At 33.9% G+C, this 72,089-nt stretch overlaps 4 protein-coding genes across 27 annotated transcripts; 1 reads left to right on the forward strand and 3 right to left on the reverse strand.

The window, feature by feature from the left end:
* The first annotated feature begins 30,056 nt into the window (after positions 1–30,056).
* On the forward strand, positions 30,057–31,034 carry LOC112288627 (NADH dehydrogenase [ubiquinone] iron-sulfur protein 5-B). The gene is made up of 2 exons (XM_024533019.3): positions 30,057–30,262; positions 30,689–31,034. The coding sequence occupies exons 1-2, from the start codon at positions 30,113–30,115 to the stop codon at positions 30,779–30,781; spliced, it is 243 nt and encodes an 80-aa protein (XP_024388787.1). The 5' UTR covers positions 30,057–30,112; the 3' UTR covers positions 30,782–31,034.
* LOC112288624 (DEAD-box ATP-dependent RNA helicase 21) lies at positions 30,093–40,022 on the reverse strand. 23 transcript variants are annotated; one of them, XM_024533007.3, is made up of 22 exons: positions 39,953–40,022; positions 39,558–39,628; positions 38,656–39,330; positions 38,428–38,493; positions 37,498–37,577; positions 37,268–37,326; positions 36,854–37,059; positions 36,509–36,618; positions 36,172–36,250; positions 36,009–36,050; positions 35,408–35,524; positions 35,147–35,209; positions 34,770–34,935; positions 34,388–34,474; positions 33,998–34,134; positions 33,751–33,821; positions 33,105–33,183; positions 32,846–32,908; positions 32,694–32,753; positions 32,465–32,569; positions 32,162–32,244; positions 31,333–31,606 (listed from the first exon to the last, which is right to left on the reverse strand). In XM_024533007.3, exons 3-22 carry the CDS (start codon positions 39,232–39,234, stop codon positions 31,573–31,575), a joined length of 2,286 nt encoding a protein of 761 aa, XP_024388775.1. In that variant the 5' UTR covers positions 39,235–39,330; positions 39,558–39,628; positions 39,953–40,022; the 3' UTR covers positions 31,333–31,572. The 23 variants fall into 23 exon arrangements, 16 of the variants coding, with proteins under 16 accessions (XP_073393386.1, XP_073393385.1, XP_024388775.1 ...); XM_090254248.1 differs by having other exon boundaries at positions 38,656–39,262; positions 39,953–40,010; XM_073537285.2 differs by lacking the exon at positions 39,953–40,022 and adding an exon at positions 30,093–31,294 and having other exon boundaries at positions 31,541–31,606; positions 38,656–39,946.
* A 3,420-nt stretch (positions 40,023–43,442) lies between these two features.
* LOC112288759 (uncharacterized) lies at positions 43,443–46,355 on the reverse strand. Its single transcript, XM_024533291.3, has 2 exons — positions 46,094–46,355; positions 43,443–45,951 (listed from the first exon to the last, which is right to left on the reverse strand). Exon 2 carries the CDS (start codon positions 45,777–45,779, stop codon positions 44,499–44,501), a length of 1,281 nt encoding a protein of 426 aa, XP_024389059.1. The 5' UTR covers positions 45,780–45,951; positions 46,094–46,355; the 3' UTR covers positions 43,443–44,498.
* Positions 46,356–57,652: 11,297 nt separating this feature from the next.
* LOC112288884 (uncharacterized) lies at positions 57,653–63,311 on the reverse strand. 2 transcript variants are annotated; one of them, XM_024533579.2, is made up of 13 exons: positions 62,908–63,311; positions 61,985–62,140; positions 61,449–61,700; positions 61,147–61,266; positions 60,920–61,000; positions 60,686–60,793; positions 60,300–60,392; positions 60,073–60,126; positions 59,758–59,964; positions 59,499–59,627; positions 59,044–59,109; positions 58,572–58,880; positions 57,653–58,326 (listed from the first exon to the last, which is right to left on the reverse strand). In XM_024533579.2, exons 1-13 carry the CDS (start codon positions 62,968–62,970, stop codon positions 57,835–57,837), a joined length of 2,130 nt encoding a protein of 709 aa, XP_024389347.1. In that variant the 5' UTR covers positions 62,971–63,311; the 3' UTR covers positions 57,653–57,834. The 2 variants fall into 2 exon arrangements, with proteins under 2 accessions (XP_024389347.1, XP_090110376.1); XM_090254250.1 differs by having other exon boundaries at positions 61,985–62,802; positions 62,908–63,296.
* Between the last annotated feature and the right edge of the window lie 8,778 nt (positions 63,312–72,089).

Consider the following 72,089-nt stretch of genomic DNA (forward strand, 5'->3'; position numbering starts at 1 on the left):
AGATAGAGCTTGACTTGTTACAAAAATTCTCAAAATTTTGATCTTATTCCATCAAACTTCTCAGGCATACTAATCCTTGTCACTTTCATACTTGTAGAAGTAAAGCTCCCTGGATTTGGTTGTGACGTTGATCTACTTTCTTCTTTCAACTACACAACTTCTTGTCGTAGACTCTTAACTTCTTCCATAGGCATAGGCATAGTACTTCCATGATTCACATTGGAAATACATGAGATTTCCACTCTTAGAGTGTTGACAAGTTCATGAAGATCTGCTATAGTTACAAATCTATTCTCACTTCCATTGAGAGTAGCATCCATAATCTTTCCTTCTATAGATAATTCAAATGAATTCAAAAGTTAAATTAGAGGAGGGTAATCCACAACCTCTAAAAACAAATCCCACAAAGAGGGGTAATCCACTCTCTTTAAAAAAAAGATCAGTGTTAAAAAATAAGATTTTTTTTAAAAGATGGATAGTCCGCAACTTTTAAAATACAATAATAGAAGTAGGGTAATCCACTCACTTCTAGAACAAGACAGAAATAATATGTTAGCACTCTTGTCAAATTGTCAAGGACATGAATCTCGAAGAAAGGGAATCCTCAATACACTCTTCTATCACTGAAGAGAACTAGAAAGTCACTCAAAAGGTGATGTAATATTAATTAGAATGACTATTGCCAAAAACAAGAAGATTAGAAAGACTTGAAACAAGACTAAGACTAGAAAGACTTGAAACAAGAATAAGACTAGAAAGAAGTTGATAAAGAGTGAAGAAGGCTTCATTCTTGCCTCCATATATACTATCTAATTAAGAGCCACATGGCGATGTCCTATAGGACCTCCAACATGTATTGACTTTGCTAGCCACATGTCTTATCTTATAAGGTAAGTTATCTATGTATGCGCCACGTAGTTGGGTTGTTCCACAAGCTACTACATAGAGGTAACTTGTTCTACAAGCTACCAATACATGATTAGCTTTTTGGCCAAGTTTCTCACCTACAAATACATCTAAAGTCAAAACCGCATCTGTAAAGCTTCTAGAAAACTTCTCTAGAAGACTTTATGAAATTATTCTATTTTACCTACTTCTATTTAATCATATAAGTAACTATATATTGAGGTAAATATATACGTCCATGACAGCACGCATGAAAAGGCTTTTATTTTTGAATCCTTAGAAGTTAGTTGTATGGATCTAAGTATTATAGTACCAATGACTATATTTATAATTTCACATGTTCTTTAGAATTTAAGGCCAATTACAATACTTTAAGTGTATCAACTCAAATTTATGGAACTTTTGAAAGAAAAGATGTAAATGAAGATCTCAAAATTATTATTTATACCAAATTTTAGCCATTGCTTCATAGTACCAAAGAAGAATGAAATACTAAAACTTATTGAAGATGTACAACCAGTAATTCAGGTGACCATTAGAAATATAAGGATTAGATCAATTCATAGAAAATTTGCTAAGATATTTGTAAGTCGAGCCATTTATTCTATTGCAGGTCTTTATTTTGGATATAATAAATTCCACCTAAAAGAAGTAAAGATATCACCACTATGAAGACATTCTTAGGGTTGATAAAGGTGTATATATTACCACACGATGCAACAAACTCAATTACTCACATGATGAATAAAATGAATAAGATTCTTTGAAATTTTATTCTAAAAAAGGCTGCACCTTTCTTGAATGATATTTCAATAAAAAAGTGTATAGAAGAAAAGAAAAATAAAGCAATGGATCAAAAGAGGTGTTATAAATTTGTAGCTAATTATATTTTAAATTGTGATAAGATTTTATCACAACTTGAAGAAATTCACTTAATATTATCAAGAGCTAAATCCATTTTTGAAGTTTGGGGGGTTGTTAGCATAAGACAAATATGTAGATGGTTTTGTTGCAAGCCAAATCTTACTAAAGTGGATACTATATAATGGATGAAAGAAGTTTGTAGCACACAAATAGAGATATAGAGATTTTTAAGAGCTTGTAGATTTTATTATATATGGATTCTTTATTATACATATATAGCAAATTCTCTCTATAGTTTGTTACAAACAAAAAAAAGATTTAAATGGAAAAAGAAGTATACAAAAGTAATTCAAAAACTAAAGTAATTATTATCTTCCCGACTTATGTTATAAAGAATAAATTATGAAGGTTTACAAATTAATTATACTTACAATTGATAGAAATCCAATAACTATTGGTTGGACTTAAGGACAAGATAATGAAGAAGGAAATAAGTTTGCTATAAGATTTGGAGCCAAAGTATAAGGTAAATAATAGAAAAAGTTGTGATTATCATTTTACTTATTCTACAATTTCTTTCAAAATAAACCTGTATAGGAGAATTCAAACATAAGGAAAGACTAAGCGCATAAGCTTTACTTGTTAGGATCACACAATTAATTGTATTCCGAACCACTAAAACACTAAGAAACACTACAATGCTTCCTCCCAATAACAATACTCCTTCATCAACTGATAACCACAATGTGCAACCTTGCACTCTTAAAAGATTGCTCAAATCTCAAAAATTCCATCCAACACTAGGAATAACAGACTTCACTCCAACCAATCTGGATTCACAGAATTTTTGTAATCACAGACTTCCTTTGTCCAAAACACACATAGCTCTCAATAAACAACAATCATAATCTTTTAATAACTCCTCATATAATTCAATCACATAATATTCTAATTACATAATCAATAAATCATAAATCAATTCCTGATTTATTCCACAGACTCACTTCTCAGTATTCAGAAACTATCCATTATTCTTTAACAACAAAGAAACAAAAAAACAAAGAGGTGGCACCAAGCTTACCCCGGCTCATGACTATCACAGTCTAGTACCCCAACAAACTTCTACAACTCTTATATAATTGCTCCTAATTTCCAGATCCTAACTGTAATACTATAATAACCACTTTTAATAATTAAATCAATCATCCGTCCTCCTGAACTGACTATTCTATGGACTATTAGTCTATTTTACCAATATCTTACAGAAACAAACTAATATCTATTCTACATAGCCCCACTCCTATCTGTGTAGCATCCTCGCAAACATACAATTGATTCCTATCTAAAAACTACTTAACAAAATTCTACAAAGTTAATATTTCCTTTGATCCATCCAATTGATCATTTGCTGCATTATCGAATGTAGGTTCCATCGATTCTGATTCTAAATTCAAATCTTCCTCTTCTTTCAATCTATCCATCGACTCCTTTTTCAACTGATTTGATAGATCATCATTATATGCTCCCAATTCACTGTCTTGAGCTTCCAATTTTAAGATCTGGACATCACAGAGTTCCAACTGATGTTGCTGCTGATTCATCCATTCTAGAACATCTTCAATTAACACTTGTGACCGGCTCCTCACTGTTAACTCTTTTGTCAATTTTGTCACCTCAGCTTATAAAACTTTGATTTCGGACCTCAACTTCTACATTTTACATCTGGATTGATCACTCAATGCCGCTTTCTCTTTCGTTAATAACTCTGACTTGTCTCCTTCTACTTGCAACTGGCATTTGAATATCTCTCGTTTCAAATCCCATGTCTTGTGATTCTGAATCAATTCGTCCCATTGTCTTCTACAATCAGTAAGATGTATTCTTTTTCTTCTGTCCAAGCTTCTTGTTTCTTTAAAAATCTCCTCTCTAATGTCAACTTGGATTCTGCATTCTCTTAGAGTATCCATTCTTTCTCTGTAATTTTTTTTTTTCGGTTCTGCTCTGATATCACCTTCTTACTTGCCTCCAATTCTCATTTGCTACTGTCCTCTTTGTTTGTAGTTCTCTTTGCACTTTTAATTGCCATGATGCTCCCTCTCTCAAACTCTTAACTGGAACTACTATGCTCAAAAAAGTAAGGAACACAAGAAATGGCAATCTTAGAAAAACAACCAAAAACGACAATACAGAATAACCTCTAACTGGAGCCCTACTCCTATTCTTTTACTACCTAGTGATAATGACAACATATAACCCATACTGTTCGTTTCTCACCTCTGTCCCATCAAACACATTAATAACTACTAACTATCTTTTCAGTCGCCTCTACACCCTAATGCACTTATACCATAATTAGGTCTACCATGTGTCCATTTGAAGTCACCCCTCCAAAAAAAATCAAAATCCATCCCAAATTTTATGTATTATATAACCATAATCGATTTTCGTTAATGCGGGTATTGAATCGATGGTCCATGAAATCTTCCAATTGAATGGATCCATTGGAAAAATCTTCAATCACTTGATACGGCCCATGTCAGCGAACTTAAAATTTATCCAAAAAGTGATTGAACCAGCTATCATACAGTAATAACAAATCATTGGGCATAAAAATCTTTGGACGCAGTTTACTATCATAGTAACTCTTCCTCTATTTTTGAGTTGCTTCCATGTGAAAAAGAGCTATAGCCCATATTTCATCCAATTCCTCTAATTTTGCCAATCGAGAGTGTAATGACTCGTTGTCACTGAGACGTTCATCCAGTACAATCTGTAAACTTTGAACCTCCAGCTTGATAGATAAAATTACCTCTTTACCAAAAACTAGTTGAAACGGAGTAGAATTGATAGTTACATTATATGCGATACGATATGCCTACAAAGCCGCAAAGAATTTGGTCTCCCTATCAATACCTGCCTCCAAAATTGTCTTAGTCAAGACCTTTTACAAAATTCCGTTGGTCTTTACCGTTTTCCCATTAGCACGAGGATGATATGGAGTGGTTTTTCGATGCTTGATCGCATATGTGTTCGTCAAGGCTGCTATGGTAGCATTGAGGAAATAGGTGTCACGATCGTTAATCAATTCCTTCTGACTCCCAAATCAACTTATAATATTTTTGTATAGAAAAGTAGCTACCATACTGGTATTATCATTGCAGGTAGCAATAGCCTCTGCCCATTTTGTTATATAGTCCGTAGCGACTAAAATATATCGCTTCTAGTCAAGTTTGGACGTTGGTGTGATAGGACCGACAAAATCAATACCCCATTTTTCAAACGATGCATGTACCAAGATTGATATTAACGGCATGGCTGAAGTGCTTGTTGATAGAGATCACAACGACGAAAAAATTGGTGCACATCAGAAAACATTGTGGGCCACCAATATCCGGTCATTAAAGCCTTGCAAGCAGTACTATCTCTCGCAAAATGACCACCACAATTCTCTAGGATCGACTGTACTTCACTTGGAAAGATACAATGACGTAAAATGCCATCTTTGCTTTGTTTATACAAAGCATCGTGAATCATCATGTATGGGGCACTCTTCAAAATGAGTCACTTCTTAAGCTTGTCGGTAAAAGTCAGCAGAAAGGTGTAGAAGGTCAGAAACTGAATGATTTTACTATACTCGAGAGAAATCACATCCACCACAAATAATTCAGTGTCAGAAAGAGTATTCAAGACAGACTCATTGCCGAGAATATTAGACAACCGAGATAAATGATCAACATTTGCATGTGTCTTCCTAGGTCATACGACAATCATAAAATTGAACTCTTGTAGGAGTAAGATCCATCGGGCAATGTGTCCACTCAATTGAGGCTTATTAATCATATATTTGAGGGCATCATGATCCACATAAAATACAAACAGATATCCCAGCAAATAGTATCAAAATTTCTGAACTGAGTATATCATACCCAACGCTTTTTGTTTAGTAGTAGTGTAATTGTGTTTGGTAGCCACCAATTGTCGATTGGCATAATAGATAGGATGATTCAGATTCTTATCATCCTTTTGACTTAGTACCAATCCAATAGCCACATTGGATACATCAATGTATACATGAAAGGGCTCCATCCAACGAGGGGTCACTAAGATTGGGACAGAGATCAATTTTGACTTCAACACTTCAAAGGCCATGATACACTCCATGGTCCAGATGAAACTAGTCCAATTTGATGGAGGTTTCTTCAGTAAGTTCGTTAAAGGTTGTCAAATAACTACAAATAAACGAATAAAGCGACAATAATAACTGACATGGCTAACGAATCCTCGAACACCAAAGATTGTCTCTGGTCTGGGCAAGTTCATTATATGCTGCACTTTGTTAGGATCTATAGCAATACCACGACTGGAGACAATATGTCCCAATAATTTATCGAACAGAATACCTAATTGATACTTCTCTGAATTCAACGATATTCTAAACTTAACGCACCGAGCCAAACATTTGTCCAGATAATTAAGATGATCCTATTTTATACTGAATGCACAAAAATCATCTAAAAAGATCTCCATAAACAGTCGAAGATAGTCTTAAAAGGCTTGAGTCATCACTCTGTGAAACATGGTTGAGGCGTTACATAACCCAAAAGGCATCATGCGATAAGTAAATGTGCCCCAATCTGTAGTAAAGGTCGTCTTAAGCTGGTCTTCCGTTGCAATTTGAACTTGATTATATCCAAAAAATCCATCGATGAACAAATAACATTCGTGACTGGCTATGGCGTCCAATATACTATCTGTGAAAGGCAACAGAAAGTAATCCTTCTTGGTCGCATTAAGTTTCCAAAAATCTTGACAAATGTGGATTTTTCCATTTTTTCTTGGCACCATGACGATTGGAAAAATCCACTCACTATTCGGGATTGAGTAAATAAAACCAATCGCAAGAAGCTTGTCCAATTCCTCCTTCACCATGAGGAAATATTTAGGATTAAGGTAATGTTGCCTTTGCCATACCGGTTTAGCGTTCTCCTCTAAAATGATACGATGCTCACAAACTTTAACAAGGATACTTTTTAGATCATCATAAGTTCAAGCAAAAGCAGATTTATGATGCAAGAAAAATTTTGTCCAGTAGGTCAACTCTTGTTCCTTAATACTATCATAGACCTTAATTGTCTGAGGCTCTGCTGTTGTTGCAAAGTTGATAGTTTGACGTAAAAGTGTAGCGGCAATGTTCTGTTTCAACTCCCATGCTGGATTAAAATTACTCGATAAGTCTGACATTTGCGAAGTACTGAATCCACTGTCCAAGGCACTAACATGATGCACATCATACTTGGTCATCCAATCAATACTAACTTAATTAGAGTTTTCTAAATCCATCGGATACATCAAGTACTCTTCTGGACCTCCACATTGGTACACCACTCCGGGGTATTGTGCTGCCTCCATAAGCACCTCCGTAATCAGTGCAATTATATCATTATCAGAGCTAAGCTCATCGTCCGACGTCAATTTAGATGATGACAATTGAAATTCCTCGTGATAGTGTACTGGATATATTTGTAATACCATTTTGTCTCTATCCTTGATAATTGTCAAAGTACCCTGACTCCAATCGTTCTTGGCCTTTGCTTGATAAAGCAAGGATCATCCCAATAAAATTAGAAACATCGATGGTTGATCACCTCCAATATGCACCTGGGTCATGATTCAAACTAACTTCGTATACTTCCTTATTACATTGCCGATGTTGTATTAACAATGAATTTAATATATAACGGCACTTTGGTGCGACTGCTAGAAGTTGCTTCATAGAAATAAAAGGCCGAATAGCATCCAGATCCTTCAAAATGTCATAAGGTTCCATATTTAGGGTAATGCTCAATACCCTCTTTCTTTTCATTGGTTGGAGTTTAACTCCATGGGGTAAGATATTCTTCAGCCCTGGACTTGCAATTGGAATAGCAAATGGAGCTTCTTTTGAATTCACGCCTCTTAGAGGATCTTTCAAAGGAAAGGATGTTTCCCAAAACTATGTAGAGAACGGTGTTGTATGGTATGATTTGATATCTGAGAATATACTAGGTATCTAGTTGTAGAGAGTGTAGCTTAAACCTTTATATGAATCTTATGTTTGCCTCCCAAAACTCCTTCTTTGCATAAAATTCAAAATATAACAAAACCCCTTTAAAACATATTTTTTCTGCGAAGGATTTTCTTGTCTCGAACTTTAAAAAATCATAACTCTTGATCTAGCCGTTCAATTTGTCTCAAATTTATAGAATAGGTAGAATTCACCTTGAAATTTTATCACAAAAAAAAACCAATTTCAAATTCACTCCCAATCTTTTGATATCTAAGAAGTCTTAGCAGACGCTCTAAACCCTAATTTACAAGAATCCAAGCACTATTTTCTTAATCTCTCAAGAATCCAATACTTAAATTTCATGAAACTTATGCACAAAGTTTACTTACATGAAATTACACATTTCCTAAAATTTTGAGCCAAGACCTTGTCAAATTGCTTAAGATATAGCTCAAGAGACAACCACTTATAAATCGGGTTACTTACTACCCTTAGATTGCATGTGCTGACTTCAAAATCCAATAACTCTTTCATTTTAACTTGGAATCCAGCAACTAATATAAGAAAAGTATAGCCGCAAAAGTGCTCTCTTCAATTGCAATCGCCGATCCTCAATTGCTATTTGTAAGCGTACGTTATGCCAAAAAGAGTGACAGTAGCTCCCAAATCAATACCTTAACTTTGAGCACTTGTATCTCCTTCATATAAACTCCAAACTATACAAAACTTGTATCATAATCATAGCCAAAAACTTAAACCTTTTGATCCTAGCCTTCAAAACTCGAATGGCTCCAAGAAACTAACTCTAATTTCTAATATGGCCTCAGGCCGCCTCCTCAAAGCATATTGATCATGATTTTTAACCAATAAGAATGGAGATTTTTATCATTCATCTCCATTCATCTATATTAGTGCCTTAATTACTCCCTTTGCTACCAAAACCCTTCTTCAATCCTTTTTCTTATGAGATTTACATAATTTATGTTCTAAATATCAAATAAAAGAACCAAAATAAGTTTCCAAAGGTCACCAATGTCTAACAAAGGTGACTCTAAATATTTAGAAGTTACTATCAACCAAAACCAATCTTAAAATCCACTATCAATAAAGAAATTAAAGTTAAACAAATTCTATAGTAATCTTTTTAAACAACCTCTTTTCAAGGTAATAATCAAATTATATTCTACAACCAACTAAAATCTACTAACACGGCTATCACCATGTTACTTAGTAAATTATATATTAAGTACATAATTACATTATTTTCATATAGTAGCCGAACCAAAATACGACATCCACCCCTTCTAAACTTGTGTATCCTTCGGTATGTACCAAGAAGAACCAAAGTTGTGGTTGGTGTCATAGCACCTTCTCAATATTATCTTTTTTTTTTATCCATGTCTTCCACTTCTTCATTTGTAAAGAAATATATGTCTTCTCTAATACCTTCATGAATTCCTTGTTGCCTTATTCAATGCCGCATATCAATTTTATCCTTGTATTTCGAGCTTATTTCTTCCAAAAATCTTTCAAACATGTCTCCATATATATACTTGCTATTAAAGCATCTTTATCAAGCACATCTACTCTGTTTAGGTCTTTTTCAGATTTTTGCATATCTCTTTGCTCTCATTTTTGTAAGTCATTAAGTTGTGTTTGTGTAACAAATCTATTCCTAGATAATTTTACAACACCTATATAAAAGATATTATTCTTTCTATGCGAGAATACTTTCTTTGATGTACTACTATATTCCGCTCTAAGTAGTACCCTACAAAAATCTTTAAATTTCTCAGTAATCTTTGGTAATGAATCACTTTGTAGATAATCCCGATTGCGCTCATAGTTTGCAGATACTATTAAAAATTGCACTATCTTTATTCCATCTTGACTTTTAATACGAACACATGCTGATCTGTCATCCAAAACCTTGGTCTCCATCCTCATAGCTCTAATATATGGTTGATCAAGAATCACTGGATATGAAGTAGTGTCTTGAATAAAAAAAATTGTTTTGTGGTCACTTCTCCAACTTTTATCTTCACATTGAGACAAGTACTATAAAGATCTCCTCATGTATTATTTGCTGCCCAAATCACCCATCCATGATTAATATCAATGGGCCACCTTCCACGTTTATAGACTCCTTTTGACATAATATTAATTTCAGATCCATGGTCAATGAGAGCAATTACTGGTTCTACCAAGTCTTCTATTTTTACTAAAGTCTCTGTGGTGGCTCTTGTCCAATTTTCCTTGGTATAGTGTCCAGGGCCCTTGTCATCATCCTTGTATTCATCCAAATCAAATTGTCCCTTTTTATTGATACAACATTCTACTAATTCATGTTCCTCTTCTTCAGTCAAGATTGTATCCAAAGTATTAAATATAGCAGATTCTCTTATTAATTGCCTCTTTTGCTTAATCGTGTCAATGCTGACATCATGAAACTTTTTCTTTGCAATGCCCAAAATTTCTCGTAGAGTAAATTTAATTTCGACATTTAATACTCTTTCTTCCAACACTCCTTTCAAATTTGTGGCTTCCTCTGATTGTAGCTTATAAGTAACATGCTTACTCTTCTCTTTGTCTTTATCAACTTCCATCCTTTCTTCTCATTTCTCTTGTGGCAATGGTACTTTTTCAGGGTGCGATGTCAATGGCCTAACCCTAGATGGTCTATTAGCTTGTGGTATAGGTATTTTTTTATTTTGTATTGTTTCTACATACCTTTGAGATCTCTTCTTGTTGGTTGGCTCTTCAAAACTTTTCTTATATTTCATTTCTTTTCCTTTTTATTTCCATTAGAGCTTCATGTTGGGACTTTGCCAAATAAGCATATACAGACATAGTATCTACAAGATCATGCCATCTTGTAGCATTTCTAATTATTGTGGCTGTATTAAGTAATTTCTACCTTGTTGTTTTTTTTTTATTCATACTGATAATAGCATGATTCCATAGATCTCCTATGTTTACATACTTGTCAAAAATATCCTCCTTCTTTCTTATAGCCTCAATGCCATAAGTAATAGCCTCTCTTGATTCCATAGCCTGTTGAGATAAATGCTCTTCCAAAACCTTCTTCATCCTTCCTTTTTCAAAATTGGTTTTGAGAAACTCATCTATATCTTGCAACATAATTTTTCCATCTTTTCATAAAATTACTCCCTCTTGCAGAATATCAGCAAAATCTCCACACTCCCTTCGAGGATGCTCTATACTATCATACCAAATACATCGTTGTATATATCTTAGCTTTGGTATAGATTTGCTCTCAAGTAATCCTTCTTTCTCCTCTAACTTTGTCAATTTGATTTGTAAGTCTTTCATTCCTTTTACCAACTCATCAATTCCATCTTTCTGTGGTGGAACTGTAGACATAGGAATTAGAATAGTACTTATTGGTATAGTAGGTTCTAGCAGTTGCCTACAAGATATTGTAGTTGGTGGAGGTCTAATCTCTTGCCTTACTACCACCTTACCCCTCCAATACTCTCTTTTGGCAAATATATCCACAGCTTCAAAGACTTTCTTCTAATCAATAGAAAGTGCGTTGTCCTCTGTATTATCCTCCAATAGTAATTCCAATTTCTTTTGTAAATCATTGCCAACTGATTGAAGAAATAATTCCACCTTATCATTTTCAAGTATAAACTTTTCCACTCGAGACAATTGAAGAAATTATCTTTTAAATTCACAAAATAACTTTGTTGCAACCAAACCCTTGTTGAATTTATTGACTCATTCCATAAATGATTTTCTTGTCATCCTTTTTTGCATCTTCCAAATAATACTCTTCTTTTAGCTAAAGGATAAAATCCTCCCATTTCTCTCCATGAGTTTTAATAATGCCCTTTATATGCTCACGAAGCTCTAGTACAACTACAAGCTCAAATGTAAGGATCATATCTTTCTCTGGTACTTTATTGAGCTCCATCTCCCAAGAATAATATTTAAGATACTTGGAAATATTTCTTCCATCAAATTGATCCAATAAACCAACAACAGATTGCAAGGCTTTAGTAGCCATTGCCTCTTTGCATTCCAGTGCTTGCTATTGTTGCATAAAAAGTGCAAATGCTTGAAACATTTGAATTGTAGCAGGATCAAGTTGCAATGGAGATTCCCCAATGCAATTCCTCCTACCACTTCCTTGCCCTCCTTCCATAATAGAAAGCCAAAATATTTCTTCAAACCTCTCTACTTCAGAAATTATCACGTCGAGTTCACCAAGTCTGTCGTATGGCGTGATTTGCTATCTAGAAATACACTGGGTATCTAGTTGTAGAGAGTGTAGCTTAAACCGTTATATGAATCTTATCTTAGCTTCCAAAAATTCCTTTATTTTGCATAAAACTCAAAATATAACAAAATCCCTTTAAAACATATTTTTCCTGCGAAGGGTTTTCTTGTCCCGAACTTTAAAAAATCATAACTCTTGATCTAGCCGTTCAATTTGTCTCAAATTTATAGAATAGGTAGAATTCACCTTGAAATTTTATCACAAAAAAAAACCAATTTCAAATTCACTCCCAATCTTTTGATATCTAAGAAGTCTTAGCAGACGCTCTAAACCCTAATTTACAAGAATCCAAGCACTATTTTCTTAATCTCTCAAGAATCCAATACTTAAATTTCATGAAACTTATGCACAAAGTTTACTTACATGAAATTACACATTTCCTAAAATTTTGAGCCAAGACCTTGTCAAATTGCTTAAGATATAGCTCAAGAGACAACCACTTATAAATCGGGTTACTTACTACCCTTAGATTGCATGTGCTGACTTCAAAATCCAATAACTCTTTCATTTTAACTTGGAATCCAGCAACTAATATAAGAAAAGTATAGCCGCAAAAGTGCTCTCTTCAATTGCAATCGCCGATCCTCAATTGCTATTTGTAAGCGTACGTTATGCCAAAAAGAGTGACAGTAGCTCCCAAATCAATACCTTAACTTTGAGCACTTGTATCTCCTTCATATAAACTCCAAACCATACAAAACTTGTATCATAACCATAGCCAAAAACCTAAACCTTCTGATCCTAGCCTTCAAAGCTCAAATGGCTCCGATAAAATAACCCTAATCTCTAATATGGCCTCGGGCAGCCTCCTCAAAGCCTATTGTTCATGATTTTTGACCAATAAGAAAGGAGATTTTCATCATTCATCTCCATTCATCTGTATTGGTGCCCTAATTACTCCTTTTGCTACCAAAACCCTTCTTCAATCCTTTTTTTTATAAGATTTACATAATTTATGTTCTAAACACCAAATAAAAGAACCAAATAAGTTTTCAAAGGTCACTAATGTCTAACAAAGGTGACTCTAAATATTTAGAAGTTACTATCAACCAAAACCAATCTTAAAAGCCATTATCAAAAGAAAATTAAAGTTAAACAAATTCTATAGTAATCTTTTTAAACAACCTCTTTTCAAGGTAATAATCAAATTATATTCTACAACCAACTAAAATCTACTAACATGGCTCTCACCATGTTACTTAGTAAATTATATATTAAGTACATAATTACATTATTTTCATATAATAACTGAACTACAACATGACAATAGAACACCTTGAAACAAAATAGAAGCCTCCATAATCTGGACCTCATTGGATTGCCTAATCGAGTCAAGTCTCATACTGGGTAAGAGGCCCGTAATAAGACTTGGATTGGATGTCTCCATAATTGGGTCAAATTGGCCCTTTGCATCAAGCTCATCCAAATGCTGAATTGGTCCTTTTCTCTTTTGCTGACTCTTGGTAAGAATGGCTTGGACACATTCTACCCGATTTACTAAAGAATCTTGAAGACCTTAATTAATCTCCTCCATTTTTCCTTGTTTTTGGATCTGCTGATCCCGATTATTGAAATTGAATGGAGCATTATATTGCTGATAAGTATGCCCGACTGCTTGTAATTTCTACACACTGGTACATAATCGTCACTCGCTCTAGGATTGGAACATTCACTAGCATAATGAACAATCTGTCTGCAATAGAAACAATGAAGTGGTCTCCTTGCACTCCCATCAAGCATAGTGGGTATCTCTATTGATATATACCTACTAAGCTTGTTCCATATAGGGCTAGAAAATGATCCTGGCTGTCCCGTTGGTATGGAGGGTACTTGGTTTGATGACGCCAGTGGAGCATATTGTTGATACCTCTCTTGCTCCTTTACGTAGTTCTGGGGGTTTGATGCAGATTCCTGATTAAAATTGAAACTTTGAAAGTTATTGAATGCTCTATTTTATCGATTAGATCGATTTTCATTCCATCCAAACATATTTTTTGATCGAACTTGATTGACATACCAGTGACTTGGTGGAATTATGGTTTGATTACTGAATTGTTGTTGCCTTTGCTAATTCCAATAATTAGCTGTTAAGTGCTTTCTTCTGCAAAATGTACATTGACCCATCATTTATGAGGATGAAAGGCATTCTGTTACCAAATGACCATAGCCCTTACAATTACTGCACCAAACATTAGTCCTAGTATTGATAGGCTTTTACCTTTTCTTCTTATCTTTGGCCATATTGACGGCCATTTCTTCCATTTTCTTCATCGGGTTCAATAACAAGGTTTTATTGGAATCTTTTAGTGCTAGTATTATTAATAATTCTGCCACAGTTAATGCTTGTTGTTGATACAAAAAATAGGGAGCATACATTGTTGTCACGTTCGGTGGTATAGCTTGCAATAGAGTGACATTAACTGGCCCCTGAATATTGGCATTGGAATTGGCCACTATTTCTAACCTCCGTAGATAACTACCTATTGATCCGTTGTCATGATGTAATATGGATAACAAGTGAAAGGGTGAAGAAAATACCATGTTTTTAGAATCTCACTTCATAAATATTGTAGCAAATTATCTTGGAAAAATAGATATTAGTCAAAGGGTAGAAAAATTAAAAGTGCTAATGCTGCCTATTTACAAATTATGCTTCTATTTACTTTGTAAGGCCATAAATAAGACAAAACAAGGTAGATTAGAAAAATAAAGGATATAGACATATGTAGGGAGGAGTTAAGAGTGCAAATTAGTAAAAATTACCTCAAGAAGACGAAAGTTGATACCCAAAGAGGACCGGTTATGAACCTGGGTCGAAATCAGACCCCAAGGCACAAAACCGCACTCTGATGGCGAATCAAGGATTCTTTGGGAGATCGGAGAGCTGAATTAGGGGGCAGACTTGTAGAGGGATTTTTGAGAGGTAATTTCGTATCATTTGGATTAGTATTGGATTTTTGAAGGATTTTCAAAGTGAGTGATGATCTCTGTGAATTTAGATCTTTGAGAAATAAAACTGGTTTATAAATTTTTGGATTTCCTGATTTTTGTAGTATTTTTACGGGTGAAAATTTAGAGACGTATTTTTATGTTTGTTGTAAATGTGTACAAGAGATTTGAGATTAGTCAAATGGCTAGATCAATACATATGAAGGTTTTTGTGGGCTAAGATCTTGGGATTTAGGGTTTTGAAGACCAGTAAGGTTTTCTTAGATATCTAGTAATCTACCATTTGGATTGGAGAGATTTTTGGTTTTATTAGTAAAAGACTTGATTTCCTATATGCAAGTAAAATTTAGAAGCAATCAAACAGTGGAAAAAGGAGATATTGGTGTTGGAAGTTTGGCATCAGATTGGAGAAGGAGAGGTCGGCCGACATCCAAGCGGAATTTTGAGGTCATCAACTAATTGGTAAGTGAAATTTTCTTCAAAATTTGTGTGCTAGTTGCTAACTTAAACTCTAAGAAGTATGCAAATTTTGAATTAGAATCGACTGTTCAATCTTTAGTTATTTAAATTTCAAATTTATGATTAGGATTTGGTTTGGATTAGGATTTGATTAGGATTTAAGGTTAGGATTTGGTTAGGATTTGGTTTAGGGTTTAGGATTTGATTAGGATTAGGATTTGGTTAGGATTTAGTTTAGGATGTAGGATTTGGTTAGGATTAGGGTTTGGTTAGGATTTAGAGTTAGGATTTGATTAGGATTTGATTAAGATTTGTTTAAGATTTGATTAGGGTTTGTTTAGGGTTTGGAATTGATTAGGATTTGTTAGGGTTAAGATTTGTCTAAGATTTGATTAGGATATGTTTAGGATTTAGGATTTGTCTAGGATTTTATTAAAGTTGGATTAGGATTAGAGTTTGGTTAGAATTTAAGGTTTATTTAGATTTTTGTTAGGGTTTGACTAAGTTTTTTTTAATATTCTTTTATATTTTTTTAAGATTTCCTTTTGTTTCTTTTATAACTTCAATAAAATTTAATTGAGCTTGCTTAATATTTGATTATGATTGTTAATATTGAATTATAATTTCTCTATAATCCTATTGGAATGTTAGGATCTTTTGTTGTAATTTTCTTTTACCTTCCACAACTAGGTGTCCGGTGCATTCTCAAGCAAGACTTCACGTAATACGACACCATTCCAAGTCAGATTTTGATAACTGCCTTCAACTAGAATCATCGTAGCTCCCACAATTAAAAATTGATTATAATGGCATTCCTTTCAAACCTTGGCTCTATTAAGGGATGCGGACACCGTAACGAGTTGAGCTTCCTTCACAAATATTTTTAACTCTAGTGGTTGCAAACCATTGATTAATATGGATAAGATGAATACCTCCAACATTTGGTGATTCGGCCACTTACTCAGTATATCAACCATCCGACCATAATACGATTCCACCGCCTCCCCTAAGATCATTTTGCTGTTCATTAACCTCTCTCAAAGACAATCTTCAAAACCTATTGACCAAAAATGGGTTAAAAATACATTCTTCAATACTTCCCAATTCGGAAATTGATCCACTGGTTGGCGGTTGTACCATTCAAATGCCATGTTCTTTAAGGTTGTTGGCAACCATCGTAATCAAATATCTTTAATTCTTCCATTATTGGCTACACATGCTGTCAGAAACTAAAAAAAATGTTGATCGAGATTTGTACCCAAAAAGCCTCTAAAAGTAGATAATGGAGCCACATTGGTTGTGCGATCATCCACGTCATCCATTTGGACTGCTATTGGAACTATTAGACTGCTCGTTGTCATTGAAGAGGACAATGTGCCGCTTAATTTCTTATTAAAATTACCATTGCCTTCTCCAATTGTCTTTTCTAAAATTTCCAACCTCCTTAATTTACTATTATTATTCCTAAATAAGTTTATTGATTGAATTGGAGGTGAAAACAAAGGATTTTGAAATACACTAAATTGGCCCTTATTGGCAAGTAATTTATGTCATTCTATGGAACCAATTTTTATAAAATCGGTAATTTCTGCTATTGAAAAGGTATCCAATGGAGTATCTAATTCTTCTGTGTTTCCTCTACTTGTAGTTAACGAGCTCAAGAGATACGTTGGACTGTTGATAAAATTTTCTACGAGTATTCTTGGTAATTTTCTTAACAGTATATATGTCTGAAATATTAGAGATTGGACAGCTTCTGGATATGCTCGGATATGCCGACAGGCATACAACCATGGCTTAATCCAACTTTATTGATGCTTCTTTTTTAACTTACGTTCTTGCTTATTTTACAACAATTCTCTTGCTTGCGCTCTCTCTTGTCTTTCTTTTGACTAGCATGTTTTTTTTATTGCAATGTTTTCATTGTTAATAATCATAATCTTTTATTACAAACTATTGAATTTGCTTCTTATTTTCCATCTACTCATTTGGCAATTAATTCCTAACACTCAATGTTATTATCAATCCCCGACAGGGGCGCCAAAATGTGATTTTTGTTTTACTTACTCTATAATTCCTTTCTGAATAAACCTGTATAGAGAAATTTGAACATAAGGAAAGACTAAGCGCATAAGCTTTACTTGTTATGATCACACAATTAACTATATTCCGAACTACTAAAACACTAAGAAATACTACAATGCTTCACAAAAACGAAGTAATATCTATTCTACAAAAGTATCCATAAGTAAAACGGAAGTTGTGAGGGATAGTTACAGCTATAAAGTATAAAAGAGATTATTTAATTGAAAGACCAGTGATAGTGAAAATAGATTGTTTGTCACTATTAGGAATAATCATCAAATGTAACACCCTTGATATTTCCATGTTAAGATGGATTTCATACATCAAATCTTTATATCATGAATTCAAGCATATAATAGACAGAAATAATCTGATAGTGGATATGTTTTTTCCAAGCTAAGTATAACCAAGAAGAAGATTTAATTGATGATATCAAAGATATAGGTACTACCTTCTATTTTAAAATACATTAAGGAAAGAATGAATATCCAAAATTATTTATAGAAGAATTATACAAAGAAGAATAGATAGATATTAAATACTACTTGAGTATATTATCAAGGCAACTATGATGGAATGATATTTATTTTAAGCAGATTAGAAGAAAAGCTTATAACTATCCTTTACAATGTGATTATTTATAGAAGCGGTGTAAAAGAGATAGTAGTATATTTCAAAGAGTGATTTGTAAGAAAGAAATATAATAACAATTGATTTAAGAATTTCATGAAAGTTTGTGGGTAGATCATAGAGGTATTTATGTCACTTTTAACAAACTCAAAGAAAATTATTAGTAGTGTAATATGTATAGAGATGTTATAAAATTTATAGAATCATGCCAAATTTATCAAATGTATTTGAGATTCAATACAAAGATGAATTGCATCTCACATATCTTCTTATAATACATCATAAATGGATTATAGATCTAATTAATATGCATATGGGATTATGGCAAATATAATACTTGATTTTGGCATGAGAAGATTTATCTAATTAAGTAAAAAGAAGAGCTCTACAAACAAAATCCACTCAAGGAGTTTGTATGTTTCTATTGAAAGATGTGATTTGTAGATATGGATATATTGGAAAGATAATTGTTGATCTTGGACAATTGGATGTACATGGATAAGAGAGTTTTTTGAAAGATGTAGAATTAAGCTTGTATTTACAACAACATATAATCCTGAGAGTAATGCCAAAAGTGAGCAAAGTCATCCTCTAATAGTTAAAGCCATTAATAAAGCCTACCAAAGAAGAACAAAAGAATAGCCAAGATTATTATCATTCATTTTATGAGATAAGCATACTACTCACAGTTCAATAATTGCATATATGCCAATAGAATTGATACGAGGACAAAAGTCTATTATGCCAATTGAAGAACAAATATCTACTTAGAATATTTTATTTTGGCAAGACAATACATCTAAGAAAGAACTTCTTATACTTCAAATTTATCAGCTAGAGAAGAGACATGAAGATATAGAAAAAGCAATTATAAAATTAAAATAGACATTCTTGAAGAAAAAAAAGATAGATTTGATAAATGACACCAGTTAAGACAATAAGGAATTTATGAAGGTGATTGAATACTTATTTATGATAGCAATTTGGATAATCAACATAGTACCTTGTAAAAAAATTCAAAGCATTAGTTTGGGTCTTATATAGTTATAAATATTTTCGATATTGTTACATATGTATTAAGAGAATTAGATGGAACGCACCTTGAGATTCTAATTACAGAAAACCATATTAAATTTTTTAAGCAATGGAATCAAGATATAACAAATACAGGTCATAAAGAAGATATTTATTTCTTTATAAATGAAGAAGAAGACCTGGATCATGAAAAAGATAATGTTTTGGAAATAGTACGATGTCGACTACAACTTTGATTCTTCTTAATGCATATTGGTATCATATAATAACACGATTATATGGTAAAAAAAAAAATTTAAAATAGATATTGTTATAGAAGAGCCTAGTTGGAAGATGTTGTAGAAAAACAAAGATAAATGATAAGAGGGTAATAAAAAGTTTTGTCTTAATTTTGTCTTTTAGAGAAGAAACTTCTATTTGCTATGTAGAGGTATAAATACCTCAAATCAAAATAAATGACATAAGTAATTAATATAGACATTTTTAAAACGAAGTTATCAATAGGTTTAAGCAAAAATTACCTCAAATTATCAAATATTGATACTTCAAAAGGATTAATTGTCAATATGGATTGAAATCAGATCCCAAGGTACAAAACCATGTACCTTTGGTGACTTTAGGATTCTTTAGTAGATTGGAAAAAGGAATTTGAGAGAAAACTTGTAAAGAAATGTTTAAGTATTGATTTTATGTCAATTAAGTTAATATTCAATTTTTGGGAGATTTTTAAAATTATTAATATTCTTGATTGGATTAGATTTTTAAAAATAAAAATATATTTATAAAATTAGGATTTCTTAAGTTTTGTGGTGTAGATATAAGTAAATTTTAGATAATATGTTGGTATTCTAGTTATTAGTTTGTGTAAAAATTTTGAGGTCAATTAAACAGTTAGATTGAAGTAATTAGGAGTTTTTACAGATTGAGGTTTTAAAAATTGAAATTTGAAGGTCAGTGAATATTTTTAAGATCTTTAGTAATCTATTAATTGGATTGAAGTGAAATTTTTTTGCATGAAGACTAAACTTGACTTTTCATAATTTAAATATTTTTTAGAGGAAATTCATATTAAAGAAATAGAACTTTGAAGTCACAATACATAGCATCAGCAAGGTTGTACACAAAGAGAGTATGGAATAAGATGTCTCTCACTTCCAACATCCAATACTTATAGGTTGTGGTTGTTGCCTTATAAGATAACTTTTATTTTTTGACTTTTATACACAAGATCCTTGGTCCTAGGATCCTTTGGTATCTAATGTACCTCGAGGGTATCTTATGGTCCTTGGATCCTTTGGCATCTTATTAACAACAAAGGTATCCTATATCAAACACTAATTATTCTTACTTAATCTATAGATATTCTCTAGTTCATACTTTATCCTCTTGACTTTGACTCTTGGTCCTTGACCTTATCCTATATCCATAGGATGCCCTTTCTATGCACCAAGATTCTATCTTTTGACCATTAGCAATTTACCTATGATAATATCCTTTACAAGATAACTTATTTTTCTTTCACTTTTACTTCAATACTCCCACTTTGCTATTGGTCAAAAGACTTTCAATCTTAATGCCTTTTATTATCATGTAGTGTCTTTCTTTTACTAATGCCTTTATCAATAAATCAGTAAGCATGTTTTTTGTTGTACAATATTTTATATCAATGACTCCCATTTCAATCTTCTCTCTTATAAAGTGATATTAAATGTCAATGTGTTTGGTCCTTGAATGATGCTTTGGATTCTTTGCAAATGTAAGACATCTTTGGTTATCACACTTTATTGGAGTTGCTTCCATTTGCACATCTCCAATATCCTCCAAAAGTTGTCTTAGCCATATTGCCTCTATTGCACCATGGCTTGCTCCCATATACTCCGCCTCCATTGTTGACCTTACAATTGTTGGTTATCTTTTGTAATTCCATGAAATTGCTCCTACTACTTTTAAAGAATACATATCCCATTGTTGACCTTCTATCATTTGTATCTCCAGTCCGATCCGCATCACAATAACCATGCATAGTAATGTTATCACCTCCAAAACATAGTTTGAAGTTCAAAGTACCTTTTAAGTACCTCATGGTCCTTTTGATGGTTACTCAATGGATTGATCCAGTCTTTGATATGTATTGACTCACAATACTCACGACATATGCAAGATCTATCCTTGTGCCAACCATTGCATACATTAGTGAGCCCACTATTGCCTTGTATGGAATACCTTGCATTTGTCCTTCAACTTCAACAAACTCTTCTTCCGTGAGCTTCATCAACTTCAAATTGGCCTCCAAAGGTATTCCAATAGGCTTACACTCCTCTATGTTGAGTCATTTTAATACTTCTTTAATGTATTTATTTTTATTCATTATAATGGTATTTTTAGTATAATCTCTCATAAATTCTACTCTTAATCAATAGTAAAGCTCTTTCAAATCACTCATCTCTTACTCTTTTTCTAATTTTATCTTCAATCAATCCATTATCTTCATAGCATTGGTTGAGATGATCAAATCATCAACAAAGAGGATGACAATCAATATGAATTTATTTGATTGCATCACATACAATGAATGATCAACTTCACTCCTTACAAATCCTTCATTCACAAACAATATATCAATACGTAGGTACCATGCCCTTCGACATAGCTTGAATCTATATAAAGATTTCTTCAACTTACAAACAAGGTCTTGTTTGCCATCTTCAACAAATCCTTGAGGTTGATCCATATAGATGTCTTCTTCTAACTTTTCATTCAAGAAAGCTGTCTTCACATCCATTTGATGCATCTTCAAGTCCATTGCTGTCTCAATTGCTATAATAGTTCTAATAGTGGTGAATTTGGCCACGGGAGCAAATGTCTCATTGAAATCAACTCCAATAACTTGTGAATATCCTTTGGCAACCAACCTAGCTTTATATCTCATAACATTGCCTATTACATCTCTTTTGGTTTTAAATACCCACTTACAACCAATTGAAGATCGATTTGGTGGAAGTGGAGTCAATTTCCATGTTCTATTGTCTATGAGTGATTTATACTCTTCTTCCATGGCATTCTCTCACTTCATAGCATCTGTGGACTTCATTGCATGACACAAACTCAATGGATCAGCAAAGAGTGCAACATTGGCATATTTTTTACTTAATTGAGAAAAGATGTGGTTCTTCCACCATGCACCAAGTTGTTTTTGATCTCTCAAAGGATATCTCCTTTCACTTGATGAAGATTCATCTTCATGTACTCTAATAACTCTTATAATCTTCTTTTCTCTTAAAACTTATCTCTTCATACTTAAAGATTGGTACTCCTTATCACCATCATCATCTTCAACATCTTGATTGTCTTCATTACTAATTTTTGCAATTGTAAACACCTCATGATCTATCTTCTTTGATTTTTCATCTTGATTTGAAATTCTATCATCTTCACTATCATCATTATCATCTTCTTCTTCTTTCATTGCTAGATTTAAAGATGTGTCTACAAATACACCATTACTCCCACTTAGACACATCTCTAAGTACTCACAAGCACTCTTATGCTCCAAAAACTCTACATCACGATTTTTAATGATTTTCTTGGTTTTTGAACACATGAGCCTATATGCTTTGGTACCTTCATAATATCCAACAAATATACATTTTTTAATCTTTCTATCAAGTTTGGACCTCTTGTAATCTAATACCTTTGTATAAGCAGTGCATCCAAAGATCCTCATATGTGAAATACAAGGTTTCTTACCACTCTAAGCTTCTTGTGGAATCATTGATGTTAGTGCACTTGTTGGACATCTATTCTTTGTATACACAGCATTGACCATAGCTTTTGCCCAATATTCATGCCCAAAGTTTTGTACATGAAGCATACTCCTTGCTATCTCCACAATGGTGCGATTTGCTCTTTCAACAATTCTATTTTGTTGTGGAATGTAAGAAGTAGAGGTTTCTCTTGTAATGCCTTGATTTTACAAAAATCCATCAAAATACTTTAACATGTATTCACTTCTATTTTTTATACACAACACTTTCATCTTGCACTCACATTGCTTCTCTATAAGTACCTTGAATTCTTTAAACCTTGAAAAATACTCACTCTTGGCTTTAATGATATATATCTACACCTTTTTTAAGAAATCATCTATAAATGTGACAAAGTACCTTGCTCCTCCAATTGATGGTGTCATCATTGGTCCACAAACATCAGAATAAACCATGTTTAATAATTTTCTTGTATGTATTGCAATTCCACTTGAAAATAAAGCCCTTTGTTGTTTTTCTTGGATACAACCTTTACAAGCAAGTGTCATAGAATTGTGGCCGAATTGACCAAGATCCAAGCCACTTACCATAGATTGGAGCTCTTTCATGCTTTTGGCATCGAAATGACCAAGTCATTGATGCCAAATACCAAACTTGTCTTGATTTTGTGAAAAATCAGCATATGTTGCCACTTCAACTCCATTCACCTTCTTACAATTGATGAAGTAGAGGTTGCCATTTCTAAGGCCTTTGGCAACATGTTGTGCATTCACTATCTTCACAAAACATCCATCCATATCAAATTAAACTTTACAACCATGTGATATAAGTTTGTTCATCGAAAGAAGGTTCTTCCTCATCTTTGATATATGTAAGGCCTCCTTCAATCTAATCCTCTTAATTTGGTCCTTCACCACAATCTCTACCACAATGGAGCCAATTCTAATGGCTTACACCATGCCATTATCTCCCAACCATACTTTTGTTGCTGGAATTGCTTCATAAGTGTCAAATGAACACTTGTATGGTGTCATGTGCTTAGTAGCATCCGAATCTATAATCCACTTAGACATAGCAGCCATAGAGGCTCCTTCACTTGCCATGAAAGTATAATCATCTCCACCAAAACTATCACTAGCATTATTTGTATTTTTCCTATCTCTTTTCTTAGCCTTGTAGTAATTTCTAGCAAAATGGCTTGGTTTTCTACAAATATAGTAATTCCTTATGTTGCTTTTTGAATTATCATGTTGGTGTAGAAAGCTACCTTTGCCTTGTCTTGAAAATAGAGCTGAATCATCACTTTGAAGCTCATTTTTTTTTCTCTTGGTTATTTCATATGTAAGTCTTAATGTGACATAATTCATGGTAATCTCCTTCATGTTGATAGACTCCAATGCCATAATGAGGTAGTTATAGGACTCGGGAAGGTTCATGAGCAATGTCAACACAATTTTTCTATCATCAACTAGCATGTCAACAACTGCTAGTTGGTTTGCAAGTGCTTTTACCTTGTTGACATGAGCCATGAAGTCATCTCCTTCTTTCATCTTTACCATTAAGAACTTCCTCCTTATCCATAAAATATTAGTAAGGTTTCTATTTTTATAGATATTGCAAAGAGTCTTTCATGCTTCCATTAATCCATTGCAATTAATTACATGTGAAAAGTTGGCATCATCAAAATTTATTGCAATCATGCCAAAAGCCTTCTTTTCACGTCATTTGTACTCCTTCTTCACCTTCACATCAGCATCATCACTAGGAGGCTCTTCACTTTCATCAACAATGTCCGAAAGGTCCAATAAAGCCAACAAAAGCTCCATTTTTTTCTTCCAATGGTGGAAGTTGTCACTTCTAAACTTCTCATTCACTCTCAAATCCTCACCTTTACTTAAAGCCATGTCTAAAGAAGGAATGGATCAAAGAAAATCAAAAAAAGAGAAGATAGAACTCTCAAAATCAACAAGAAAGTATTGCTACCTTAGAAATCCAAAATAACCTTTTTGTGAGTAAAGTAGTGATTTTACTCTTTGATCACTCTCAACTTCACTTATAAAACTTCTCACAAGTCTTATATAATATGAAAACCTCTCTTACAAGCTTTTTCACTCTTTTCTCACTTCTAATGTCTCATAACACCTCTTTTGACTATAAGAAGATTTATTAGGAACTTAAGTACATGAAAGTTCAATGTTAGTATATCAATGAGATAGGTCAGTAAAAAAACACACTACTAGTATTGTAAAATAACATTCTAAAATATAAAACAATCTCCAAGACCATGAATGCACTTAAATACAAGTAAGAGCATAACTTCATCAACAACTAGATGCAAAAAGAGATTTAGAAGATACCAAAATCTAACATTAGCAACAATCATAAGATCTACTCTTTATAACAACAAAAAACTTCAAAGAACTTCAAAATTCATAATTAAAGGTGAGTGGGCCCATAACCTATTGAAGAAATAGAACTTTGAAGTCACAACACATAACATCAGCAAGGTTGTACATAAAAAGAGCATGGAGTAAGATGTCTCTCACTTCCAACATCCAATACTTGTAAGTTGTGGTTGTTGTCCTACAAGACAACTTCTACTTTTTGACTTTTATATACAAGATCTTTGATCCTAGGATCCTTTTGTATCTAATGTACCTCGAGGGTATCCTATGGTCCTTGGATCATTTGGCATCTTATTAACCACAAAGGTATCCAATGGTAAATATTAATTACTCTTACTTAATCTATAAATATTCTTTAGTTCATACTTTATCCTCTTGATCTTGACTCTTGGTCCTTGACCTTATCCTATATCCATAGGATGTCTTTTCTATACACCAAGAGTCCACCTTTTGACCATTAGCAATTTACTATGATAATATCTTCTACAAGGTAACTTATTCTTCTTTCACTTTTATTTCAATAATTCAATGGTTCAAAAAGGAGATATTGGAATTAAAAGCTCAATATTTAGATTAAATTAGGAGGCCAACTAATTCTCAAGCAGAATTTAGGTTTAATCTTCTATTTGGTAAGTTTGATCTTTTTCAAATTTTGTGTATTTTTTGCCAACTTAGTTGTTGAAAGGTGTGTAAAATCTTAAGCAATGTCAATAGTATAATTAATAGATATTGAAGTTCTAAATTGCCTCAAGATTAAGTTAATTTTATTAGGATTTGGTTTGAGATTTAGGAATTGATTAAGATTTAGGATTTTTTTAGGATTTAGTTAGAATTTGACTTAGGACTTAAATAAGGACTACTAAGATTTTAATTAAAATTAAATTAAGATTCAATTTGAATTTATTTAAGATATATGTTAGATTTTATTTTAATACTTTTTTTGGATTTTTTTATGATTTTTTATGTTTTTTTTTTAATTTCTTTGAAGTTTCTTTGGATTTTATTAGAGCTTCATTAGCATTTTTATAATTTAATTGGATTTATTTAGGATTCTATTAAAATTAAAATCTTATTGTTACAATACTTCTTTTATCTTTTACAACCAATTCTTCAATACATTCTCAAGTAATGAAACAAGACCAATCTATTTTAAGTGTCTAAGATCTTTTTAATCTATAACAACATAAAATCTCATCACAAATTAGGACAAACTAAATCAAAACAAAACTTAATAGAGCTTAATAGAATGAGATACGAAAGACAAAATAAGCAACCAGAATTAAGACAAAACACAATAAAATAGGAAGATACAAAATCCAATTGTATTAAGAGAAAGGTTCTAAAGCCATACCTAATGAGATGCCTCAAAAGGCCTTAGCTAGTCCTATTTATATTTTATTCTATCACCTTGGATTTTCTAGAATGTTCCTAGGTAGTGGATCCCACTTAGATAACTACCCTAAATTCCTTCTAGAAGGTTCTATAGTGGACTCTACCTAAATAATCACCCTAAACTCCTTCTAAAATATTCCATAGTGGATCCTACCTAGTCTACTAAGCTAATTCCAATTCTAAAAAATTTCATGGTTTCTAATTATGTATCCTTATATAAATATCTTATTTATATCCTGTTAGAAGTAAAGCTTTATGTAATATGATACTAGAGGATGCATAGGTTTGGAAGGAGTAGATGTCTTATTATTGTTCAACTACTATATGAAAATAATGCACATAAATATTTAATGTATAATTTACTATACAATGTGATAAGAGTTACATTATTAAATTTTAGTTAGTCATAAAATATGATTAGATTACTACTTTGAAGTAATTAATTTATAAGGGCTATTATTGAAGTTGATTTTATATTAATAATAGTTTAATATATTTAGAGCCACCTTTATCACACATTGGTGGTCCTTAGAATCTTATTTTTTTTCTTTTATTTGGTATTTAAGGCATGTATTATGTAAATCTTATAAAAAAAAGAATTTAAGAGGAATTTTAGTAGCAAAAAGAATAATTAGGGCATCCATATGAATGAATGGAGATGGATGATGAAAATCTCCATTGCTATTAGCCAAAAGGCATGCCCAATGGGCTTTAAGGAGGTTGCTCAAGGTCTTATTAGGGATTAAGATTACTCTTTCAAGGAAATTTGAACTTAAGAGACTAGGGTCACAAAATTTAGGATTTTGGCTATGATTTTGGTACAAATTTTTAGTGATTTGGAGTTTTATGAAAGAGATATAGGCGCTCAAAGTTAAGGTATTGATTTTATATCTAATGTCATTCTTTTGGACACAACACATGAGTACAAAAAGCAATGAAGGATTTGCAATTGGAATTGAAGAGAGTATTTCTTTTTCTACACTTTTTATATATTTCTTGATATATTCTAAACTATGATAAAGGAGTTATAAGAAATTGAAGTCATTGCTTACAATCTAAAAGCAGTAAATGACTCGATTTACTAATAGTTATATTTTGAGCTATATCTTAAGCAATTTGATAAGATTTTGACTAAATTTTTTTAAGAATGTGTTTTATTATGTTATTAAACTTCATATACAAATTTTTTAGTATTTTAAGTTTAGTTTTTTGAAATATAGAGAAAATAGTATTTAAGTGCTTGTAAATTAGGATTTAGAATACCTGCTAGGATTTCTAAGATGCGAAACAATCTATAGTAAGTTTTTAGTTCATTTTTTTTTTTTTTGTAGTAAAGCTTAAGGATAGATTCTACATTATCTAGAAATTTGAAAAAAATTGAATAGTTGAATCAAGAAATATAAATTTCTAAAGTTTGGGGAGAAAAAATCCTTTGCAAGAAAAAAATATTTTGAAAGGGTTTTGCTACAATTTGGGCATTCTATGCAAAGTAAAAGAGTTTTTGGGAGCCAAGACTTTATATATATGTTAAAGATGGAGATATGGAGCTATGAAAAAATTATGATATAAAGATGGATTTTTACAAGAGGATTATAGATTTTCTTTGAGCATATGGAAAATCAAACTTACCAGCAAATAGTTAGTTATGACTTGGTATAACAAAGGATGTTAGGGCATTTTTAGATGCTTTAGAAAGTCTTACATATAAAGCTTCTTAAATATAAAAGGATTTTATCAATAATTTATCTTTTGATATTATTATATTTATTTGGTCTCTATAATTACAATACATGACTTATTGAAACTTGTCTAATAAGTTAAAGCTAAACTCTCTACAACTAGATACCCGGTGTTTTTTTAGATAAAAAATCATGCCATATGACAACATGTGGTATGTGGTTAACTTGTTGACCAAGTTTTTAACCTACAAATCAGCTACAATCACATGTAAAGTCAAAACTGCATCTATAAAGCTTCTAAGAAGCTTATCTAGACAATATTATGAAATTTATTTATATTTATCTACCTAATCATATAAGTAACTATTGGAATAAATGTCTATGTCAGTGTTAGCCAGTCATATAAAATGAGATTTTTGATTTTTGAAATACTCTTTAGATTGAGATTCTTAAAGAGAGTCAATTGCTGCACTTTGTTTCTTATCCAAGCAAAACTTAACTCACACTAGAATTTTTTTGAGATTGAGGTCATGTAAATTGATTCATATATCAACTATAAAAAAGGTCTTATAAAATTTTTATAATTACCATAAGATTTATTGTCTAAATATCTAAATTATGGATTATTTCTAAAAAAATCTTTTTAAAAATATAAAAATTATAGAAAAAGTTTCAATAACCATATGACATATTTTTTTAAATCAAAAGATTCAATATGCATTTATAGATTTTTTCAGTATTTCTTTAAAAATATATTATTACTTAATATGTTATTACATACTCTTATTTATTCATATTTACTTAAGTAATATTTTGCATCAATTACAAATATTGATTATTTTTAATATTTTTATATAAAATAAGTATTATATTAAATCAATCAAAAATTATAAGTTATAGTTAAATCTTATATAATCACTTCTTTTGTATATAAAAAATAATAATTTTTTTATAAAATATATAAAACTTAATATTTAAGTTGTTTGTACATGTTATAACATAAAAATTATAATTTTTAAATATAATAAAAATTATTGTTTGAAGGATTTGATATATAATTTCATGGTTTTTATTACTAAATATAACAAGCACTTAAACAAAAAACACCTTGACTTTCATTATTTAAAGAATTAAAAACACTAAATAAGATTTAACTATCAAAGTAAGTTGACATCAAATTCAATTGCATTAAAGCCAAATTAATACCTATGTTTTTGAGATTATATTTTTAATTGAATAATTTTATCTAATCCAATGCATTTAATACAATGATTTAATTAAGCAATATCAAACTAAGTATATATGTCACTTCTATTTTTATGTATACATTGGTTATATAAATACATTAATTTTAGAGTATGAATGAATTTCAGGAACATTTTGCTTTAAGAAAGACATAGAATAAGAAATTTAATCATTCATACATTCGTTCATTGAGAGTCCCCCAAGAGGAGCCCTAAAACCAACAATCCCAACCTCCGACCTATGTGCCTTTTGGTGAGCATCAGCGGAAGTTGTGCTCTTGTCCCTTTCGTTCCCCTCACTTGTTTGCTTGCTTCCTTGTTTGTGACATTTCCTAGGGTTTTGTGGCTATGGCGTCGGGATTCGGCGTGACGGGGAAGAAGGGCCGATGCTACGACGTGTGGATGGATTTCAGCGACTGCATGTCGCACTGCTCCATGCCAGCTGAATGCACCTCCCGCCGTGACGATTACTTCGAGTGTCTCCACCACCGCAAAGAGGTGCGCCATCCCTTCGTTTCACCACCTTCCTCTATTAGATACGATTAGAGCCTCTGGGTACACCCGGTGCCGTGGAGAATGCGTGCGTGGCTTTCTGAGATGCAAAATTCCTCACTAGTCCGATCGTATATTTTTCAAATTGAAAGAGCTGTATTAGGTCTGCTTGTGAAATACGTCAGCTCTAGAGTGTCGATCGTGGAATTGCGTATTTCTGCGCTGTAGAATGGTTGCTACGGCACTTCGTATCGAATCTAGGAGGTTTGGGGAAAGCAATCAATTGCCTAACCTGGAGGAAAGAAACGAGGAATTAGGGTTTTTTGTGCTCCCTCTTCATGTTCATCATCGGGATGCATGTACACCCACTTTTGTGAAACGTCGGATGCGGTTGATGCATTCTGTCAGTTAACCTCGTGTCTCCCTTCGCAGTACTCTCGGATGAATGCTATCAACAAGGAAAGGGAGCGACAAGCTTTCGGAGATAAGAACAACAAGCCTCACGATAGTTCTGCTCACCATTAACCCTATTGATGGGTTTTGTTGGGACTTTACAGTGCCCGCGTAGGAGGCAAACGTGGTACCGAATGTAGGAATGGACTATGAAATGGATTTCCTGGATGCGCGCTCCACAGAAGTGTTCTGTTGAGTTTCCTTTGCCGCATCTTTATCATTAGTAGCTTTCTCTGTTCTCAAACCGAGTCTTCTATCAGACTCCTGTCTCACATCTGCCATTTTCAAACAATTAAGGAGGCCCTTTGGATTCTTCTGTATGCCATCGCTGTTTGTAAGGTCTTATGACTCTTTCTCTTACTCTCTCTCTCTCTCTCGCTAATGTATGTTTGGTTATGCTCTCCCCTGTTGTTTTGTTCTGTTTTCTTCATTTTTTGATTACAGGCTTCAGATTTCTTGCACTTCTGGTTATCAGTCTGTACTAGAGCAGGTTGATAGGTAGGACCTCGGAAATATGTGAAGCTAGAGGTTGGTGTTGTGGATGGCCGGAACGACGAGCAAAACATCTTTTGACATCTGCATGCACTGAGCTGACCAACCAGAGATCCACAGTGCGAATAAGATTGTAGAAGAAGCTGTAGATAAGTTTACTTGGAGTTTGTCATCATTACTTACATAAATTTCCAACACGACCACAAAACTCTGGTCGAATTCGTATTTACGAGGAGAAGGGACCTTCACTTCGAACGAAGCTGTCTTTCTGGGTGGTTCCTCTATATGCTAAGCACCCAGGTATGAATGATGTAAAGCAGTCATCAGACGGTGTTTCACCTTTCTCCTGATGCTAGTGGGCAAAGACGGTGTCATTTCTTCTTGGAGGACGGTCTGGTATCGTGCCTGAAATGCGTTGCACCGAAAACATTGAGAAGAAGCCCTAGCTAGGTGCAGAGTTAGGCAAGTGCATCTTGCAGATTTCTGATATCAAAACCATCGAACTTTGACCCCAAGCGTACATCTAGCTATGTCTAGTTTAGAAAAGATGTGACTGGGCACCAATCGTCTTGTAAACAATACTTAAAGAATTTTTATAAGGCAAACATCTCCACTTTTCGACTTAGGATCAAATAACACAAAGATTCATCGAAACATTGAAACATATATAAGTTACCATGATCAATGATCCGACATATCAAAGTTGCAAAATTACAATGTAACTTTGAAACAACGTTACAATGATCGAACATATCAAAACTCATCGAATTCATTGAATGATCATATTCCTACTCATTGATTTATCAGTTGTATAAATATGTTCCAAAGAAAGATGTTCCAGAAATTTTTCAAGTATAATTGAAATCCAACATCGTTAATACCTCACAAGTTACTTATCATAAAATATCTCACTTATGGCTGAAACCAGTCCAAAAAGAGTTATTCTACTTCTCAACTTACTTTTCCAATTTTTCGCATTCTTTGACCATCATCACATGCTGTGTGATAAGGTCTGTTGCCTTGCCAGCCATTCCGATTGTTACCTACAAAAAGATAAAGAAAAGATCACCCGAAGGCAACAAAGTTATTTCATGTAAGTCGACTGTGACAAATTGTCTAAAACAGAAACATAAACAGATAATTAGTCGTTAGAAGTGACTTGACAAAGATGAGATGGGGTGCAATGAGATGGAACCAGCAAGCTAGGAGTCTTGACGTGGGGAGAAGTGAGTGGTACTGTCAAGAACGGTGTTCAAAGCTCACCACAACAGGATTACGTAGATACTTTCGGGCCAAACGCTCCAGTGCAAGTGGCACAGTTGCACTAAACATGTAAGTTGTTCTATAAATCTTCTGAGTATCAAGTTCCTGAGTTGCAAGAAAGGCAATCATTATTAGGTCACTTGTCATCTGAAATCAAAGTGACACTGCGACAAAACCATTGCAAACAGATGCAAAGAAATAAAATAAAAAACAAAGCGAAAGCTCTCACAGCATCTTCATTTTCCGGTTTCAGATTACTGGAAGGCATTGCATCCAAAACTCCCATCACCTGCGATGATGGCAGCTTAATTAAATACCAGATATATATGCTACTGCCGAGAAAAGAGCAGCAAGATAAAAGAGAGACAGGTCCCGATGTACTTCTCCCAACTTGCGTAAAAAGATCAAGTCAATAAAAAGTGCTCCAGAATACCGTCTACTGCTCTGGAACAGGATTAAGCAGTATTTTAGCATCCTTTCGACTCTCAAGAAATTATTACAAGGCCAAGAAACATTTGACTAACATCCCTGACACCATAACTTAAGTTTTCAGAGTTTCGATCTAGACTAGAAAAGAAGTCAGAGGTGAAATAATCGATTTCTAAGAATAGGAAAAAACTCCAACGCTTCATACCCTTACCTGAGGTTCAAAGCCCAGGTCAATCATTCGATCAGCTTCGTCTAATACTACATAATTGCACTGGTTAAGAACAGCATATCTGCGAAAAAACCCCATAAAGTAGTTTTCTTTTAGATACTCACGAACAACTCGTGAGAAGCGAATGAAGAGAACATAATGCTCCGGACAGCCTGTGAGATGAAGTTACCAAAGAGAATGTTTATCATAGAAACCAAATTACAGCTGCCCGCTTTTACACAAACCTCCTTTCCAAACAGTCAAGAAGCCTTCCAGGAAATGCTATAACAATCTCACATCCCTGTCCATCAAACACTCATATATCATCACAAAGCTATAACGTTCTCGAAGACGCGATGTACATGTATGTATGTAAGCATGCAGGTACTAAAAATACATTGTGATACAATGTCAGAAATGTGAGTGTGAACTGCAACGTTGCGATTGCTTATTATTGACCAATCCATAAGGTGACTTCAAAAAGAGCAAAAATACGGCCCACTCCTGATACACTTCATGAATTCGAGTAATTCCAAGCCTTGTACATATATGATCACTTCATAGCCCAGAATGTTTTTTGACTTGAATACTTTTTATTAAGAAAATTAAAAAGTAGAGGAATAGGTCAAATAGCTTATAGCATCACTACCCTGCTTGTCTCAACTTAAAGCCTTGTTCTTCAATGGATTGACCTCCGACAATCGACACAACACGGATGTCCTGAAGTCAGGACGGAAACAATGAGTTTTTTGAAAGGATTAAATGATTATACGACTTGGCCATCAGTCATATTATAACAAACTTCAGAGAAATCAAAATACCTCCAAAAATGCAACAGATTGAAAGAAATTTGCGCGAGAGCCTCAGCAAGTTAAAAACGATTCTTAAAGTAGTACATAATAGCGACGTATAGCTGTCCAGCAGCAACACAGGGTGCTTAGTATACACACAAGAAAATGTGCGAATTTGACAGTCTCATCTTCAATCTGTTGTGCCAGCTCTCTAGTAGGCGCCATGACCACCGCATAGGGCCCTAAAAAAAAAAATCAATTACATTTTCTTGTCAAGTCTAGAGAAGAATTGACAGTACAATGTGTTAACAATAAGCAGAAAATACAACTGCATCCTCGAGGACAAAGCCAGAGGAAATCGCAGAAAAGAGACACCTCACTCTAGCAATGTAAAAATGAAGTAGAAACATAAATCTGCTTACAACTCTTTCCAAGTGAATCCAGAAAAGCAGTGACGAGATGATATGAAAGAATATTTTATGGAAAAAGATGGACCTTCTGCTTCAATATCATCTGTCATTGGAGGAAGCTTAGAAATGTAGGTGAGCATGGGCAATACAAATGCTGCTGTCTTCCCAGAACCTGGATTAGGAATATCAAATTAATGATACATTTCATTCACCTACATGAATTGCAGAGTTCGCCTCTGAAAAAGAATACTTAGGCAATGTCTAAGAAACTTCACGTCTTAAAGACGAATTAGAATTTCTTATATCAGAATTAAAATTGTCAGCGCTTACTGCAATATCACAATTCTTGAGTGGAACGACACCTACTGCAAATTCATTTGATATAAGGAAATGATGTACGTAGGCAAAGTTACAACATAATATTATCATTCACCGATATGCAAGGTATTGAAGGCAGTTGCAAGTACCAGTTTCGGCTATACCAATGACATCACGTTGCTGAAGTCCAATAGGTATGGCAGCCATCTGAATAGGTGACGGTTTTGTGTATCCAACTTTTTCCACAGCTCTTAATAGCTCTTGGCTAAGATCACCCTCCGCCCAGTTTCGCATTGGTCTTGGGATGCGTGAACCCTATGTATCGAAAGGTGGACCAACCTCCAAAAAAATCATGAACCCATTCCTCAACTTGCAAATTGAATGAAATTATTTATCTCAAGATCCCAACTAGGCAGACCTTGAAACGAGCCATAACATAGTACATAGACTTCTAACTGCACACAGAGGCCTTAACAACTCAATCATGAAGATCCAAAATCATCGACACTACTGAACACCAGCTCACCTTGTTCGAAATGTTGTAGTCCTCTCGGAAAATTCGCCAATCTCTCTCCGTCATATCCTCAACCTACATAAAGCCAATACAATAAGTCAACCCCATGACAAATTAAGATTATATGCCTCGCAATATGTCAATCAAATGCTAATTTTAGAGCATGAAATTAGATAGTTACTAACCGGAATACGGTGCATTCCAACGTTAGGTAATACTATCTTCATCGTCAAAAAAATGGAGACGTGTTGGTTGAAAGGGAGGACATACTACCTTCTTTTCAGACCAATGACGATCAACACGCATATCAAATGCGTCATACAGATTTGCTACATCCTCCTGCTTCTGTGCAACATTTTCCTCTGGCATCTCCTCGATTCCATTTTTAAGCTGTTCCCCGAGTCAAAGAATGTAAGGAGCATTCATCTATTATGTAGAGCACAACATTACATGTAGTGGACTAAATCTCTAGGACCAACAGCTAAAGGATGGAACAGAAACATTGAAAATAACTCAAAAAAAGTACGGGGGACAGTATTGCAGAGTGATAAACAGTCAATTGTTGATATCACTGGATTTTTTGTTCATCCTAGTGTGAAGTTTAGGCAACAGTATAACTGTGCACTACCTCATTATAAATTCTGTGTAATGCAACCTCGTAACAAATGTCAAAAATACAAATGCCTCAGGTTACTTAACATTGCCAAATACATTTCAGTACAGAGTTTTAAGCCCCAGATCATCCAGATAAGACTCTTGAGCAGTCCATGTTCGAGGATTTCCGTTCTGTATATTCTGGAGCTCCAAATCCTGGTAAATGAAAATGATCAAATTAAGGTTTCCCAAGAACAAGAAATTCTAAGGTTTTGATTACCCGAATTTCTTTCCTCAAATCATTTACATTCTTGGTTGCCAGCTGGAACCCACAACCATCTGAGTTAGAGAATGTCATTCAAAAACTTTAAAAGAAAATTTAAAAAATGAGAGCGCACCAAACCTCATCACCACCACAAATCAAGGAGGGAAATTAACTGAACCTTCTTTTGTTCACGCCGATCCATGCCTGCTCGAAAACCTCGACCGAATAGAAGCTGAGCTTCATGTGGGTTTTGATATCTGCGTTGCAATTGAAATTAGACGTCTTCGTCGCAATATTTTGCAAAATGACCTTCAAAATCACTCATTGTATGTGTGAATATACTATTGTAGACATAAAAAACAAGTCGAACTCGCAATTCCAAGCCCCCACCAAAACTCTGACAGCATTCAATGCCTTTCACTATGACTCTAGCTAGCTGAGTTCTTTCTGAACATGACATATATTCTAGACTTCTTCGTATTTGAACAAAGAACGGTAAAAGAAGGACTAATCACATTGGATTCATGTCTCTTGAAGTATCTTCCGTGCTCTCCCAATCAAAGGAAAAGCGGAACTTTTCACTTGGCTTGACCACTCGCTTCTTGAACTTCTTGGCACCTAAATACTGCACCCACAAAACTCCAGTAACAATAAGGATAACTCCCTGAGATTACACCCAAAAGATACAACCTGATTTGGAACGTAAAACTTCAATTTTGGACATGTTGTAAAATAAGCGCAAGAATTGAGCATGCTTGATTGATATGACAATCTCACTGATTTTCCGTTCAAGATCAAAGCAAAAAACTTTTACTGACAAGTTGTACAATTTTAATAAGAAAATCGAAAGAAGTACCTACTTGTTCCTTAATCAGCTCTAGTTCCTTTTCATGCTCACGTTGTGCCTGTTTCTGTAAGCGTTCCTTCTCACGTTGTTTTATCTCTTCCTCGCGCTCTCTTTCCCTTTCTCGACGGTCACGATCACGCTCCTGTTCGCGAGCCTGGCGAATTTCGTGGTCATGATCACGACCCCTTTCACGTGATTTTTCGCGAGGTTGATCTCTATCTGCAATTAACTATGCAGAACCACCGATGAACACACTATATGCCAATAATGAGTATGAGGGTTTCAAGTACATACGATGCTCATGGTTACTCTATGATGCTATCAATTCATGAAAGACTCTTTGGATCTTTCCAAGAATTAGTTGTAAACACGTACTGAGAAAAGCTAAGGTACAAAAGGAAGCTATCAATGGAATACAAAGACCAACCTTCATGACTCTTGCTTTTACTTTCAGTCCCCATCAAAAGCTTACAAGACTCCTCATTCCTGCATGCATATCACTGAGATTGCCAATTCAGCAAATTGACCAGCACGTACTACTGTGCACCATATCTGGCTTAAGTCAGTGCCATATATGCTCAGAAAGAGGCGGAAATCGAGATTGAAGCAAGGATAGTGCGGAAGGAGTATAGTAGCACAGATCCACATAAAAAATACCTTTTCAGCTGTTCAGCTGCTTCTTCACGTCGACGTTTCAATGCGATCTCTACTCTCTGCGCCTTTGTCAAAAACACTGGCTGTAACCACAAACCCGTCTTGGTAAGGCAGAAGAGAAAAACGTGAGAAGGCAAAAGCCTGACATGAGACGTAGAGGGGTACACTTGCTCAACACCTTGAAACCAAAAATTTCTGTCAGGGTCTTACAGCAGTAAATAAAATCGACATCCAAACACACCTACAGAACTCAAGAAATCCAGAATTCGGATTCTAAAACTTTGCACCAACCTGTGCTTAAGAAGCAGACCGACTCCGCTTTCGTGTCATGGTCTAAGAGTTTAAACCTAGACTTCCATATAAATTTTTCCCGAGAATTTCATTGTCACATAAGTACATTACCCCTCGCATTACAGGCTCAATACTTTCTACAAAATAAGAATCCAAATCGCATCTGCGCATGCAGCATTGTTGGAAACATTACTCCTAGAAATTCCGTGTTCATCAAGCTTCAGATAAAGTGGTAAAACTATCTGTGGAAGACATCAAATGTTCAAACTAATACGAACAGAGCATTTTAAGTTCAATAGCTTAAGTCCAAATTATCACATATTTACTAGGTCAAAAGATTTCCAGTTTTTGCCCAGCTTCCGGATATACAAGGAGCTATAACGCCACGCATACTGAACTCCACAAAGAGGATCTATACTTGCCGATATCTTGAAAGAAGCATCGTTTTATTCCCACATGTGACAATTCGTCACCAGAAAAATAGCATTTATTGCTAAAGATCTATCATGTAAAAATTAAAAATTCTTACATGGAGGCTTGAAAATATCATAACGTTTCAGAAGCTAAAATTTGCAATATCGAATTTTATGGTAGCCAAATCCACTTAAACATACTCAAAATGGTAAAACGTTATGAGTATACCTTTGCCTGCTGCACTGAATCCTCCTTGCACTTCTTCAAAAAGCCTTCCAATGATAGGGGCTGCGACTAACTTCAAAGGTCAATCAAGTCTCAACCTCACAAATACGTGATAACTACATTGTTACTGACAATGGTGCCATATTCCAAGACTAGCTAGCCACTCTTTTTGATTAGAGAAATTTTAAGGGCATGTTGCAAAGATCCAACCTACGAAAAGTCCGAACTAACCTCAGGCTTTCTGTTATTCTCTTGAATTCTTGGATTCGGCCTGCCGCCATCTACAGGAAAAACCTGGTCGTCCTCAATTATTTGATTGCTACCAAAATTCTCCTTAGATTTACTGAATTCTTTTTCCTTCTCAACTCCCTTACTCTTTTCCCTCTGGATTTCCTCCTCCTTTTTCTCTTGACTATGGCTATCGTCCGTCTCCTTCCGATCAAGCCTCCTCTTGCGATCCCTACTGTGACTTCGGCATCCGTGTTCATCACTCATCAACTTCTCACGGCTCCTACACCGGCTAGTGACTGCGTCCTTCCAATCACGACTCACATTTCTTGACCTTCGATGAACAGGTGACTGAACTGGAGACCGACTCTGCTCGTCCCTCCCTCCTCGCCAATCCTGACTGGTACTTCGACTCCGATGCGAACGATAGTGATTATCGCTACGTTCTGCACTACCTCTACTAAGCAATCTGTAATGCACTGTGCCCTTGGCCTTACGGATTGAGCATCCATGCTCACCATGATGGTGTCGATTTGATACCGTCGATCGGTCTCGATCACGCCAAGTCAAACATGACGACATAACGAGGGATCAATCAGGTTCAAATGCTCTACAGGTTGCATTTCAAATGTAACTTAAAAATTGTAAAATATCAGACGCTCTCCAGAGTAAGATTTTCTGAGTTAGAACAAATAAAATTGGAATCAGGAAATTATATCCTTAGTAGGGAACGAAAATTGCTAACTGTGCTGGAATCTGAGAACTTCAATAATTTACAAAGTCAAAAACTGCTGACAACCATGCCAACAATCACAATGGAAGCATACCAATGACACTCAAATTTCCTACCACAAGAAAAAAAACTCAATTCGAGTGCAATTTATCAATGGCACTCAAACACGCACCTCCCCGTCAAAGTCATCGCAGCAGTAGAAAGGTGAACGAACCTCGAACTAAACCTTCCATGTGGAATGCTCTGCGCTCTTCCCCCCCTCTCGGTAAACTTAATTCAAAAAACTCAGAACGAATAACTTCATCTCCAATTCAATTCTGCCATCTACGATACTGAATCGGAGGTTTTAAAACGCTCACAAGAATAACAACCCCTAAAAAAAAATAAACAGCCATAGTCGAAAATGCAACCAACAAGACTACGCACAGCACTCCATCCAACAATACAATGCTAAAAACCGCAATGCCCAACCACGCAGCAACAAAATAAGTGAAATGAGCAAGTCTCTATACCACCACGCAACAAAAACAAGCTAAAAAAACGCAGAAACGAACTGCGCAAGATTACCTGCTAATCGACCTCAACCGCTGCGGCAGCCAGACGACAACGAACACGGACGTCACCGCCACTGGACGACAAGGCTCTGGCACCCTCCCTGCCCGAAATTTATGGATGAATGTGGACAATAGGATGAAACCTGAATTGTGGAGGATGAATTTTATGGATGGATGTAGTCCATCATATGGGTGGATGTAGTCCATTGTATGGATGGATGTTCATCTTTTATGGATGGATGGCTGGATGGATGGATGGATGGCTGGCTGGCTGGCTGGCTGGCTGTTGATCTTTTATGGATGGATGGATGGATGGATGGCTGGCTGGCTGGCTGGCTGGCTGTTGATCTTTTATGGATGGATGGATGGCTGGCTGGCTGGCTGGCTGGCTGTTGATCTTTTATGGATGGATGGATGGATAGGTAGAATCGTCAGTCATTGGACATCCTTCCTGGTCTATGGAACTAGTGTGAGGGGAGAGACCAATACTATTTGTAAAAAACAAGAATAATACTGATAATAAAAATTAATTAATTTCCTCGATGTTTTGAGTTATTAAAAGGATGAAATAATTCTTCTGAAGAAAATTTTCACGTAAAACATCTTAACAATATAAGTATTATGATAATATAGTTTATGTTACATGAGAAATAATTTGAAATTATAAATAAGATATTTGTTAGATGTTTGGTAAACAATATTACTTTTTCACTTTAATTTTTGTTATATATTTGGAATATTTTGAACTCCTTAATAACAATGTTGAGCCTTTCAAAGAATGTATATAATTTCTTTTGGAAATTGGGTTAAGTTGTCTTACCCGAAAAGATTCCTTAGCTGCTTGAGCAAAAAACTATCATGAGCTGAAGTACAAATTGGATCTTCTTGCAAGTATTATGGAAAAAATAAAAATAAAAAAATCAATTTATGACTTTTTTATTATTCTTCTCAATCTAGGATAGATAGATAGATAGATAGATAGATAGATATATTTAAAATTCTTATCTACATTATAATATTACTACTAAATTATCTTATCTTTAAAACTTAAATTTTGATATTTATTTATATATCACAAGATTGTTAATTTATATATTTAATCAATAATTTGTATTCTGAAGTTTCAAATTGAATTGATCATAATTATGGAAAATCAGGAGCTTTATTAAATACAGTTTTTAAATTTTACATATTATAAATCGAATAAATAAATGATTCACATACAAAACAAATTGAGGTTATTTTTATTCTTCTCAGTTTTATATTTTAATTTTATATTTATATTTATATTCAATTTTTCAATTTATATTTTGTAATATTTGTATATAGACTTTCTAAACTTTTTGCACAAACTTATCTACATGTATTGAGATATGAAGTTGTATCTTTAATAATATAACAAGATTCATTGAGGTATACCAAAGTGTGTATTTTATTAAGATTAAATGCATTAATTTAATTTATATAAATATTAAAAAAAAAAATAAAGAAAATACACAAATGTAATAGTATGGTATTATATAAAAGTTTTTTATGGTTTGAATGTAATTATTTAATCTAAATTTAAGTAGTATTGATGTTATATATATATATATTATTTATCTATGAAATATATTATTTCTTAACTCTTTATAAAACATATGAATTAATAAGCTATGACTTAATTGATCAATATACAATGATTTTAATAAAAAATATTTTGGTGTAATAAAATTATGTCTCATTCAAGATTTCATGCTATACTTTGTTTGTATAAATTTCATTTCATGTATTATAATATGAACATCTTTTTAAAACAACCCATGCAAACATTTTGAGTAATAGTTCTTTTAGGCTAAAGTTGTAAGAGATAGTTGCATGTACTTATTCTCAAGTAAATTATTACTTGACAAGATACTATTTATTTCAAAAATAATTTTAAAATATTCAAACATTCAAATTTTATAAAAGATAAATTTTTGAAGTTAATATAAGAAAATTTTATAATATAAATGCATGCATATATGTCTACATACATATACACAAACATCTCTATGAGGAAAGGGATAAATAATAAATATTCTATTATCATTAAATCTTTAATATATCAAGTACAGTCTCGATTTGGGACTAAACCTGTCCTACTAAAACATTTAACACTCATTTCCATGCATTTCAAGTTATATTTTTGGTGCAAAGACAGTACAATGGTGTTCCTTGCATTTTTTTACTTACAACAAGGTCCAAAACTTCTCATTCTCACAACTAATTCGTTGACATCTCATCTACAAAACCTCAAATTCGTACATAACACAATCAAGTCAGTTCATAAATGTGCTCAAAAGGTCGAGGATCACCAAAATTAAAACAGCGTATAAACCATGCTTCTTGTCATCAGCCAAAACCACATGCTGATTGAATTTCAAGCACATTAAGGTTATTAAACGCGTTGTAAGTCATTGTGAAGAATTCCAAAAAAGTTGTCGTTCAACGAGGAAGAATTTCATCTTTTTATCTTTTTTATTAATTTTTTTTGCCAATAAGACAATAGGTAGCAATCGGAAAACTGGCTGGCAGAGACAAGAATTCTGTCACACCAGCTGCTTTACAGGATAAAAGGCTCATGCTTTTACATCACTGCCACCTTTCGAGCTTCGCCGTTGAGCAGCCATGAAAGGAAAAAAGAATGGAAAAAGACGATTTGTCAAGACATCGAAGGGGAATCATAAATCAAGCACAAAGGAACAACCAGGTGGTTACTTTGGTAAGCGATCAGCGAGACTGGAATGTTGACCCCCAATCAGATACCCCAACCTCAGAGCAAGCTTCATGCCCCACCCATGTCGGCATCTTCTACATGTGCGAACAGGTTTCGAACACAATCAATAAGCACATAGACGAGTTGAAAGAATGATCGAGTGGTGTTTATATTGAATAGCTTGTGCCTTGAACATCAGGTACAGTGCCATGAAACGGTATGAAATCAGTAACCTCGGTTGCACATACTCCAACTCAATCTGGAGACTATTCTGCAATGAAAGGGATGCATAATATGTGAAGTTATCTTCTCTAGCTTATGTTACATTACAGGCTAGAGCTATGGTGCACAGAATTAAGTATGCAAGTATGTTTATGTTCAGGATGTGACCTGTACAGGCTAGAACTATGGTGCACTAGAAGATTCGTCGCATTCAGAACAAGTCCACCCGAATTATCAAAGCTACAGCAAATGAACCACAGCCTAACTGTGTGTGAGAGACTACAGGAGACTTGATGGCTGATAAACTGGAGGTAGTGGCCAGGTTTCTCTCGCATGCATCAGAGGAAACTAACCACCTGTTATGAGATGCTCATCTTAACTCTCCTATCCCCCTGCTTCCGGGCAATCAATCCAAGGTAAGGAAAATTTCTAGTTCACAAAACAAAATTGTCCAGAGACTGCCCATTTATAAACCATCGACAAGCCTTTTTGTGCATTAATCAGATCAGGTGACCTTAAGAAAACAAAACACATGAAGCCGAAATGAGCAAAAATAAACAGAAGGTCAGTACTCGAGTTCTCGACCAAATGATCCTCCCAGCGAGTACTAACTCTTCCCAATGTTGAGAGTTTCTGTGAGTTCTTACAAACTGTGCTCCTTGCTGCTGCTGCTGCTGCTGTTTCATAAAACTAGTCCAGCATGTAAATCTCACCATCAGCAGAACCTTAAGTCTATGGTAGCAATGGACGTTATTCCTAGACGCTGGTTACTATCAAAATCAATCTCAACATAAGTCGACGAAACGTTACTTTCGCAGACCTTAAATGATCCACTGCTATACAAAAGAGCAACAGCTTCACGGTTTAGAAACTATACATAAACCCAATAATACCGCAGAGGGCACTGACATTCTAAACCTAATGGTTTGAAACACCCAAAGCTGGTCGCCCTTGCCGGTTGAAATAATAGACGAAGTAAAATAGGGGAGGGACACTGCAAATGATGTACAAGCACTTTGAAGGTAGATGATTCTATTCAGCCTAGCACCTCTACTCCCACTTGAGAATTCCACCACTACTGTTCAACCAGGAAAAAACGCTACGAGTTCATCACCTTAATTTGAACTACAACTGTCCCGTCAGTCCCGCACAACTTGAGAGGCAGTCCTATCTTTAAAATAAAAAATAAATAAAATAATCGTTCAGTTAAGTCAGAAGCATGTTTCTCTTATTGTAGTATCTCGAGTGTCTCCTAGTTCACATTCAAATCCCCTTCTTACGCTACATATCCAGAAAACTTTGAACTGATATAGACAGTCTTACAGAATCCAAGAGCAAAATCTTGAAGCTCGACAATTGCTCTTCACGCTACGCAACCGAGTTTTCGGTCCCTAACTGCAATTAATTTGATGGAATCACTGGGAAGCAGACTCTCCATCGTTCCCCGCATGTGCCTTCACTAACATCATGGAAGCCACACAAGTCTAGGCTTCGTCACACTCGAACCAGACCTTCTCATTCTTTCTCTCACTCTTCCTGCAATCAGCCGAAATCACAGCTCCTCTCCTTGAGGTTTCCTTGTAACGGTTCTCTGTGATTGCTAGCACTCGGTGCTAACAATCGACGCCATTTCGCTAGCCCACGTTTTGAGCTGGCCCTTCATGTCAATGCTGGGATCAAGGAACGGGGTGTTAATAAGCGGGGAGTCTGGGCGCCGCGGCCAGAGCAGGTGCTGAACGGGAGTAAACCGGCTCTGCGACAGAACGTTTTGGTTTGGGTGCGTATTTTGGACCGAGGCCTGGCTTTGGCTTTGGGGAGAGTTGTATGGAGGAATGCCCTGTCGTTGCAAACCTGGGAACATTCTCACCACGGGTGGTGTGAGGTCGTCTTTGCTGACCTCGAATCCGAGATCCTTCAACCCTCGGAGCTCCTCGTACTCCAAGTCGGTCAGGCTCTTAGTGCCCTTCAACCTCCGCCGCCGAACAGCCTTCGGAGCGTGCTTAATCGGTAATTGATCACTGTTATTGCTCGAGTTCTCCTGCAAAGGGCCTCGAGAAAGACGTCCGGGATTGATGGTGGACAGCTTCGAAGGGCGGTTGGCAAGAATCTTCTCAAAGAGGTCGTTCTCCATTTCCTCGTCCTCCGTAACACCCATCAAGGGACCCGAAGGTAGCTGAGGGAGTGGAAGAAAATCCTGCAATGGGTTTTCTTCACTTGGATACCTGAATTGATGGACAGTGTCAGACTTCGTCAGCGTTTGGGATACGCTCGAGAGCTGCGCATTCGAGATATCTGCGAACCGACGGGGATTCACCTCGCCACCGAGGGTCTGTCTCCGAGTCGGGTCCCTCTCTACACACCCCTTCAAATGCTGCTCTCCATCAGACAGGCGCCGGATCTCTAGTCGAGAGCGTGAGGGGTTCAGCGCCCTTTCTCCAACCCGCAGTCGCGGCTTAACAGTCCCACTCGCTACGTCCCCTTGGGTAGTCGACAACACCACAGGTGCAATCTCTCGGCATCGGAAGGGTGAACCCATGTCCTTGTCGATGACACCCGGTGGCGATCCTAGCCTGGACGATGGCCACTTCACGACATTGTCGTGAAACCATTGCTCATCCAGCTGCTCCAACACGAGCTCCGCCACCTTAGTCTCCTCGCGCGTGCAGCCGCCGCGGACGCTGCTCCCGCTACAGCTGCTGCCACTGCTACTACTGTTTGGCAGCGCGGAAATCCCACCGGCAGCAATATCTGCACTTAGTCCCACATCCTCAGCGACATCCCTCGCCTCAGGAACTCCCCCAAGCGACGATGAGTGCCCCGTAGATCCCTCTCTGCAAGCCCAGTACCATTGCAGAGCGGGCCTCGGCGAGGTATCCGACATCTCCAATCCAACGACCCAACGAAATTATTGCTCTTTTTTCAATGCACCTCTCACACCTTCCGCTTCTTCACACGCCGCATGCTCTCCAATCCAATCCGCACCGCTGCGCATCGCCCCGCTTCCTCCTCTTGAAGGCATGCTCGTTTCTCCCCACTCCCATCAGCATTTCGGCCTGCATCACCCACGCCACCTCAGTTCTATCAACACCCCTCAAAAAATCCGTCGGCAAACCGCCTCCACGCCGCCACCTCCGTCCCACAACCACAACTCCAACAATCCTATCTCACTCCCCCACTCAAACTCCCCCTCCTCACCTGAATCCCTTCCACCGCTGCACAGAAATACCGAAACCCAGTAATGTCGGCGAATATTGATCCACCCCGAGCCGTTCCAGGCTCAACCTCCTACCCCCTTTCAAACCTCTACTACTCCTGTCTAACGACTACAAATATACAATCTAATCAAACTACTACACAAAAAAACTACAACAAAAGCACTACTCCACTACTCACTACAACTAAACAAACTGTAGACTACCTCCTGCGCGGCTACGCCTACGCTACCACCACAAACGCGACCCCCTTTTCCCACAACGGGAGGATTAGAGTTCCACTTTGAAGACGACGACGACGACAATGGGACGAATGGGACAACGATCGTCGTCGTCGTCAAACGTTGATTGATGGGCTCGATGCTCTCCTCCCCCTTTCTTCGATGAACGGCGCCTGTTTCGCGTCCCCCGCCTCGGAGGGGGGCTCTAGAACGTTCTCGGGCCCTGGCGGCGTTGAAGCTTTTTTTCCGTTTCGGTTTCCACTTTTAGGGGGGGGGGGTTGTCTTTTTGGAGATTAGCTTTTGTGTGATAAGCGATGGAGGGAAAAATAAATGAATGAAAATAATTTATAAATACTTTTATAGGACCAGGTCGAGCTTTAGCCAAGAAAGAAGAATGTTGGGGTATGTGTCACCTGGACTCTCAATTCCCTAAATGCGATTGATTTCGGGAATCCTGCTTTAAAGTAGCAGCGTTCATGTTCAAGTGATTATAGTTACTCTTTGTGCTACTTTTTCTGTATTTTGCTTTCGGGGGAGAAAATTGCCAATAGCCACACTGTTGTTCGTTTGCTTAGTATAAACATTCTTCAAGTAGTGTTGTTTACTGTATACAATTTACTTTCTTATTTTTTTATTTTTTACTCTGTCTTTTATCTGCATGATCCATCATGGACCCAGCCCCCCCTGAACACAATCTTTATGAGGTGAAGCTCAGTCCTTAAAAAAAGTCAATGGCTTCTGGGCTTGATGCTTGTCCACCACATGAACTTTTACTTTTTTGTGTGGCTGAGGGACCAGCTGCTCCTTTGCTTTTTGGTGGAATGGCATGCCATGGTGGGTTCCTAAACCCTACTTTTAGGGTTGAAAGCACACAACAAGAACAGGGTTGTTAGAGTTCCAAGGTTTAAGGTGTGCACAAGTTTTAAAGTACAAGGGTTTCAGGCTTTGGGGTTGTTGAAGTTTTTTTAGGGTTTGAGTAATGTAAGTTTTGGGTTTTGGAGTTGGTGAGGGTTCTGGGGCTGCTTGTCCAAGTCATTGACCAAGGCTACCTACTTGCAGATTTGTTTTGACAAAGTTAAGAGTTTCACATGGGTGTTGATTAATGGATGAAGTTGATTCATTATCCCACAGAATTGATTTGCACTCTTTTTTTCTACCAATACTTGCATGGTTCTAAAGTGGCCCTTATTGAGCAAGTAAATGACATATGGTGAGAAGCTACTTGAGGAAGGATACTTTTTATGAATAATTTGTTTTAATTTATTGTTACAATTACCCTGATCCATTATCTTTTTCTGTTTCAGTGATAAGGAAAAATAATGAATAAATAGAAAATAATTTAAATAGTTTTAAAAATTTGAGGTACGACAAGAATGTTTTAAAAGCAAGCAAATTCCATGTTAATGAATAACCAGCTAAGAAAATCTTTACCAATACAATTTGCTACATGATAAATGGATCTCTTGACAAAGTATCTTTTACTCTTTCAATATGGATAGAAACCTTAACAAAATCAACTTCCATAAAAATATCCATATGCAGTACAAAAGAGGACTTTGTGTAATCCTTTTTAGAGCCAATACTTGTGTATTTTAAGATAAAAAACATTATAATTTTTTATTTTTTTTTTGTTATTGCTTTTTAGGGTATACACACATTATGCGCACCAAGGGAGCCCATTATTTCAATGTCCATGCTAGAGGAAGCTTGAAATGTACAAACATCATGAGAGAAATCAGACATCCATCACAACAAAAACTATGTGATGCATTAAGAAACTATTATTCTTTATTTTTAATATGATGATCACATTCTACTCATGTTACAAGAGACAAAGGAGATACAAGTACATGATTGATATGAGATGTGAGCAAAACATTTGATATAATTCCCATCAGTAACCGAAAACCAAACTTGTCTTGAAACTAACAGTATATCAATCCTTTGTCATGTAGCAAAACCATGCTATTCCTTCACTCAAAACCCCATTTTATGAGTACTGGAGATAGTTTGTCTACAATTGATGACATCCAATCAAGCAAAGTTTGGGATTCACAAGTTTGTAGCAAATTAGGATTTAGTGGCACATGACCTCCATTATGCACATGTTTATATATAAAAATATATTTCCTTTGTGGATAAACGTAAGATGCTACTTAGCACATGTGCATATGGATAGAGAGTGAGATTGGGCTGCAAAGCATGAGTACCAAAGCACAAGTGAACATCAAACTGGAAGCTGCTTTATGCTTTTGAGCTGCACACATGCTTTCTATTGGGTCTTGTGGGCTACAGGTGAGTAGGATTCTATGCAGAACAGGGCAAGTGGAGTGAAGATCCTCCCTCCATGTTGACTCCCCCCTCCATGATGGCATCTTCCAAGACTTCTAGCCCAAGACCCCCCCCCCACACCTCCTCCACTGACATGGATGCACGAAGGTACTCTCTCATCCAGAATTATCATCTAATTTAAGACATGTCAATGGAGCAGTCCTCGTCGTTCATCCAAATGGAACAGTGAGGTTCTCATCCACGAACTGTTACTCTGCATGGCTCAACGAATGAACTGGTCGCTGACTAGTGCCTGGAGGGCCGAAGACTGATAGACGATGGATGAAATATGTGCACCCTTGAACATCATTTAAGATGGATGAGAAGCTCATCGCCACGTCTGTAAAAGGGGTTGAAGAGAGCTGGTCTTCCTGCTTTTTTCCTCATCCAATGGATGCAAAAGTTATAATCGTTCCTTATTCATCCGTTAAATTATCGTTCATCCGCAGATGGGAACGTGGTTCACTGAGCACTGTGACTGGATCTTCAGTGGAACATGATTGAACTTGTAGTCTTCGTGTCCGACATAGCTTTTATATATTAAATGTGTGCCCACATGTATACGGTTATTTTTTCCCTACTTTCATTTCAAAGTTCGTTTATTCTTATGATTGTTTCAAAACCTTGGTTTATTTTTGGTCTTCCACCATTGAGGATAAGAGATCAATTGGATTCCCCACTCTATGCTAAAATGGATGAATAATTAGCCAATGATAGAGTTAACTATTGTAGGATTAGCTCATTTTTATAATCACAAAATCACATTGCTCAACGAGCATGTGCATACATACACATGGACAGATTTTTCCCTCCTCTTTTGTTTTCTTAGATTAGACCCTCAACAGCCAGATGCCCTGGTCTAAATACAGAGCAGCTCTGATTCTGAATTGAGTCTTGGCTCATGGGCTTGTTCCATCTTAAGGAGGGGGGGGTCTCTCCATTGTGAGGAATCAGCTTCTGTGTGAAGGTCCTCCATGTGGCATGTGACATGGGATTACTAAACATAGATAGCTTTGTTCCTCCTATTGTCCTTCTGGAACCATTGAAGTAGCATTGGGTATCTACAAAAAACACAAAAAAAGTTAACTCAAAAGTTAGACATTGCTTGTTCCAGAATGAAGCCCAATTTGATTTTTGCTATGGAATGGTAAAAGGGTTCTGTTACACTGTGTTTTGTACTAACAAGGCTGAAACATTGTAAAGTATGTGAGCAGGGGCAAACAGTGGTTCACAACTTAAATGTTAATACAAATAGACTTTTCATTGGTTAGCAGGAAAAGTAACATAAGGAATTGTGCATATACTATGTGTTGTTATTTTGTAAAACAATGAGATGGAGAGTAGGATGTAATAAAATTACAAAATAAAAATTGAATTCTTTTAGGATTGAAGATTTTTTTACAGCTATAAAATTATACATCTCATTGGTCCACAAATAATCTGAAAAAAATATCAATGTGTGATGTAAAATACACCATTTTTTCAAATTTCTATTTGTGTATGAGTGCATGAACAAAATAAATATAAAATAGAAATAAAAAATTATTTGCAAAAACAGCACAATAATTTGGCTACCATGATTTAGAAACACTACTAATAACTGAAGAAATTACACACAAAGCATTTAGTCTATTATTTGGTCAAAAGGTATATTTAACAAATTCAGAAGTTCTTGATTTGAAAACATGGTATTTAGCTAGTAAGTTTATATTAACAAATATCCCTTGGTTCATCATGTTGTGCAAAATATAACGACAAACAACTATAAGCAAAAGACATTGTGAACAAGTATATTAGAGGTGAAAAGTAATGAAGCTAAGACACATCCACTAAATTATATAAATTTCTCGAAATTGGAAATCAATGTAATTTAACCACTTCTGCTCAAGTTAAACGTAAAAATATATTTGTCTAAAAATGCTATTACAAAAATTGTGAAAGAAGTTTTAATTTATCTTGTGACACAAAAACTTTTACATTATAAATTCTATCACCACCAGATTCATTGCATACATGAATTATAATTATGCATGCTTGTTTTCTTACAATACTAATATTATGTGATGGTTAAACATGTTTTGAATTCAAAATTCGGATGATCTGAAATTTATAATACATGTGGGTTCAAATCTGAAATTTTCAAACTGAAAATATAAGTTCTACTTTAAATAACCTACATGTATTTAAAGTAAAATTAATTCAATTATTATTGGTTTGATTTTTAAATTTTTCTCTCAGAATTCAAATTTCAAAAACTGAATTTATTAGGAGAATTTTTTTTTCAAATTTACATTAATAAATACATAAAAATGATCATAATACAGTATTATTAAATATGTAATTTTTATAATTTTGAGATACATGTAAAATTGTGTTATAAAATTTAGAACTAGTTCTAGACTTAAATATTAATAGTATATAAAAATTCAAGTAGTATAAAATTAAACAAGGATGTCAAAGATACAACTTGATACCTTCATTGGAAAGTGTTACTTCTTATCAAATAAGTTTTATATCTATTGCAAGACATAAATATTATTCAACATGATCCAGTAACTAAGTATTGTTTTGCTAATGTACCAAAAAGAACTGAAGTTACAAGAAAGGTAAGAATTCTGACAGAAATGAACAAGATTAGGTTTGTTTTGAGTTAGTCACTAATTACATATATGCATGAATAAAAATCTGTACAAAAAAATATTTGAGATATGAAATACATCCATATGTAACATTTTTCAATATCAAACAATTAAGAATAAATTCTAATTATATCAATAAAAATGTGACTCTTCAATTTAACATTATTAATTTTACATTAATCTGAAAATAGGTTGTAAGTTCCAGATTATTCTTAAACTCTGCAAAAGGATCTAAAATCAAATATCAACACATTGTATCATCTGGTAACAAGTTTCACAAGAAGAGAACGTAAACACACACTTTGTATACATAAGAGTATGTCAAATATGTCTATGTATTAGCTATATGGTTAAGAGCAGTTGTATGAGAAAAGTTCTTGATAGATGTCTAATAAATTTTTCAAATTTGAGAAAATATAATAATTTTGTATATTGTCTTTAATTTTATATATACGTAAATATAGTACGACATATATTTTTTTATCCTTGATTATGCATTAGGAATATTAATATTAGTATTATATTTAGATTTCTTTTGTCTTTTTTCTCCTCCAGCAAGTTGTAATTAGATCTATATAGTAATGTGAATCTTTAAGAATATTTTTTACAATCCTATGGTTTACATTTGTGCAAAAAATATGTTTGGTTTTTATTTTATAAAAATGGATAATTATGTGTTTTTAGAAGAATAAACCATTGCATGAAGCATAAGCTCCTAAGTCTCTAATTTACAAAATGAATACACTTGTTATTAAAAAAAAATATCTAAAACAGTAGTATTATATAGTGTGCATCCAACCTTTGAAAAAAAATATATTACTTACAATTAAGTTATTCTAATTTAATAATGTTGATTTTTATTTTATTACAAATATTAATAAAAATATAAACTTACTAATATCAAATAATAACTTCTACCTACAAAAAAAAAATTAAAATTAAAATTAAAATTGATATAATTTAAAAATATGTATACCTCTCTCTTTCTCTCTATATATAGGGAGTTGCCCATATTTTTAAAACCACGCCCCATGAGTACACTCCTCCTACTTTTTACTTATGTCTAGTCTTGCTCTGCCACGTTGCTCTCTATTTGTGCATACACACTAAATTCACACTTTTAATGCTTCTTCCATCCAAATCCAAGTTGCTACATTGGCCGACCTTCTCCAAAGTGTCCTAAAAGAAATTGTGAAATGTTATCCCAAAAGGAATGCAATGCAAGCAACCACAACACCTTTTGAGGCGTGGCTTTAGCAATTCCTTACATATATATAGATGTTCAAAAGCTGCAACCCTATATATATATATATATATATATATATACAATTATTATTATTATAATATTGTAATATCATTTGGTCAAACAACAATAAGATTCAATACATAATTTAATGAGTTTTATTTTTTGGAAGGTCCAAACTTAGAGAACATATTTTATGCCTTATCATTAGATCTATAACAATACAATCAATTTTTTTATAATTTAATTTGGTATTTATTTATTTACATCTTTTTATGCATATAGTTTCAGAAATCTAATGAATACCAAAAAAAGAAAAAGAAAATATACACTTATACGAAATTATACCTGAATATGATATAATTACCAAATAACTATTTCAAATTATGAGAGGCTTGGGATGCAGAAGAAAATGAGTTTTAGGAGAGGTGTTGATAGGAGGTAAGATCCTCTTGTCTTATCTCAATTTCTATACTTGAAGACTAGAAGCGTTAAAATAGGATTCATAGCAATACTCAATTTTATCTACTTTATCCATAACGATACTTTAGTTGAAAATCACATAATTAATTTACTCATGTATTTCTTCTCCACGTGGTTGTATCAATTACAAAAAAACCTGTAAAATTATATAAGTAAATTAATGATGTTGATGGTCATTACTAGGTTCATTAATAGAGCATTCAATTCTAGACATAATAATAATTTCATTCCTCAACATATTCAAATCAAAAATCAATGTTTTTATTTATTTATTTGTTTATTTTTTGTATAGAAAAATGTGAGAAGCCACACCCTAATCCAACAGACCATTCCAAGTCAATGCTGTGGGATGGTCATGCGTTACCTGGTACCCCAGGGGCAATGAATTAATTCACAACAGAAGATGCCCTAATCTGGGGGTGAGATACCTGGAGAAATGGACACAGACGGAGGACCCATTTGCAGTTGGAATCCACTTCCAGAACTGTCATCTGGATCAGTCATCTATCTGACCTGATCAGTCTCAACAAATACTGGGAGGGAGGAGGGTACCCCCACCCCAACCCCCACCCCACAGAAGCCTAGAGATAGACATAGACCCCACAGAAGGATGACACATGCTTTAAAGTGATTGCAGTAGAAGAGGGGGACAGAGAGCCTATGATTGAGCCAATTGCATTTGCACGTCATGACCCCCCCCTGGATGTGATAATCTATTCATCTATCCCAATTCATCCATACATTACGCAGCTTCTCCACTCCTGGTCCCTTTTGGGGAGCCTCATGGAGGGGGTGCCTCTAGGCTTTTATGAACACAAGCAAATAACGATTGACAATTGGTGAATTCAGGCATAAGTGGATAGATGAATGAATGAGTGACTCGTTCCAATAGAGAGGCCACAAATTTTGAAGGCTTGTTCCACATGAAATTTGTGACTGCACCAACATTTTTCTCATGTGCCATCGTGATTTCCCATTGCGCATGATAAAAGGTGGAAAAGGGGGCTAGAATGGGTTTATTTAATTTTAAATAAAAAAAAAGAAAGAAGAAGTAGACAAAATCACTATCGCCCGCCGTGTGGGGGCAATCAGCGTGGCAGATGACGTGTGCAGCGCCCGTCTCCCAGGCTGGACATTGTGAAACCGACAAGGCAATGCGGGCAGAGAGATCCGGTTCGCTGACGAATCCGCGCAGATTTTTCGCCCACGTGGCACCCCATTCAATACACACCCACCCCCCTGCCCTGTTCCACGGGTTGCTGATTACTCGTCCTGTAAAAAATTGCCACGTGGAGGATCACTAGACGACACTAAGCGGGGTGCTCTACCTACCTGGACCAGGGAGGGGGTTTATTGAGCCATTTATTGTGTTTGGGCCATGAAAGGGCTCCATGGCTTTCCGTCATGTTTGGAAGGCTGTCGGATGGATGTCGAAACATTATCACGGATGATCCCAAACAATATTCATTCATCCACCCTAGCGGGGCTAAATCGGTGGACCTCGGAACCCACCCGCCAAATTAGGGTTTTGAGAACATTCTGGGTATTTATTTATTTCTTTTTTGCCATCTGTTGTTATGGGGCAGATGCTTGACTCCTTCAGGTTTGTGGAGTTTATCTGTTATTCAAATGATCGGCAGCATTTGAATACTTAGCGCAGTATTCTAGTTTAGGAATTTTTTTGAAAAAAACATTTACTAGAGGAAATAAATTTTTGAGGTGGTTCAAAGGGTTTTGTTAAACAAATTGTGGGTTATATTCAGCTACTTGCAGGGTGCTGATGGGAACACTTTCATGTACCCCCGGTTTTTCTTATTTCCTCATAAAAAGTAACTTTAAAAGGTTCATTTGAATTGGTTTAATTTTTATTGTCGAATTTGGGGTCACATTCTTGTGTCGATATTCTGAGATGAATTTGGAGTTCCTTGCAATCCAATAAAGTTGACAACATTGTGTAATATGTATTGAACATATGATTAAGTGTCAATAAAAAAAATAAAGCGTGAACTTTTTACATGCTTATTGTATCTGTATAATGTTCAAAAAAATCAAAAACTATTTAAGAATTAAATGTCTTTAACTACTAAAACATATGTTTTGTAATTAAATTAATTAATCAAAAATGTATTTAATTTTTTTGAAAAATGATATCGAGCAAGTAACATTGATGACTACATATTCAAAATTTGGCTTTGAAATTTAGTTGTGCTAAATAATTGATATGAATAAAAAAAATATTTAAAAAGATTAAATTAGTGAAATATAATTAATTTAATATATATTTGATTTGATCTCTAAATAAATTCAATCCAATTTACTTCAAAACAAAGAGTGTATTGTTGAATGAAATTTTTGTTGAATTTCATTCAAATCTCAATGTATATAATATTTGAATAAATAACCATTGTTTATATGAATATTTTAAAATGATTAAGTATATAAATATATAATATAAATAAGATTTGGTAACTTTGAAAATCAATTGAAGTGACTATTTTTCTTTACAATCATATATATATATATATATATATATGTATAGATAGATAGATAGATAGATAGATAGAGATAGAGAGAGAGATGAATTAAAATTAAGCGTGATTAATAATATCTTGTGCAATTGTAGAAGTATTTTTTAAATGCAAGTTGGATCTACAATTGTTTTTTAAGTGCACCATGGAAACCATACTATCTTTAAGTGACTATAGAAACTACTTCTAGTTTTTAAAACTTAAGGAGTTACTACAGAAGCATTCCACAACTCAAATTTTTGTCTAATGAGAAATGTGGTTATTAGGAAGCTTCTACATGATATTAATTAATATACATAAATGCAAGATTGAAGTTGTCTATAATTTTGTCAATGCATCTATTTAACTGAAGTCATTTTTTAAGAATGTTTGATATTTTGTACGTAACAAATGCTATTATAGTTGATATTACTTTATAAATGTAATTTTTGATTGAACTTTTTGTACTTAGCAATAATCAACTGTCATAGCTATTGACACATTTTAAGACATTGACAATGTTTTTTAAAAATTTAGCTTAATTTTAAGAATTAAAAAATATTTGACAAATGTAAACATTTTTTTTGGTAAAACATGTAATGTATTAGACAATAAGCTGTACAAAAAACTTTTGGTTATTTTTTATTCAGTTATTTATTTATTTTAAATAATTTAAAATCTAGCTAGTATAAAAATAAAAAAAATAAAAAAGATGTATGTATATATATATATATATCTATATATAGAAAGTATAAAAAAAACTATATGTTTTTTATTCTATAACTTAGAAATATTTAAACTTTTATTTATTTATTTATCTTTACCATATCCAAAAAAATATGCTACAAAAATCTTTTTCTTTTAAGTTTTTTTTCTATCTTATGTATAAGCAAGAGTATTAAAATAAACAATAATATATGAATATAAGATAAGTATAAATAAAACCTTAAAGAAAGAAAGAATACATCAATGTTATTCATTTGCTACAACAAGAACAAGGAACATTAGAAAGAAGCAGGAGTTAAATTCATGGATTTAATAAAGATTCTAAAAAAAGTTTTGCATAAAGATAGTGTGAAACCTATATACTCGAATATAGACATATACTTCTACCAATTGATGAATTGGTTTTTTGTCTTTTTTAAGAATCAAGGAGTATTACCATAAGATGATGGACCATAGATTTTTTTACAAAGAATAAAAACTTTGTGAAAAAGGTGGTAGCCAAGGTTTTATTAAAAATCGCAACTTTCTACAAATGGAAAAAATAATAATATTATCATTAATGAAACTCACAAGCCAAATGAAGAATACAGCTACATACAAAACACAAGAGCACTTGACATGATTGTTTTTTAATCAATGCACACTTTCACTGAAAATTTACATTCATTTTTCTAAAAAATTAACCATTATGGGATTGAACCACACATATCCATCCATTAAGATTTAACACCCTCCTCTCCCTTTGCCCACCATGGAATCAATTCATGTACACCATTGCCATCAATGCCTTCCAAATAAACACCCATATCTTAGTTGCTTGAGTTGATGAGCTTTGAGAAGCAAAATGCTTCTTTTATTTAATTTTAGGGTTTGAGGTTCAAGCTCAGAACTCATGGTGATGACCTCCATTCCCCACTTGAGAGTCTCTTTCTAGACCACAGTCGATGAGAGAAGGCATGGGATTCAAAGTCCATTCTAAGTCTTGAGCACAAGACGGTTTTGTTCGTAGGGAACGGAAGGGATTGTTAAGGCTATTATGTTTTATTTTGTATTTTTTTTACTCCAGTGCTTGTGTGTGTTTTTATTTATTTATTTATTTATTTATTTATTTTTGGTTTGTCTCTTTTAGCTTAGTCTGAGGTTTCCAGTCGTCCCTGATGCTTCAGTGGTCTATGCTGGTTGCATGGCCCTCGAGTGAGTTGGCAGAGATCTGTTCACAAGTCGTTGTTTCACGTTGTTCATCGAATTACTTCAATGAGTGGAACCTCCCATTCTTTTCACTTTGTCCTCTGCAGTCTCATTCCGAAAAATGAAGTTGTAGACTGTGAATGACGAGATTACCTTTCGATTCGTGATAAACCCCTTCAATATCAAAGATCGGAGCACAGCAGAGGAGCTACAGTAGTGATGCATTGAAAGGAGTTTGAAACAAGATTGGATATCATCAATCAAGACTACCACTTAGATACAAACTCGGCAATCACTATAAAATCTGTCAAAACAACCTAAGCCCTACAGCCGAAGGATTTCACTACACTAAAAAGAAAAATCATCCTCTCTGCAGACTAAATGCACTATATGCCAGCAGCACCTCGTCTTTCGGCTGGTCTCGACTTTCCTTTACCAGTGCCGAGATGCTGGGTAACAAAGATAACACCCATTACCAGAATGAGAACACCCACAAGTGTACTAAAAAGGATAGCTCCTGGTCTCCGGGCTTGTACAAAACCGTAGATACCATCATGAGTTACAAGGATGAGGTCATTCAGCCCGTCACCAGAAAAATCGGCATAGATTATAGGGGCTGATGCAGATGCTGGAAGAGGAAACTCCGTCACTGGACTGCCTTTAGGCGAGATAACCACACCTTCAATCTCTCCAATTGCAAGAATAGCTTCTGGTTCCCCATTCTTCCTCAGAGGCAACGCTGTCAAGCTAGGCACAACCCTGTCTGACTCATAGCCTTGCAACTCGGAGGACGTTGCCCAATAGGCTCCGGTCACAAGCTGCCATCGGTGTTCAGCCTCTTGGTCGCGTTTGGGGCCCAGTACAGAGAAAGAGGTAACCTGAAAGGATGGTTTCATAGATGTGGGATGCAGTGAAAAACATGGCAGAGAAGGCAAAGTAATTAATGTAGAATGACCAAATATTTCTTGCTCGTTGACTTAATTTTAAATAATATACCATAACTTGGGTCTATTGTAAAATTGTAAAATTGCAGATACAATGCGATCCTGTCAAAGGTCATAATACTTCGAAGAATTTCAACTAATACACCGCAGAACAGCAAATGGTTTAGAGGGGATCCTACCTCTCCACGGCTATTAAGGAAGATAATATCACCATGGCTCCCTTTGCGATGACGTTTGCCATCTGGGTGTGGCAGAATGATTGGTGCAAGCACTTCCACAAAATCTCCCATTTCTGGATTCAACCGCCTATCGATTTCACCTGAAAAATCAAAATGGGAATAGGCTTGGAAGGGAGAGTGTCTACAAACTGTGCCATTGAACAGTTGCTCCCTCACATGTACACCTGAAGTGGCAATCGCCCAGCATGGCTTAAGAGTCGTGGTCATCCCGGTTGGCACTAAGCGCGTTCCTCGGTGACCTCCGACAGCCTGCAAAGCGAAGCACATTCGCGCGAGACGTCATCAACAGTTCCTCTTTTGTAGTCATTGAAGATCTTGCAAAATAAAATCAACTAGGTATGTACTAAAATAGATTGGATTGTTAGCACCAAATACTGTAGATCAAACAAACTGCGATCGGATATCAAATCACCTGGACGTGATCCAGAACCCCATCGCCGTTGATATCTGCATGAAGACCTCCTTCGGGTAGATACAGCTACAAAAATGCACCAATAATGCGTGATGTGAGAGGACAAAGTCGACGTGGTTTGAAAATTTCACTGACAGAAGAGACGCTTACGAAAGTACCCAGTTGAACTCGTCATATTTACGTTCATAAACTCAGAATAATATATGGCTAATACTTGGGACTCCAATGACACGCAGTCTTTGTCTGCATACAATAAAGTAAAGCTACTTTGATTATAACTTTCCTCTTTTTACCGTGAAGTATGGGCAAACACCGAGCTTAAACTCGACAATTCTATTTTAAATTTCTCAAGATTTTGAGGAGGTTAAATATCTTAAAAAGACCCACCAGTATGATTTCCGTTTATCTGCACCATCCTGACAATTCTATCCATTGATTACGTTTGCAAAAATTACCTTGCAGACAGTGCGGCCTGTAGCTAAATGTACAGCCTCGATTCCTTCCTTGAGATGAGCCACAATCACATTGGGCACCCACCAATGCGATGTGTGATTTGTTATCATTGGAACATGTTGAAATCGTTCCTGCACAAACCACTACTAGTGAATACGCATGCACCTTGATCAAAACATGGTACAATGCAAAGCAATCAAATAACTATCTGTCAGGAACAAAGAAATTGACATCAATCAAAAGCCAAGTGTTGGTGGAAACCTTTCTAACTTTCGGACCGACTGCGAGCTGGACAGCGTTGCCGACAACCTTTGTAATAGGATTAGAGAGTGATTCTTTGCCTGGAGTGTTTTTATCTGCAGGCTTTTGAGACGGAACATTTTTCTCCTTGCCGTGGATCCTCTTAACCAATTTACGATAATGCTTCTGAAAATGTGACAACTCGAACCTTGTATCCTCTCTATGTTCCTAATGATAAAAAAAACTCAACAAAATCAGATACATATTGCGTTTCATACAATCACCATCGAACAAGTCAAATGTAGCAAAATATGATGGCATCGAGGAGAAAATTACCCAACGATGCGGCATTACGCCCAGAACCGACTCACGGAATTCCCTGCATTCAACCTGCCAGAAAAAAATCGTCCGTTTCGTTTAGATCTGTGTTTTAAGGAAATCGCATGCATCGAAATGTAGGAAATGAGCTAACTTCGCTGTTTCTACGTAGAAAACTTAGTCATGCGTTGCTTTCCACCAGATAGTGACCTGAGAGTTTAACAAAAAAGACAGAGGAAACAAACCTCTCCAAGATGTCGAGTAGCAAGCGAGTTGGCATCCAACCTGTAATTATGTTGTGGTTGCAGTGTACCATTGCCGGGAGCACGTTGAAAATCCTACACAAGAAATATGATCCCCAAATTAAATATAGCTCTAAGACCTCACACGAATTGGCCACTAAAGTCAATAAAAACAACTTTGTTCTGATCTGTTCTTACAACGTCAATAAGCATCCAATCAATAATATAAGCTGGTCAAAGCGTCAAAATGAAGTAGAATATATAAAGAAGTAAATGGAGCGCACAGCCCTTTACTATAGTTTTGTTGTGATAATCTTTAAAAACTTGAACACGTTATTACAGAGATGATATAAAAGCCTCTCCTAAATTATTTGAAACATCGTCCTTGCCTCGCTTCGGTGAGTCCAACGACGGGCGCCAGTCATTCCAGCATATGCATAGTAAGAGAAATGACGCTCCTTTCCACCACCCATCTTCTCTGTTACATCCTCTCCCTCCTGTAACGAGACATAACCAGTAGGTACATAAACGACCAATACTGGAATTTTATCCGATATTCAAAGTTAAAGATAACAGATCCGAATGCTGCGTCATTTACTGCCAAGAGGTCCAGTGCACCCTACCTCTATTCCGACAGCTGAAACTTGGTGAACCTCAGTTGCTTTCTCTGCCAGCAATTCTTCTTCAAAAAGATCCAAATGCGCCTAACGTCCAAGCTTGCAATTTAGTAATATGACGAGGAGTAGTGAAGTAACACTCTCTAACTGCCACAGTTTCTGCATCATGTAGTACGTAAAAGCTGGACAAGATGTTGATTGATCATAAATGAACTCAAATTGAAAGATGGTACCTGAGGCTGAACCTCCATACTTCCCCCCACAATGACTAGTCCGGTGTCTCCATGCTTCAAGGTATAATTGCTTATTGAAATGGCTACTTCTTTGTGGTGAGAACCATGTGGGAAGTCATCCTGTCAAACAAAACATCAGCTACTATAAGGGCGTAGGTGCAATTGACATTGCAGACAGTACCTGTTACCGATGTCGAAGAGTTTAATTGGTGCACTGCAAGACGACGCCCGCATCGTAAAAAGTTATGGTAGAAAAACAAATTGAAAATACAAGAAAACGAGGTATATTAACAAGTGCAAACCTGAACATCATCTTCCCATATTTTCTTCAGATTGTGGTCAAAGCACATGATGTTCCAGCCAGCAGTTACGACCACAATCACCTGCTTCTTCCGCTCCAGGGATCTATAGGTTCGTTTTACCTCGCCTGCCGCTAATGCAACGGGTCTCCTTCCCGCACCCACTCGCACTCGATCTGGCAGAAGAGAAACCTCCGCCAACACTCGAGCTTCCGCAAATCCATCAGAGGCAAACGACACCCGCGGATCGATAACCTACTCCAACAGATTTCGATGGTTTAACAACAGACGAAGATTTCTCCTCTAGACCCTTTCTAAAACATATAAAATCGACACACATACACACAAACAAACAAACAAAAAAAAAAGAAAAAAAGAATCTAGCATTAATGCGGTACACTACAATATTTGAAACCCACGCAATTCAAAGACAAAATGATCGATACCTATTTAGTGAGAAATCGTTACCAAATAAAACAACGTAGCATCCATCAGTCGAACACTGAAACGTGACCACGTGTCTTCAGCAATAAATTTACCTGAAGTTTGTCCTCCAAGGCAACAACAACCTCAACGTGGCCATCTCCATTCAGATCAGCTACAACTGGCGGTGGCAATCGCTCGGCTACATGCTGTATAGGTGAACCATCCTTGTAATGCACCCATGCTTGTCGAAACGAAAGACTCCCTTCATGCTGCTCAACATCCACCACAGTTTTGTGAATACACATAGATACTCACCACATTTTGCCCCTGCATCTCAGTATATTCGAGCAATTATGTTGTGTCTTGGTTCATGATTGAAAGCTTCAGTTCCTGATTGCCAGGGACTCCCGAATTTGAAACAAGATCACTACTACCTAGCACTAGTAAGTGATGACATCACCGTAAAAAAATTTAGAGGGAAAAACAAGATACGCGGCAAAAATAGTTACACAGCAAAGCTGTGCGGATCAACCAAAACTATAGAAATTTTATATTCGTGCAGATGTGAATGCATGACAATAGTTATCAGCAGGGCAGCTGAACCTCAAATATGTACAAAGATTGCACAAATTTAGCCCTTCTCAGCCACCTGCTTAATGCTCCTAAGCATACAGATAATGCGATTCTGTTTACATCCTCCTCACACCTGAATTTTCATGATACTTAGAGACCCTAATTCTTAAATTCCATTCCTAGCAACCTTGAAGGAGAGTCACGGTGAGGAGGCGAGAAAGTGAATATGGTAACATGATTCATTTATTTAAAATCGTATGTTCTCCACAACTCAATGCCCTTAATGCGCTGCAGCGGTATGCGTCGTCAAAGAGAGAGCTTCTGACCCAATCACTCTTCTCCACCAAAAACCCATACTCTGAAAAAAAATAAAAAAATAAAAATAAAAATAAAATCTCTAAATGCAAACATCGCATCAGCACCGTGGTGATAAAGACCTTCAGTGGGTAACGACGCCACACACCTGGAGCGAGAAGAAAATGGCCAACGCGGACAGCAACAAAATTCCCAAGTCGCGCTTCCTCATGATAACAGCAACTGCATTCACTCCTCTACTCCCATCAATACTTCATCCGCATCGCCATAGTAATCCGCGATCGTCCGTCCAAGTTGAGAAACAACACACTGAAACACCAGAAACCTCAAAATCCTCAAAACCCCGCGAACCCTACTGGCTCAATGCAGAGATTCCAACTCCGGACTGTTCTAAAAAAAAAACAGCAGCTGTTGTAAGCAAGAGATATCAACACAGTGGTTTGTTTCGATCAGCTCGCAAGCGTCCCGTCCTGTAATTAGCTCGCGATGACTAGGCCTGTCGAGGAGCATCACCCTTGCTCGACGACGTGGGCGCACATTTGCTGCTTTGCTCTTGCTGCCTCAGCGCGGTGTGGGAATAAGCCATCGCCTTCCGCGCGTTTGCGTGCACAGATCCCAAGGCCGTGGTACTCGATGACCATGGCGGTATCTGTCGCCGCGCGATCTCGGGGGGTATTTTGTATGGACGTGGTGCTCTATGACCATGGGGGTATGTATCGCCGCGCTGGAGATGATAACTAGAGTTTGGCTTTGGGTCTATAATGGTTGACTAAACTTTTTAAAATGATAGAAGTTTTAGAAGTAGCATCTTGAAAGGGCGTGATTTTTGTGAAAGTGTTAATATATTTAATCTTTTTGAATATATATATATATATATATATATATAATCAAAATTGAAACCTTACAAAAAAGACAAGGCAGTAAAGAAAATTAAGTCAATATAAACAGACGAAAATAGTAGAATATTTGCATTTTATTTGTATAAATAATTTAAAAAATACTATTATATATATATATATATATATATATATATATATGTGTGTGTGTGTGTGTGTGTGTGTATGTGTATGAATGCAAATAAATATTTAAAAAATAAAATAAAACTTATATATTTGGAAAATTAAAAAAAAATAATTTTGTGTCCATTTCTTTTATATAAAACACAAAAAAAACCAAAGAAGTAGAAAATAAAGCTGAAAAAATTGGCACAAAGATTTTTGATATACAATAGTCAAGTTTGAATAGAGTTACAAATTGAAAGACTTATGAAAGACTTCTACTTGGTGGAAAAGTATTATTCTTTGAATATTTTTAGCTTTAAAAAATAATACATAATAAGAAACTATGATATCAAATAATAATAATAATAATTATAATTATAAAAATAGAAACTCAAATATTGATTATGAAATTTGAGAAAAAAACTTAAAAAATAATTAATTAATATTAAAGAAACGTTTTATAAAAATTCTTAAATAATTTAGAATTAATTGTTTTAGAAACGAGTCTAATAAAAATTTTAAAGAAAATAATATTTATATTATGTAAGAAAATAATAAATTTTACCTCTTATTTTTTCCTTGTAATCTCTTAATTGATTTGTTTCATTATAAAGTTAACAAAGAGAGGCTTTTTAAATTCAACTAATTATAAGTGAAGAAAGTTGAAGCTTCTTGTATTTTCTTCTAATTATAAATAATCATTTTTAAATGTAAAAAATATCAAATTTGAAAAAAAAAACTAACCAACATAGATATTAGTTCAAGGAAATAAATTCATAATATTATTCAATAAATAATTTAAATCTTAAATAAAAAGAAATTATTTTCAAAAAGTCTTATACTTAAAGAAATGATACTAGAATAGTATAGTCTATAAAAATGATTAGAATTCCTTCTTTATTTTAAATATATATTTTTACCTAATATTAAATATATATTTAATTATTTCTTAAATAATATGATTTTAGATGTATATTGCAAACCAGTGAAAATTAATAATTATTGTAGTAGGTACAAAATTTGATTTACAAAAAATCAAGCATTAGGTCAAAAGTTAAATATTTAAAACATCTTAATATCATAAAACTCTCTATCTTCAATGAAAAAAATTTCTATGATACCAAAAAATCATTTACTACTGAGCTTTTTATATAAAAAATATTTCATTGTTTGGATGTAATAATGATACAATACTATACTATAATTATGATAGGTATTAGTAATTTTTTAAATATTTTGAATAAAATAAAGACTAAATTTTATTTATTTATTACAACAACTTTATATAATAATCTCAAACAAATATTAATTTAAATTCTTAAAATATAAAAAATTAAAGTACATATATTATCATTATGTCTTTTTAAAGATATTATAGTATTAAAAACTATAAATTTTTTTATGTTAAAAATATATTTTTTTATTTCTTATAAACTAATTATTATAATTAATTTGAAAATAATAGTGATATTGGTGCCATATAATATCTTATTGTAATAAATTGGTCAAATATTGGATCTTCTAATCTTGTTTGCATAGATAATCTAAATATATTTTTATTTTTATTTATTTTTATTTTATTAAAATTGAAATGATTTTATAAATTATTTTTTAGTTTTTATTAATAAAACATAATTACTAGTATATAAAACATGTGCATCGTCACATCATATAGAAGATATATGTATTTTATTCTTATAAGATTTAACAAACCATAATTTCTCAATAACAAAATTTTAATAGGTAATAAGACCTTTTTCTTTTTTTTCTAGTTAATATTATTAATTTAGAAAAATAAGAATAAATTTTGAAAATAAAATCAGAAATCTTAAAAAATGGATGGTTTTAACTCAATCAATGACAAAATTTCATGTATAAATATGTAGTTATTTTTATTTTTTTATTTATCTATAAAAAACTTGAATACATAATAACATAATAGAAATAAATATTTTATGAAGTATTTATAAAAATATTTATTATAGATATTATGAAAAATTATTATTATCTTATTTTAAATAGATTTTTTTTAATAATTTTTTTAACACATGAATTTTTAGATTAATCCCTTAATATTTAATGTAATTAGTTTTGATCAAAACTTTATTACAATATAGAAGTTGGTAGCACAAATCTTTAATATTATTAAAATATTAGATGTTTCTATAATATTGAAGATGGCAAGCATATTTTTCATACAACTTCTTTATCGTGTTATAAGTAATATAAGTGAATGTAATTATGCGATCTAAGCAATATTATCAAGTAATATTCAAAAATTCTATGAACAAGTAGTTTTTAGCCAAATATAAATATCTAATAAATATTGTTGAGACCATACACTTTTTTTGCGGTAATTTTCAAATCAATATTGTGTTACTATTTTCATTATATTATTGCATATATATATATATATATATATACTAAAATAATATGCATATATAAATAAATAAAATTTATTTTTTTGATAAAACACCTATTCTTGTCTTACATGATTTAATGCAATTAAAACGAAAAATAAAAAAAAATCTCAAAATTTTGCTTAAAATATTACAAGAGTGTCATATTAATCTAGAAATACATAGTTTATTACAATTTTTATTTTTATCTAATAACTTACAAAAATATTGGTTGAAGTTATAAAATTAATACAAAGTCCTAAAAAGACTTGAATTAAGAATATAATAAAATTGATATTTTGATAAAGTAATTGATATCAATATTTTTTTTCTTATTACTAAAAAAAGTATATATACCACATCATATACCAATAAATTTAGTTAGTATTGAAAAAACTTTTTTTAAAAAAAGATACTATTTATCTAATATATTTTTATCTATTTATATTTATCTTATTTATATAATATAAATGTTTATGACAATTAATTGTAGTTTTAAAAAATAGCTTATTTAGTGTATTGAATTTCAAAAATTAAAAATATATTATTATCAGTAGATTAAGATATATTTGGATTTTTTCATTAGTAGATAATTTATTTTAATATATTTAGAAAAGATAATAAGATTAAAGATATAATGTTTTTCTAAAAAAATATATTTAAAAAAAATTTACTAGTATATTTTATTAGTATTTTATCCACTACTTTAATAATAAATTAAATTTTACTAGTCTCTTTTATTAATATTTTATGTTGTACTTTACTAATATCTAAAAGATAGAAAGAAACTTATTGTTTAAGATAGTGATGGAACATTAGAAGAATAAAAAATTTGTTTATATATATATATATAATATGTTGCAACTTAAAAGTTTTGATTTGATATCCAAAAAGTTAATATGATATAATTGTAGGAAAAAAAATGGTCATCGTTCTAATCATGTGTTGTCTAATAGCAACACAAAAGAGCCTTCAATTTAAGGATTTCTATATAAGCAACTTAGATATTATTTATGTATACACATACACACATATATATATATCATGCAGACTACTAGAATGGCAAGTATTTGAGGCATATACTTGATTACATGTACATTGTTGGAATCTCATTTTGAAGTACCTTCATCCTTGTATTGTTACATATTCATTCCAATTTTGATAATTCTATTTACATGCTAAGCTATTCATGACTACTTCTTATTAGATCTTAGTCAATCAAGCACTAATATATTAGCTAATTATCTAAGGCATACATGTTTAGTACTATGTAGTTTCTTTGGTGGAGATGCCGAGTAGAGTTTCATGGAACAAAACATATGTAGATAGAATGTCCATGATAGTGCAAGCATGATGGCAAAACATGAAGAAGGACAATTTGCTAAGCCAGCAATTGTGAGAAATATTGAACCATACATGGGATTAAGAACAGCTTCTAGCTTAAAAAATTAAATGGCTTAAGATTGCAAGATAAGAAATTCGTAACATGTTGCCTCACAACCTTGATAGCAATTTGATACTATTAGCCTACAAGCATCTTCAAACGTAAGGGACATCCTCGTCTAACTTAAGATATTAATGCATGTTAGATCCTATACTAAAATTTATATTAGTCAAAGCTTTTTAAAAAAGAAACACCAATATTAGGCATCTTTAATAGTATCTTTAATCCAAGTCATTTGAGATGTTTTTTTTGGCCCTAATATGATTAATCTCTTTTCCATCCAAGGCTTTGAATGACACTACTATCATTGATGTTTTTATATATTATCAATTAGAGTCATAAAATCAATCTTTTAATAGAAGTGTAATATTACACTTATTTAACAAATTCCATTATTATCAACTTTAACAAATTTATGACTTGCAACCTTCACACAATAGACATCTATCTATATTCTTATAACTTTAAAGGTATGTTAATTTGGTCAACTTCTATGTATGATAAAGCAACTTGCACATTATTCTAAGGACTCTTGATTCGTTATAGTCTATTTATTGAGATATAGGTTATGATAATCTACATGCATTTTTTTTGTACAATATTTTACTTGCTTTTAGGAAGAAAAAAATAATTTTTATGTCATGGCCTTGTAAAGAATAAAAAGAGAATTCTCAAAGCATTGTTTAGCCTTGTTCTCCACACTTTATCATTAATTTGATCTTGAAACTACCACATCATACTAAAAAAAAAATTCTATTACAAGAGACCAATCTGACTTGAGATAAGATTTTTGATCTTTTTTTATATGTTTATTGTTCTTGCTAAGCTTGAAAAACTGTCATTTTTTAAACCAATAGCAAGTGCAACTTAGTCACTTAAGCCATCTCAGTTTGTTACTATGGAAGATTTTGTGACTATTGTTACTACATTCTTGATAAAAATCTCTCCAATCATAATACCTTATATCACCACTATAAACAAAAATTTGTTCTTTGATATCATGAGTTGCATAGACTTCCTTCATGAATAGCTTTTGGCCTTTATGCCATAATATATAATAGACTTCTTGTTAAAAGACCAAATTTTTAATATCGTCTAATTTGTGATTGATAGCATGAATTCCATCAAATATCTATTTATATCTTTATCTTTTATCTTAACTTCTACATAATCTTTATTTATATCAACCTTGTTAGAAATATATAAATTGCCACCATCTTGAGCTAACCTGAAGAAACTATTTTCATTGTTATTCTGCAAGTACTCCCTATTAAAGAACTTTCTTTACTTTTTGCATGATTTTGTAATTGAAGCTGACACATACAACATTTCCAAGTCTTATAGAATCTCTCAATTTTGCAAATATATTGTGAGAGATGTCAAAGATGTGCTTGAATCTTACATTGATAGTACTACTTTGTTCAACTGGATATAAGTACAAAACCTTATTTAGTAGCTATTTGTTTCCATTCATCAATTCAACTTTGCATGGAATTATATAAATTTTAATAAATTTTAATATAAAAACAATCTCAAACTTCACCTTTCTAAATTCATTAAACATGCGAAGCTTGTAATAAATAATAATAGAAAGTTTATGTACTAAATAATCCAATTACATTTTATTTGATCATTTTCACAAAAAAAAGCCAATATTTACTTTTTTGCATCTAATGATGCTATGATTCAATACCTCAAACTATGCATTCAATATTTTGATACACCTTTTATCAAACAACCAAAATCTAAGGTATTGTCAAAAACATACATATTTATCTTAATAATTATCTAAATAATAAGAATAGATAGAAGTAAATCAAAGTAAATAAATATGATAATATCTTGTCAAAAGCTTCTTAGAAGCTCCATAGATGCTGATTTGCCTTTAAACATGTCTATAGGTGGTTAGTAGGTTCAAAACTTGGCCAATAAGAAGGCCACATATCAACATGTTGGCCACTTATAGTATAAGTTGGACATATGGTGCACACCTAAGAAACTTGCTTTGCAAATTAGATATGTGTCCTACAAGTTGGACATGTATTAGACGTCCTATACCATGTTGCTACATAGTTCTTAGTTAAGTAGTTTATATAGAAGCAAAAGTAAGTCTTTCTTCACTCATGTTAACTCCTTTCTTGCTTTTAGTCTAGCTTCAAGAATCTTATGTTTTCTAGTCTTTAGCAATAGCCATTCCAATTCTTCCTTGAATATATATGCTTTCTTCTATTTTGTCACTTTCTTTTTGACACAGATTCCACGAGTTTATATATCTTCTTCCAGTTTATGTCTTTCAAAGATTGATAAGAGTACACATATAATATTATAGCTTTGTCTTTTCTTGATTAAGAATAGATTATCCTTTTCTCTTGATAAGACATAAGCATATTAGAAGTTACTGATTATCCTCTTCTAAATTGATATTGTTTTTAGATTTTTTTTTTCTTAATTCTTGAATATTGGATTCTATGAGAATAGACATCTTTCTTTTTGTTGTACTAGTATGACAGAGCTTACTGAAATGAAGAGTGCAATGACTCAAATGCAAGAGGAAATGAGAGAGTTAATGCTTGCAATGCATCAATTCACTCTACTACCACAAGGAGCAACAAGTTTATCAGGCAATGATCATATAGAGATGATTAGAGTTGCTTCAACATCTACACCAAGCCATATTAGTGTTCTTACAATGGAATATCGTTCAAGTTTCAAAGAACCAAAAATTAGATTGCTTGAAAAGTTTGATGGTATAAGATCTAAGTTTCAAGGATTCATCAATCAAGTACAACTAGTGATTGAATTACAACCTCAAAGTTATCCAACTCAAGGATCATAAGTCAAGTTTTTTGAAATACTACTTTTAAGTTCTACTTTATCATGGTTTTTATAATTTCTTGAATGACATGATCCAATATTGGATAATTTGGAAGCATTCTTAGCTGAGTTTTCATCTATGTATGGAGAACATGATGCAATCTATATTACAACCAATAAGATTCGTATCTTGTGACAAGGCAATCAATCAGTGATATTATATGCTTTATAATTTTGATAATTAGCAACAAATATCAAGTAGAATGATGTAACACTAATCAACCAATTTATCTATGGATTACAATATGAAATAAAGAAATTGATGCTCAATTTATTTGATCCTTAGACATTAAGTTAAGCAATTGACTTTTCTGTGAAATGTAATAATTAGCTTTTTGAGTTTCAATTTGAGAATAAAAACTTCAACGTTTTTACAATTCAATGAAAACATCAACGACTTCTCAATTTAAACATTTGGAAGTAGAAGACATGCAAATTGATGGAGTATGTTTTAAATCTCTTATTGAATAAAAAAAGACTCGTTGTCGTCTAGAAGGACTATGTTTATATTATAGAGAAGCTAAGCATACTGCTCAATATTATCTAAAGAAATGATGCAACTATAAAATGAAGAGTAATGCTATGAAAGATGAAAACATATCGTAAAATAAATTTATCCAACTACAATAGAGACAATGCGGCTAGAATCTTGTTCAATTCCTAATAAAGGTCCTATTTTCTCCTCAAAATCCTCTCTTTATTTTACAATAGATGTGCATTTAGGATCTAATAATCACAAAGCCTCTACCTTAATAGATTCAAGAGCCTCAACTTCTTTTTTAGATGAAGAATTTTTTAAAAGTCATAATATACAATTAGTACAAAAAACTAAACTCGTATGCTTAGAAGTCATAGACAGTCATCTGTTATCTTTTGGAAATGTTACCTCTGAAATACCTCCTAAAGATGTAGTAATAAATAGTCATAATAGTTACATAATTTTTGATATAATTAGATCTTTGTCTAATTTACTCATTTTAGGTTTATCATGGCTAAAAAACTATAATCCTGTGATAGATTGGATTTCTTGTAAACTTGACTTTTCTTCAAACATCATTAATATTTTTTCTAATCCTGTAGAAAGCCATGAGTCTATTATAGCCAAACCTATATTAGTAGGTACAAAAGCTTTTTTGTATGCTGCAAAAGAAGGATCGTCTTTTTTTTATTTATGCCATATCTATTTTAAATGATGGAAATATTTGAACTGAAATTCCAAGTCAATATCAAGATTTTTAAGATATTTTTGAGAAGAAGAATACAAATATTCTTCCAAAGCATTATCTATATGATTGCTCAATCGATCTAAAAGAAAGAACTCAGTTTCCATTTGGTCTAATCTATAATTTATCACAAAATAAGTTGGCTGAACTAAAGAAGTACATTGATGAGAACTTGGTCAAGAATTTCATACGCTGTTCAAAATCTCTTGCAAGAGCTCCTATCTTATTTATAAAGAAAAAAGATAGATCACTGCTAATAGTGTAAATTATCAAGGACTCAACAAGATTACCATCAAGAATAGATATCCTCTGTCTTTGATATGTGGACTTCTTGATTAATTAAATCAAGCTAAGCTCTATGCAAAAATAGATCTATTAGGAGCGTACAA

The sequence above is a fragment of the Physcomitrium patens genome, chromosome 11, assembly GCF_059467195.1.
Source record: "Physcomitrium patens ecotype Gransden chromosome 11, ASM5946719v1, whole genome shotgun sequence".
Classification (NCBI taxonomy): Eukaryota; Viridiplantae; Streptophyta; class Bryopsida; order Funariales; family Funariaceae; genus Physcomitrium; species Physcomitrium patens.

What these genes read in the sequence shown, in the direction of transcription:
- LOC112288759 (XM_024533291.3), bottom strand. Translation starts at nt 45,779, where the DNA reads ATGTCGGATACCTCGCCGAGGCCCGCTCTGCAATGGTACTGGGCTTGC.
- LOC112288627 (XM_024533019.3), top strand. Translation starts at nt 30,113, where the DNA reads ATGGCGTCGGGATTCGGCGTGACGGGGAAGAAGGGCCGATGCTACGAC. An exon ending in GTCTCCACCACCGCAAAGAG is followed by an intron (nt 30,263 to 30,688) that starts GTGCGCCATCCC and finishes CTCCCTTCGCAG; the next exon opens with TACTCTCGGATGAATGCTAT.
- LOC112288884 (XM_024533579.2), bottom strand. Translation starts at nt 62,970, where the DNA reads ATGAGGAAGCGCGACTTGGGAATTTTGTTGCTGTCCGCGTTGGCCATT. An exon ending in TCGGTCCGAAAGTTAGAAAG is followed by an intron (nt 59,628 to 59,757) that starts GTTTCCACCAAC and finishes TGGTTTGTGCAG; the next exon opens with GAACGATTTCAACATGTTCC. An exon ending in CAGGCCGCACTGTCTGCAAG is followed by an intron (nt 59,110 to 59,498) that starts GTAATTTTTGCA and finishes GCATTTTTGTAG; the next exon opens with CTGTATCTACCCGAAGGAGG.
- LOC112288624 (XM_073537285.2), bottom strand. Translation starts at nt 39,234, where the DNA reads ATGTCGTCATGTTTGACTTGGCGTGATCGAGACCGATCGACGGTATCA. An exon ending in AGAATAACAGAAAGCCTGAG is followed by an intron (nt 38,494 to 38,655) that starts GTTAGTTCGGAC and finishes CTTTGAAGTTAG; the next exon opens with TCGCAGCCCCTATCATTGGA. An exon ending in ATTCAGTGCAGCAGGCAAAG is followed by an intron (nt 37,578 to 38,427) that starts GTATACTCATAA and finishes TTGTGGTTACAG; the next exon opens with CCAGTGTTTTTGACAAAGGC.